At 50.2% G+C, this 70,093-nt stretch overlaps 1 protein-coding gene across 2 annotated transcripts; it reads left to right on the top strand.

Moving 5' to 3' along the window:
* The first annotated feature begins 19,360 nt into the window (after window positions 1–19,360).
* On the top strand, window positions 19,361–49,113 carry NOL6 (nucleolar protein 6). 2 transcript variants are annotated; one of them, XM_074932205.1, is made up of 26 exons: window positions 19,361–19,517; window positions 19,721–19,915; window positions 20,902–21,018; window positions 21,298–21,477; window positions 22,761–22,929; window positions 23,674–23,808; window positions 23,953–24,116; window positions 24,601–24,721; window positions 25,062–25,120; window positions 25,282–25,383; window positions 26,127–26,242; window positions 26,618–26,795; window positions 27,196–27,318; window positions 27,479–27,627; window positions 28,362–28,437; window positions 30,220–30,360; window positions 30,661–30,778; window positions 30,998–31,152; window positions 31,388–31,551; window positions 32,009–32,161; window positions 33,271–33,368; window positions 33,897–34,021; window positions 34,182–34,271; window positions 37,361–37,558; window positions 46,045–46,146; window positions 47,353–49,113. In XM_074932205.1, the coding sequence occupies exons 1-26, from the start codon at window positions 19,377–19,379 to the stop codon at window positions 47,500–47,502; spliced, it is 3,519 nt and encodes a 1,172-aa protein (XP_074788306.1). In that variant the 5' UTR covers window positions 19,361–19,376; the 3' UTR covers window positions 47,503–49,113. The 2 variants fall into 2 exon arrangements, with proteins under 2 accessions (XP_074788306.1, XP_074788307.1); XM_074932206.1 differs by lacking the exon at window positions 19,361–19,517 and adding an exon at window positions 19,564–19,620 and having other exon boundaries at window positions 47,353–49,112.
* Window positions 49,114–70,093: the final 20,980 nt, after the last annotated feature.

Below are 70,093 nucleotides of genomic sequence, written 5' to 3'. Positions count from 1 at the left end.
TGAACAGCAGTGAGAATCCCTTGGGAGAGAAGGTCCAGATTGGGGTTGGGGCACGAGATGTTCCCTTAGAGCTGCCACCTCCAGCTTCCTAAAAATGAGATGTTCCTCTGAAAAACTGTTTGCAGGGCTCATGTGGCAGATGCAATGTCTCACTCCTCTGTATGCATGGGTAGGCTTATGAGCTCTGGAAACCACACTGTGGTGGGTGTGAAGCAGCACTGGGAAGGGGAAGACCGTTGCACCAGCCCTGCAAACTGCTCTGTGAGCCCATGTGTGGTGAGGAGGAGGCTGAACTTTCCTGCAGGAGCCTGAATCACCAGGAGGGTAATGCAAATTTCCTAGACAGGCGAACAAGTCTGGAGAAGCCTCGCTGCTTGGCCTGAATGAGCTGAGTGGCACAGTCATCACCACCCTGAGGCTTGCTGTCCTGTGGAAATTTTGAAAGAGCTTCTAAGGGACCTGGGAAAAAACAAGCCACTGGTCTGATCTCACAAGACCAAAACCATCCAGCATTGCATGTGTGGGAGAGTGATGTTCATATGTCCTTCTGGAAAAGGGAGGCCTGTGGAGAGACAGGTGCCTCACAGCCAGCCTGCAGGGATGAGGGCTCAAGAGGCAATAGCTGGAGGTTGAAAGTCTGCCCCTCGGCCCCACCAGCTCTCCTGCAACCATGTCCCCTCCAGCCACACCTTGCTGGTCTCCCTTGCTCCATCAGCACCCATTTTCAGACCTTGGGGCAACCCCAGTTACGTCCCTGCCCTGTTTTTGTGGCTGTGGCTGGAGGGTTCAGCCCTGTGAGAGGGTCCCTGGGGGAGCTGTGGATAGGGCAAAGAGTGGCTGTGCCCTGTAGGTGCTACACCTCAACGGTTTGCTGTGCCAACATCTCAATCCCCATCTACAGCTGCCCTCAGGGGCAGGTAAATCTCCTCCAGACTTGTTTACCTGCTGGGAGATTTCCATTAATTACCTGAATGCTTCTCCATCTTGCAGGAAACCTCTTGGCCACACCAACTTGAAGCTCTCAATGCATGGTGGGTTTGGTACATCCCATGTCCCATCTAGCATATCTCAGCATCCTCTTCCTGGCCTGTAGGATGGGTCATTCCCCTTCTCCAGTCTTTGGCTGTCAATTCAAGGGCTGGTAGACCATGGAGGGAGCCAGCACCAGGCCACATGTTTGCATCTGGGTGCACAGCAGGGCCAGCCTCCTCTGCAGGAGCATCCCCATTTTAAAGGTGGAGAAGTCTCTGATGCTGCCCCAAACTATCAGCTGTGGGTTTTATCTCAAATGGCTTTGAATGGACACGCTGAGGGTCTAGAAGAGGAGGGAGGGAGTTTAAGCCTTTGCATAGAGACCTTCATTTGCGCAGTGCTTTAAAATGCTTTTGTTCTTGTCTCTGTTATAAGGTGGGTGGAAAGTGGATGGGAGAGGGTGATGCATTCACTGGCTTTGCAGGGGAGCTGTTCAGCTGGCTGCAGCCTGGTCCTGTCTGGTCTGAGCCCTGCTTATCTACAAGATAATGACTGGACCTTTCCCTGATCTTGCCCTGGGGAGGAAAAAAAACCCTGAATGTACTTGCTAGCTGGTGGGGAGGACCAAGAAGGGCAAGTTTTAGCAATTTCTCTCTTGCTGCTTCCTCTCTGGTGTGAGAGGCGGGTGAGCAGGGCAAAGCAGGGAAGTCCTGTGGGGTGGAGGCCTGAAAACATCTCCCACTACAGGGAAAATGTACAGAGCAGGGACTGCAGAATGGGAACCAGAGGAAGCAATGAGCACCTTACAGGGAGTGAATCCTTCTCTTTGCAAAGAAGCAACCAAAATACCACAAAGGCCACACATCTTGGATAAAAGCTTTTCTCCACCTCAAGTGTGTTCTCCTCTCAGCATCCATCTTTAATATATTTCTCTCTTTTTTTTTTTTCTTTAAGTGCAGCACTGGTGAGCATTGCCAGGGCACTCAGATCCTTCCCTTGGCAGCAGAACAGATGCTCAGCTTTAGAAACACAGTTTTTCCCTAGAGTGAAACTTATTTTCATTTACCTGATCACTTATGAGCAAAAGAAATTAGAAGGGAGGGTTTAGCAACATTATGCCTATCTTGTCCTCTAACAGTAAACAGTTCCTTCCAGAGTCCTTCCAAGCTTGACTTGTTCATAGGGCATTTTTCTGGGTTTTTATTTCATATATGTGAAAATACTGTCCCATTCATTCTGCTGACCTACCTCCTTTTTGTTTACACTCATCAACATCGTGTCTTTCACATATATATGAAATATATACATATATCCTTCTTACACATCTACTTGCTGTCTAAAATTTTGTGAAAGCTGTTGAAGGGTCTGATAAAAGAGTACAATGAAAATATCCTGCAGTTACTCTTAATAGTCTGATGATTAATAAATAATAAAAAACATCTGAGTAATATTTTATCTGGGGCTCTTGGAACACAGGGCATGGGAACATACATATTCTGCGAGTCTCCTGGCCATTCTCATCCTTGGAGGCATTTCCAAAGGTTTGGCAAAGCAGGATAAAGCAAAAAGTTTTTCACTTACTGAATCATGGAATCATCAGATGGTTTGGGTTGGGAGGGACCTTTAAAGGTCATCTGGTCCAACCCCTCAGCGATGAGCAGGGACATCTTCAACCAGATCAGGTTGCTCAGAGCCCCATCCTGACCATGGATGTTTCCAGGGATGGGGCATCTATCACCTCTCTGGGTAACTTGTTCCAGTGTTTCACGACCTTCATCATCAATATTTCTTCCTTGAATCTAGTCTGAATCTACCATCTTTTAGCTGAAAACCATCACCCCTCATCCTATTGCTACAGAGCCTATTAAAAAGTCTGTCCCCATTTTTCTTATAAGCCCCCTTTAAGCACTGGAAGCTGCTAGAAGGTCTCTCAGAGTCTTCTCCAGGCTGAAGAAGCCCAGCTCTCTCAGCCTTTCCTTCAGGAGAGGCATTCCAACACTCTGATCCCATTTGTGGTCCTGCTCTGCAGTCACTTGAGTAGGTCTGTGTCCTTCTTATGTTGGGGGCCCCAGAGCTGGACACAGCACTGCCAGTGGGGTCTCACGAGAGCAGAGTCGAGGGGCAGAATCCCCTCCCTTGACCTGCTGGCCACACTTCTCTTGATGCAGCCCAGGATGTGGTTGGCTTTCTGGGCTGTGAGCGCACATTGTTGGCTCATGTCCAGCTTTTCATCCACCAGTACCCCCAAGTCCTTCTCTGAAGGGCTGCTCTCAACTGCTTAATCTGCCAGCCTGTATTGACATCAGGGCTTGCCCCAACCCAGGTGCAGGACCTTGCACTTGGCCTTGTTAAACCTCATGAGGTTCCCATGAGCCCACTTCTCAAGCTTATGCAGGTCTCTCTGAATGGCATCCTGCCTCTGACTGTGTCATTTGGGTGTCAGGCTGAACGTGGCTGGCAGCAGTTTATTGATGCTGCACGTGGCTTCAGAGCGAGACTCATGACTTTGGGACTCTGATGGTGCTGATGCTGGCTACCCCAAGAGATACTTTACACAGAGACAGAGGGATGGCAACACTTTGCAAAGCCACAGGTGTGAAAATGGTATTCTTTCCATTAGGTGGTTGTACACTAAGAGGAGGGTAATGGATGATTGAAGACTTGGAGGCTGTTTTGTGTGCAACAGACGTCTCTTTCATAGACACAGACATGAGAGGAGCACAAAACATGGAAAGGTGCTACCATCCATTGTGGTGACTCTGAATCCTGCTCCTACCAGTACTTTGACCATGCAAGTCTCAGGGCATCTTGGTCATGAAGACCATGAAGATATTGCACATGCTGTGCCCTGCTCACCCCTTCAGAGTCTGAGCCTGCAGCTGGGACTGGGGTAGCTGAGCTGGGCTGGGTTGTGCCTGCTCAGAGTATGAAATAATTGTTTTGAATATTGTATTGGGTTTGTGTAACAAGGCTTTAGTAGTGAGAGGGCTATGGGGGTGGCTTCTGTGAGAAGCTGCTAAGCTTCCCCCATGTCTGATAAAGTCCATGCCAGCCAGCTCCAGCAGACCCACCACTGGCCAAGGCTGAGCCCATCAGCACTTCTGTGATAACATGTTTAAGAAGGGGAAAGAAAATTGTGAAAGGCAACTGCAGCCAGAGAGCAGGGTGAGCATATGTCAGAGAAACCACTCTGCAGACCCCAAGGTTGGTGAAGAATGAGGAGGGGCAGGAGGTGCTCCAGGCACCGGGGCAGAGGTTCCCCTGCAGCCCGTGGGGCAGCCCGTGGTGAGGCAGCTGTGCCCTGCACCCATGGAGGTCCACGGTGGAGCAGAGACCCACCTGCAGCGCGTGGGGAACCCCACAACAGAGCAGGGGGATGTGCCCGAAGGAGCCTGTGACCCCGTGGGAAGCCCACGCTGGAGCAGGCTCCTGGCAGGACCTGTGGCCCTCTGGAGAGAGGAGCCCACGCTGGAGCAGGTTTCTGGCAGGACTTCTGACCCCATGGAAGGGACCCACACTGGAGCAGTTTGTGAAGAGCTGCAGCCTGTGGGAAGGGCCCACCTTGGAGAAGTTCATGGAGAACTGTCTCCTGTGGGAGGGACCCCACACTGGAGCAGGGGAAGAGTGTGATGAGTCCTTCTTCTGAGGAGGAAGAAGCAGCAGCAGAGACAGTGTGTGATGAGCTGACTGCAACCCCCATCCCCTGCCCCACTGTGCTGCTCAGGGGGAGGGGGTAATGAAGTTGAGCCGAAAAGAAGAGGGGTGTGTGTGGGTGTTTTAAGATTTGGCTTTATTTCTGATTATCTTACTCTGATTTGATTGGTAATAAATTAAATTCATTTTCCCCAAGTCAAATCTGTTTTGCCTGTGATGGTAATTGGTGAGTGATCCCTCCCTGTCCTCATCTCAGCTCACAAGCCTTTTGTTATGTTTCCACTCCCCTGTTCAGGTGAGGAGGGGGACTGATAAAGCAGCTATCCAGCCAGGGTCAACCCACCACAAAATGTTTTCCTTTTTTGATCTTGTTTTCTTGCATCACAGGAACAAAAAAGGAGATTTGGAAATTCTCACTGCCACATCATGGGCTGGTTTCCCTCTGCCCTTATCTCATGGCCTTCAGGCTTGGTTTCTCTGCTTGAGATCTGGCAGCTGGTGCTCTATCAAGGCGCTGCACCACGTGATTCCCCCCTGTCACCCTATCTCCAGGAACCTGCCTGCACAGGTCCTGCTGGACGCTATCTCCTTCCCCCACCTGCTGGGTGCTGCATGTCCCCCCGCCCCCTGAACCTCATTCCTCCAGGAGAGGCTTTGCACAGCACAGAACTGCACTGAGATCTTGGCACAGATTCACACAGGTGGATAACAAATTTATCATGATCAATGCTGCATTTCAGCATTCGGTGCTTCTATATATGACCCCCAATGGCCCATCTAGCTGTGCACCTCTCTTCATGGAAGTTCACCCTTGGAAGGTCATAAGGACAACTGATAATTTCCCAGAATATTTCCTCAACCTCTGACATTTTTTTTGTGACTCAGGCTCCCTGCGTCACAGGTGTCCTTGTATTTAATAGCATTCAGTAGATTTTTCTCCCATTAATTTGTTTAGTTATTTTTGAAGCTGGGTAAATTTTAAGCATTTGCAACATCCTGTGGCAAACAGCTGCCCAGTCTAATGACCTGTTTAGGTGCAGAATCATTTCCTTTGGTTTGTTTTGATCTTGCCACCTGCTACTTTTTTTGCTGCCCTCATCCTCACGGTGGAGAAGACAATGAGTGGTCCTTTTCTATTCAGCCACACTCAGCCCCTTGTAATTTTGCAGGCTCTACCATAACCTTTCCTATGGATGTCTTTTGGGGACAGAAGAGTCCCAGCTTCCACGGCTGTTCCTCTTATGGACACAGAGACCTTATGGTGTTATGGTCACCTGAAGATGTTTCCTTTTTGTCTCCATCCCTTTCATAATAAGCACCAGGAGTCTTGGGTACACTCCCCCAAACTGTTTAAAAGACAAATCAAAGGAAAATACTCCAAAATGAGTTCTCCACCATCTCGCAGGTGATTTCAAATTGTCCCTTGCCTCTATATTCTCCCCTGGGTGCTGCTGCTGTCCTCACCCAGGCTGTAAGACCTGTTGTCTGGGGGATCTGTCTTCTTGTGTTTCCTCCTACACTAGGCACAGGGGAGGCAAAGGAAACCCCAAATGACAGTAGAGTCATTCCTCTCCAGCGTAAAACTTCGGCTGCAGTAACCAGCCTGTTTCAGGATGTAGGCTCATCACCTGGGGGGCAAGGAAGCCTTCTGCTCATGACTTGGTAACCCACAGCAGGGCAGGATTGTGGGTATCCAAGTGAGAGCATCCAGCTGGGAGTTTCAAGCATGCCAGTCACCCCTGAGTGTGGGCATTTAGGATTTCTGGATCCGCTTGGACGTTAGACATCACAAAGCCCTCAGCTCCCTCTGCAGCCTTTAGTGCCTTCAAGGAGGAAGCTGGCCTAACCCCATGTTCCCCTGACTCATCTCGGGCCGTGTCTCTCCTGGGTGTCTAAGCAAGGGCAAGTAACTCCTAGCCTTTGAGGTCAAGCCAGGCTAAAGGGCAGCAAAGCAGATTTGCCCAGATTACCCAAAGCCAGTGCCCACTTTTTGTTTTGGTGGAACTCTCCTCATGTAGACCTCAAAGGGGTCTTTCCTGATAAGGACATCTCTGACCTCAGCAGAAACAGCTCTGGATCACAGAACAGCCTTGCAGGGGCTGTAGGAGTCAGAGAAATGGGGTTCATCCCAGCCCAAAGCCAGGGTGCTTCTCTCTGTCCTTCCAGCCCCAAATCACCCCATGGGGTGAGGCCACATGCCTGGGACTCATCCCTGCAGAGGAGGCCCAGGAGAACAGCCTCCACACCCACAGGATAAGACTTTTGCAAGATGTTCCTGAAGCAGCAGAGCTCTGAACCTGGTTTCTGCTAGCACCCTCTTGTGTGGAGTCTTGGGTGGATAGTAATGTCAGCATGCCCTGCTATCTTCCTCCCAGTGGAGGAAGACTTTGGCTTTTCTTATCGTCCCAGCTGAGCTGCCTAATTGCACAAAGTATCTCTGAAAAACCTACATCTGGGGTGAATCTGTCCCCATGGGTTAAAAAACATGAACAAGGAGGGATCTGGCAGACAGACAGACAATACATTTGCATAATCAATCTCTGTTTCTATGGGAAGAAAGATCAAGATGGAGAACAGTGAGGGAGTTTCCCAAATGCCCATGTCAGCTCTGACTCAGCTTTTCTGTACCCTGGCAAACCCTGTCACTGCCCTGCCTCAGTTTCCCCATCAGATGAATGAGGATGGACCATACCTGTCTTGAAGAGACATTAGGTTGTGGGGGGAGGCTGGGCCAAAGGAAAAAAGGGCCAGAGCTGTTAAATCTGAGCCAGGTGTGCTTGAAGATTTCAATTAATTAAGTCATCATCACCATCATCATCATCATTACCTCTGCTGACGTTTGCCCAGTGCTGCGAAGGTTGGGTTTGGCTGAAAGGGAGGAAGGGAGGGCACTTGCATTGCCAGGTGGTTTGGCACTTGGAGGTTCAATCCATGAATAAATAAAAGCTGCATTTGCATGTTCTTGGCTCTCTCCACTCTCTCTAGTCTCAGGAGCTGCCCTGGAGATTGAATTTTTATATCTGGGGGGCAAAACAGAGCACTATTCTACTGTAGGGAGATTGCTAAGGGCTGCTGTGGTGGGTGGGACCCACAAGGCAAACCAACCATTGCTGATAAAACATGGCACAACTGCAAGAGGAAAGGGGGCAGAGCTTTTCCCCTCCCTCAGTGCCTCCAGTGTGATTTTTGGAGGCTGCAAGTTGTTTCTTACTGTCAGAAAAGAAAAAAAAAAAACAACAACCCAAACCGTTTCTTCCTGCTTGTTGCTATGTGTAAAGCCCACAGCAACAGCCAGGAAACCAGATAAATTTGCTCTTTTGCTTGTCGCAGAAAGCAAACAAAAGCAACCAAAAAATAAAAACAAGGGCATAAAACAATCTATGCAAAAAGCAGATTGGTGATTTAAAAGGAGGCAAAACACTGCTAGCACATTACAAAGTGTATCAACTTCCCACCAGCCCCCTTCATGTAATTCAGGTCACCACTGTTTCGAGATAAAGCTACCTGACCCACTGACTTTGGACAGTGTCTCTCCCTCTCCAGCCCTGACCTATATGCATGTATTGGTTTAGTCCTCTCTGAATTTTTGACCTTTTAGGCTTTTCTTTTCCTTTTTTTTTTTTCTTTCTTTCTTTTTTTTTTTTTTTTTCTTTTTGCCTAAGGAGGAGTGTTTAACACACCTTCTCAGCATACAATCCACCGAGGAGGGCTCCAGCTGTCCTACCATCCCATGAATCTCAGCTTTACCCTCATAAAGTCCCGCAGCCACTGCTGCCACTAGTGGGGGGACACAAAGCAACTTCTCCATCCCCATGCAGACAAGTGAGATTTAATGAGCCAGGTAAGATTTAATGAACCGTTATCCAAGTGACAAGTGATGATTGAGGGTCATTTTAGTCAACGTGGTGCTGCATTGCCTGGGTGGTCCCCAGTCACCAGGAGGGACCTTGGTATCCCTCTGACACCATCCCATGGGCAAGGAGCTGACAATGTCTCAGCCAGGAGCTGGGCTTCAGCTCTCCAGGAAGATTTTTTCTTTTGGTGGCTGCCAGGAACATGCTGGGTGTGTCTGCCTGAATCCCAGGCTGAAAACCTTGGGGTTTTGTTTAAAGTCTCAGTGGCTACAAGCATCAACTTTACCCTATTTCTTTGCCCTGGTGAGGTCTCCCACTTCTTGGCCATCATGAAGACTGCTTGTTAGCTACATATTTCTGTGATATGTATTATAAGTGTACCTATACTAATGGACGCAGCCTAGGGAACAGGAGGAACTGGAGCTATGCACCCAGTCAGAAAGTTAGGATATCATAGAAATAACTGAAACATGGTGGGACAACTCACATGACTACATAATTGTGATGAATGGCTACAGGCTATTTCATAAAGACAGGCAGGGAAGAAGAGGTGGAGGAGTTGCACTCTATGTTAAGGAGAACCTTGAATGTATAGAATTCAATTATGGTGATTGTGGAAAGCCTGTTGAATGCCTCTGGGTCAAGATCAGAGGGGTTGTCTCCAAGGTAAATCTTACAGTAGACATCTGCTACCGACCTCCAAACCAAAATAAGGCCAACATCTTGTGATTAAGGTCACTTAAGCAAGTTTTGGGTCAACAGCACCTGGTTCTTACGGGTGACTTCCACTACTCAGACATTTGTTGGAAGAACAATACAGCAGCTCACACATCATCCATCAAGTTCCTGGAATGTGTAGAGGACTGCTTCCTCATACAAATGGTAGACGTGCCAACCAGGAATGAGGCACTGCTGGACTTGCTACTCACAAACAAAAAAAACCTGCTTTGTAATTGTGCTGGATTTGTGTGCGTGACTGTGTTTTGGTAGTGGGGGAGGGGGCTACAGCAGTGGCCCCTGTGAGAAGCTTCTCAAAGCTCCCCTGGCTCCAAGTCGGACCTGCCTCTGGCCAAGGCCGAGCCAATTAGCAATGGTGGCTGAGCTTCTGCAATAATGTATTTAAGAAGGGGAGCCTGGGAGGAAGAGTTGGAGCTTTGAGGAAGAATCGTGAGGGAGATATACCTGTGCAAACACTGGGGTCAGTGAAGAAAGGAGAGCAGGGGGGAGGTACACCAGAGCAGAGACCCCCTGCAGCCCGTGGTGAGAGGGCAGGCTGTGCCCTGCACCCATGGACATCACCGGTGGAGCAGATGCCCACCTGCAGCCCATGGAGGACCCCACGCTGGAGCAGGTGGCTGTGCCCAAAGAAGGCCAGGACTCAGAAGGAAGCCCACACTTTAGCAGACCATTGCTGGGAGGACTGCAGCCCGCAGGAGGGACTCACGCTGGAGCAATTTGGGAAGAGCTGCAGCCCATGGGAATGACTCACACCAGGGAAAGTTCATGGAAGACTGTCTCTCATGAGAGGGACACCACACTAGAGTAGGGGAGAATGCGAGGAGTCCTCTTCCCTGAGGAGGAAGGAGTGGTGCGACTGACCACATCCCACATCTCTTGACCCCTGTGCCTCTAAGGGAGAGGAAGTAGAGCAATTGGGAACAAAGCTGAGCTTGGGAAGAAGGGAGGTGTGTTGGGGAAGGTGTTCTTAAGATGTGGTAGAGTTTCTCACTCTCCTACTCTGTTACATGTTGTTGTTGTTAGTGTCCGAGTTGAACTGATGTTCTTTTTCTTTCCCTGACAAGTCTGTTTTTTGCCCTTGACAGTAATGGGTGAGTCATCCCTCCTTATTCTTATCTCAATGCTTGAATCTATTGCTTTATTTTCTCCTTCCCATTCCTGAGGGGGAAGGGGTGAGTGAACGGCTGTGGTGCTCAATTGCACTCTGAGATCAAATCACGACACTAATATCTCAGTTAGTGATAGTCTTGTCTAGAGTGATCACAATATTGTGGAGTTTGGGATCCTGCTGAACATGCTGAAGGTTAGTACTAAGACAAAGGTTTTAGATGTTAGACTCAAACTCACTAAGAGCTCAGGTGGAAGGGATTCTGTGGGAAGCTTCCGTGATGGTAAAGGAGTTTCTAGCTCTCTTTGAGTGCTGGGGATTTTTCAAGCACACCCTCCTGGAAGCACAAAACCAGTTCATACCCTTTAAAGGTGAGAGAAGTAGTCAAACCAAGAGACCACCTTGGCTTAAATGCAAGCTTCTGAGTCTGCTTGAAATTAGAAGAGAAGCATACCAGAGATGGAAAAGCGGATGAATACCCACAGAGAATGACAAGGGCGTTGCCAGGGCTTCCAGAGATGCAGTTAGAAAAGCAAAAGCTCAGCTCAAACTGAAATTGGCCAGAGACGTTAAAAACTACTAGAAAGAGCTTTTCCAGTACATAAACAACAAGCAGAAACAGAAAGAAAACACTGGCCTGCTGTTAAACAGGAGAGGTGAATTAGTCACCAATGACACTGAAAAGGCAGAGGTTCTCAGCACTTTCTTCACCTCTGTCTTTATCAGCACTGTTGGGCCCCAGGCCTTGGGAACAAAAATCCAGGTTGATGCTGAAATGCTGGGGTTTCAACCCCAAGCCCCAAATTAAGGTTGACATGTGGGTGATTCCCACAGCCCTTCCCAAAGGGGGGGTGAGTTTGCCTTTAGGCTTCCCTCCAGGGTGCGGCTGGCCTGGCAGACAGAGCCATCGGGTAAATGAGCCCCAGGGGTCTGCATTAAGTAAGCAAAGGTCAGGTGTCCCACTGAGGGATAAAAGCTGGGACCACATGCAGGGAGTTTCTGTCTGTGAGGTGGATGCCCTGTGCAGAGTTCCCTGTTGGGGAAGGACCTCCTGCCTCCCTGGGACTGGGCTCCAGTCAGGTCTGGCTTTTGTAAACGTGGGCTGTGTAGAGATTCAGTATGTGGCTTCCTTGGTCTTATGTGTTTGGTTTGTTGACTCGGTTGTCTCCCGTCCCTTCTATGGGAGACTGCATTTCATCATTTATTCCACCCATTGTTGGTTGTGTGGTGTCGTTGTTGGGGTCAGTGGGATTGATGTCAATTATGTATAATCTGACTTGTTTGTACCCCCAGCGCTCACCCATGTACTGACCCTTTTCTATCAAATACAGTTTGGTTATTGGTTCACCTTTATGCTGGCTGTGTCCTTTATGCTAGGCCTGATAACTGGCAAAACAGATGCAAGCACAGACCCACAGTCAGTGAAGGAGGAGTTGGTACACAAACTATTACAAGAGCTTGACCCCTACAGATCGGTGTGTCCTGACGTTATCTGCTGAGGGTGTTAAGAGACCTGGCTCATGTCGTTGTGAGGCCACTCCACATCTTGGATTTTATGGAGAGTGGTGATAATCATGGAGATCAGGGGATGTCCCGGAAGATTGGAAGAAGGCTAATATCCCCATCTACAAGAAGGGATTAAAGGAGGAAGCACCATCAGTCTTACTTCAGTCCCTCAGAAAGTTACGGAATGAATCCTCCTGGGGGCTGTCACCAGTCGAATGAAGCACATGACTGGGAAAAGCCAGCACGGATTCACCACGGGCAAATCGTGCTTGACAAACCTGATCGCCTTCTACAACAAAGTAACCTGCTCCGTTGATGTGGGGTGAGCAGTGGACATTGCCTACCTGGATTTCTCCAAGGCTTTTGATATGGCTCCCCACAGCCTCCTCCTAGAGCCGCTGATGTGTTACGGTCTAGACAAGTGGTGGGTGGTGGGTGGGGAACTGGCTGACAGGCCCCACCAGAGGGTGGTGGTGAACAGCTCCTTTTCACACGGGCACCCTGTCACAAGTGGGTCCCCCAGAGATTGATATTGGGCCCAGCGCTGTTTAATATCTTCATAAGGGATCTGGGATCTTCATAAGTGAAATATCTTCTCTAATATCTTCATAAGTGAAATATCTTCTCTAATATCTTCATAAATGAAATGGGATTAAGTGCGCCCTCATGAATTTTGCTGATGATACCAAACTGAGTGGGGAAATGGACACTTTGGAAGGGAGAGCCGCCCTGCAGGAAAACCTGGATAGGCTGGAAGAGTGGGCTGACAAGAACCTTATGAAGTTCAGCAAGGACAAGTGTAAGGGAACACCTGGGAAAACATAATCCAGGAGTGCAGCACAGGCTGGGATCTGTCTGGCTGGAGAGCAGCTCTGTGGAAAGGGACCTGGTGGACAAGCTCAACATCAGTGAGCAGTGTGCTGCAGTGGCAAAGAAAGACAACAGGATGCTGGGCTGCATCAGCAAGGGCATCACCAGCAGAGATAAAGTCATTATCCTACTGCACTCAGTGCTCGCCAGGCCACACCTGGAATACTGTGTTCAGTTTTGGTCCCCACTATACAAAAACATGTGGACAGGCTGGAGAGGGTCCAGAAAAGGGCTACAGATGATTAAGGGACTGGGAAGCCTGCTGTGTGAGGAAAGGCTGAGAGAGTTGGATTTGCTCAGCCTTGAGAAGAGGAGGCTCTGGGAAGACCTTATCACAACATTCCAGTATTTAAAGGGTGGCTACAAAGAAGGTGGGGATGTTCTTTTTACAAGGAGTCACATGGAAAAGACAAGGGGTAATGGATACATGTTATTCTTGGGGAGATTCTGATTGGACATGAGAGGAAATTTTTTCACAGTGAGAACAGCCAGCGACTGTAATAATCTCCCCAGGGAAATGGTGGATTCCCCAACACTGGACACTTTAAAGATTCATCTGGGCCAAGTTTTTGCAAGAAATGTTGGACCAGATCATCCTTGAGGTCCCTTCCAACCTTGAGGTATTCTATGATATGGCCACACTTGGGATGGACAGTCAAACATTACAGGAGTGCTTTCTTATGTCATTACCCTGTGTACCAGATTATTTTTCCTGGGAATTACAAATTACTCTGCCACTCATTAAAACTTGAAGCATTTGAAAGTACTTTAGAAATGAAAGAGAAGAACTATTTAATCCTACAATGAAATACAGATTCTGCTGGGGTGAGACAGAATCCCTTCTCCCCAGGAGAAGCAAGAAACCCCATCAAATCTGTGTAAAGCTCCTGGGAGGGATCAGCCAGGCAATGAAAGGTACCATTCCCATACAGCGGGATGGTGGCTTTGTGCCTTGGTCCAGGAACTATTGCTGAGGTCAGGTTTTGAGGGGCTTGGAAAAAAAACAGCCATGGCTGTGGGGTGGCCAAGGAGGGTTAGGGATGGATGGTCTGGTGTGAGAAGCCCCAGGCAGGAGCTGACTTCGCTCATGAGGAAGCATGAGACATCTGCGGGTGATGCCAAGCCTGGGGATGTGCCAAGGTTTTAGCTCAAGGTTTAGCTCCCCACAGCCACTGTGCAAGCAGAGCATTTCCACAGCAGCAGCTGTTTGCAGGAAGGCCCCAGGGTGGGACCTTGGGGAGGGAGGGCAGGCACTTCATGAGCTGGGGTCAACGTGATGGCTAAACCTGCTCAGCAGCCCCATCCAAGCACAGCCCCTTCTCCCTGGCTGCGCACAATGTCAGCGGCATTCCTGGGACAGGAGCAGAGGGTGTGCGTGCACATGGGAGTGCGTGCGGGTCTGCACTCCTGCACAGGAGTTTGAGCCTCATCACTGAGAGCATCAGCACTGTGGTGGTCTGAGGTTTGGAGGTGCTCAGTTTTTTGAGAAATGCTCCCAGGAAAGGCAGCAGCCAAGCAGCCATGTGACTCCCCATGGTCCCTTGGTGGCCCCTCCACTAGCTCAGTGGGTTCAAGGGTTGTGGGCAGGAGGTTGCCAGTCTGGTATCTAGCACCCTGTTTGCAAACTGCTTTGGAAGGTCAAATGGATTTAGGTTCCCTCAAAAAAGCCCCCACAGGAACCATGTTCACAATTCACCACCAGGCTTTTCATTTTGCCAAGCGTAAAGGGATGGTAGGGAGCAGCAATTCCCTTTTTCTTCTGCAACTCCCCCTTTTTGGGACACAAGTGATCCCCAACAGTAGTTCAAAAGTGCCCTTGGCCCTCCTTGCATCCCAGGGGAAAGGACAGCCCTGCTCCACCAGCATGGGCGAGCCAAGTGAGGAACAGATGGAAGCAGAAATAACCCAGCGGAGAGGGGAAAAAAAAAGTCTCAGCCCCAGCCTGTTGGTCCTATCAGTGCTGTTATCTCATGGGAGATATTTTGGGTAGCATTTATCACACCACATTGTCCCAGTGTGGGGCAGCAGGTTGTGTGCTCACGTGTGGACCGAAGGGATGGATTGTGGTTTTTGCTCTGGTGTTGGTGGTCATAGACCTTCTGGGGTTTGGGGGCTGACTGTGGACACAGCGTAAGGTGTTTGGGTGGTACTGCTGTGTCTATGTGACACAGCCAGGGGCTGTGTTGTGGTTTCTGTAGTGCAGTGTAGATTTTTAAAGGAAGTATGCATATTATTTTGGGGACTTTTGCCATTTGTAAGATGCCACTGTTGAATTTTGATGGCGGTGTCTAGATAGCTGGTGTTGATGTGGGATTTCCCCAGGGGTGCATTGATGCCGGCTTGCTGTCCCTCTGCACCTCTCAGGAAAGCAGGAGCTCTGGGATGCCACGCCAGGAAGATGCCGGTACACAGAACTTGGGGATGCTCACCCTCAGCGAGAAATCGTCTGGGCAGGGCTTTACCTGAGCTAGGAGACCCTGGATTCTGGGGGACAGAGCCAGGGGAAGGATTACTCCAATTTCCCAGGGATTTCCAGGTGGTGGGGTTGAAGTGTGGCTGGAAGTGGGAGCCTGGCAGCTGTCGGGCAGCCAGGGCCATGCTGCAGCTCTTTGGGCAAGGTGGGATGGTCGGAGGTGTGTGATGCTCGCGAAGGTGGGCATGGGGTGTGGAATGCTGTAAATCTGTATTTTTTTATTAGTAGTATTAGTATTAGCACTGTAGGACGGGTTGTAATTAATGACTCACTAAAATGAAATAGGTGCTGAAATACTTTATTAAATAACCTCTCCTGGGAAAGATGTGACCGGTCCTGCTCCCCACAGCAGGGCTGGTCATGCTGCCTGGATGCCCTGGAGTGTCACATTCAGGAGTCAACCTGCCCTGGCCCCCCTCGTCCCCCCATGCCCCAATGCACCCCAGGCCCCCCTGGCTCCATCAGACCCGGCAGCTTCTTCCTGCAGCTGTGTGTGCATGAGTGCATGTGTCTGTAGGTGTGAGTGTGTAGGTTCACATGTATGAACAAGCATGTGTGTACATCTGTATTTTGTGTTTGCATATGTACGTAAGTCCTCACATACGTATGCAAGAGTATGTATGTGCACATGTATGTGTGTGTGCATGTGTAGGGGTGTGTGTGCATATGTGCCTGTGTGTATATGTACGTGTTCATATATACATGTGTATGTATATGTGTGTAAGTTTGTATTTTTGTGTGTGTTTATGCATGAATACGTGTGGGCATGCGTTTATGTGCTTGTGTGTCTAGAGCAATATGTGTGTGGTGTGTACATATGTGTGTGTGCATGAGCGTGTGCAGCTTTGTGTGTGTAAGTATGTGTGTGTTTGTGCGTACATGCACATATGCGTGTGTATCGGTGGATGTGTGCATGCCTGTGCACGTGCCCTGCCCTGGAGGCTATGGGTTGAGGGTTTGAGCCTGGAAGTGGGGGGACACAGAGTGCTGGGGGGTAGGAGGCTGGGGAGGCCTTAAGCCCCTTCTGTCACTCTGACCGGGCATTACACCCCATCCAGGGGATGGCAGGGGCCAAGGGGGGTGCTGAGGGGTTTGCATAGTGAGGACGCCAGTGACCCACTGTGGACCTGCCATTTATTCCCCAACTGAGAGGGTCCTTCCTCCCCCATCACTCTCAAGTAGCACAGGGACGTGACCTTGGGGCCAGGGATGACCAAACCGGTTTTCCCAGCCTTCCTAAAAATGCTTCGCAAGGCTGCAATTACCCTTGCCTTAAATCAGAGGGGAGCCTGACATGGCAGGTATGCCCACAGCACCCGGAGGCATTGGGCAGTGAATCACGTCTCAGGGAGCAGCGTGGCACAGTGAGGACGGAAGGGGAAGAGCTGCAGAGCTGGAGCACAGGAGTCGTGGCTCCAGCGGGGGCAGGAGGGAAGGGGTAGGAATGGGAGCTCCTCCAGCCAACGAGCTGTTTCTTTTGGGAACATGTAGGATAAATTTCTCCTGAGTTAGAAGCTGATGCTGTAATTCATACTCAGCGAAGTCACTGGGGCTGTGCACAAGAATTACTTGCAAAACCAGCCAGGAGTTGAATGTCTACGCTAACTGGAGGTCAATTTTGGGGGCAATCTTGGTGTGCAAGGGAGTGTGGGGCAGCGTGTGCATGGGTGCAGATGGATGAAGGGCTTTCATCTCCCTGCCTCAAGGGGCAGCCTACCGGACCCAACTCAGCCGCCAAGATGAAGGAAGAAGCGATTCAGAGGTTACAATGAGCAAAAACCCTCTCCTGACATGCTCTGGAGAGGGCTGGGGATGTTGCTGCTGGTGGCTGAGATTGAGAGTCTGTGATGCAGCAGCCAGGCAGGAGCTGCAATAAGCAGTAGCAGGGGCCAGCAGTCTGGGCTCATACCTACAGCTGTCTCGCACATCCCCACTGCAACCATTTGCATGCAGAGGGTGGTCCTCAAGTACAACAGCAGGCCAGCCCGACTCTTGGGACACTTCCCTTGGAAAGTGGGACCCAAATGCCCACCTGGAGCAGTCCCAGTCCCCTGACTGACACAAGGCTCAGACCTGGCTTTCAGCAGGGTTGTTCTCCATGGACATTGTTAAATACCAGGTATGGGAGGCTTGAGGAGGTTCCTGGCAATGCAGCTGCTGATGGTGCCCAGCTAGGAGCAGGTCAGGCAACACACAGGCTGATGCCAGCCTTTCAGCCTTTTATGGGAAAAGAAACGATGACTGGCTTCAAGCAGGAGCCGGCACTGGGATTTCCATGGCAGAGACACTGCGCAGTGTGTGGAAACGAGCTCTGCAGGGTGGAAGCTGGGGGGAGCCATGGGCACCCGCAGACGTGGCATTGCTCTACTTTCCCTAGCAGAGGTAAGGGTGAGAGCCTGCCCCACTCCATCATAAGCCAGATGCAGCAAAGGCCTGCAGGGCAGAGGGAAACATCCTCTGAACTCCCAGCTTGTTGTTTTTTCTCTCCAACACCCAGCCTGCTCATTTTTCCCCCAAACCTGCTGGATTTTCCCAAAACTTGATTGTATTTCCCACAAGCACAGCCCATGAACTGTGGGCTGATTTGGCTTAGGGGGCCTGTGCTGGGGACAGAGCTTAGCCCAATTCACTGGGGAGTTTTGTGAACCCCTACATTTACCTTCAGAATGGATACATGATCTTCTACTCTCTGTCTTAACATGCCTACACACTTACTCTTGAAGAGATCCTGCGTATAGTGTTCCCACAGTGCAGGAAAAAACCTGAATTGCAGGTGGCCAGGGTTCAGGGAGAATTCGGATCTAACATAGTGATTACACATTCCTGGCTGGGATGTTGCCCCAGAGTAGAGTCCTTCTAAATGAGGACAGTCCCACTGGAGTCAAAACATCCCTGTTTCATGGGAAAAGCTATCTACAGTTACACAAAAATCAGCAAAAGAGCTGGAAACTGAACTAAAATTATTTGAGCCCCAAATCTGTGACCTCCTGTTCAGAGCCACCCAAGGATTGGGCTTTTAAATACCTGACAACCCAAATCTGGTCAGACCTTGGGTTTGGAGTTGCTTCTGTAAAGGCATATATAAAGGGGATATTTCTCCCGCTCTGGTAACCAGCACACAGGCTGCTGCTGGCCCAGCCCTGCTCCCAGTGCCTGTGCCAGCCCCTGTGGGAGCTGGCCAAGCTGGGTCAGCCTGCCACATCAGCTCTCTGCAGGTCACGTACGGGATGTCCACCCTCATTAATCATGAAGCACGAGAGCCCGGCTCTGCAGCATATAGGCAGTTCCACACTCACCCTACCCAGGATCAACTCGACCGTGCCGCTTGCAGCCTGGCTGCCTTGGAAAAATAAAAGTTCTTTTCTGCATGCAGGACATAATGTGTCTTGAAAACAGCAAGTAATTCAGGGTTGTTCTAAAATCCTCATGCCAGAAGGCACATGCAGCTCCACTGCTGAGCCACCTGAGGCTCAAAACGGGAGAGGGATGATTTGCCAACTGTTTGCCAGAATCGTGCATATTGTGCAAACTGCACCTTATTTTACTATGTGTACATATACAGCTGGCATCAGCTGCTCTGAGCTCAGACCATGCCCTGGTTACTCACCTAGCCCCAAACAACCCTAAATTTTCTCCTTGTCTAGATAGAAAGTCACACCAGACTGAAAACTGGAGTCTGGTATGTTTATTAACCCCTGATATACTACATCTCCGCCTCCCTCATTATTTTCAGGTCCCTTTTGAACACGATGTTAAGAATGTGGTCCTGCTGAAATCAGGGTCCCCAAGAGGCACCGCAGGTAGGACCCGGCCAGCGGGGTAATGCTGTCCTGCAGGCCGAACCGGCTTGTGGCACCCACCTGCGGTCAGCCTGGACGCAAAACCACAACGAGCTGCCCCGACAGTTTTGGGTTAAAGGCTGTGAATTTGGGTTACAGCCCATCTGGCCCTGGACAGCCAGCGGGTCCGGCTCCGGGCTCCACCCCAGCCAAGGGAGGGGGAGGTCCAAGGCGGTCGGGAGGGCCCAGCCAACGGCCTGCGGGGCAAAACGGGGCACCTTAGTGGGGCAACCCTGGGTCCGTACCCCGCGATGAGACCGGAGGGCAGGGACACCCACCCCAGGGAGACACGCCCCCCGACACCACCGCCGCCGCCTCGCCGTGCAGGGAGGACCTGTGCTGCCGTCAACCACCCGCAACTGATGCGAAACACGCCGCTCCCAGCGCGACCTGCCGTAAAGCGAGGAAGCACACACCCACCCCTCAGCCCTGCTCAAGAGAGCTCGTCCCCGTGGGCAGGAGGGCGGGGCATAGCCGGCGAGGCCAATAGGAGCCCTGCGCTGGTACGCGACGGCCAATGGGGAGCGGCGTTCCGCGGCCAGCAGGGTGTGTGGCGCCGCACGTGGTGACAGGGTCCGCGCGCGTGTGGCGGTGGCGGACATGGCGGTGAGGAGGCGGCGGCGGCGGCTTCAGGGAGGGGGGATCGGCGCCCCCAGGGCGCCTGCGGCGGGACTGTGGGTCGAGCCGTGCTGTCTTCTCCTTGCAGGGCTCCGCGCAGGGCCGAGAGTCCCCCGCCAGGGGCGCGGCGCGTGGCGGGAAGAGGGCCGCCCCGGCCGGGGCCGGCGTCCTCCAGCCGGCGAAGCTGAGCCGGGCCGAGCTCTACAAGCCGCCGACCAGCGAGGAGCTGAGCCAGCTGAAGGAGACGGAGGACCTCTTCCACTCCAGCCTGCTCCGCCTGCAGGTCAGCCGGGGGGCCCGCCGGTCCGGGGAGCCGCCGTTGGCTGCTCTCTGCTCCGCTGGGGGCAAAACTGGAGAGGGAGGGGAGGAGCAGCGGGACCCCGGACCCCAAGCTTCCCAGGAACCGCCTGGGAAAAAGACCCCCGGGCGCTGGCAGGCCCCTGAGCCCTTCTGACCCGGTAAATCTAGGCAGCGGCCGCTGCTGCAGGAGCTCGGCACGGACGGGGCAGGGACAGAAGGCACAGGCTTTACAACGCCCCCAGCGTATTACGGATGCTTCCACAGTAATTCCTATTACTGCCCTGCGCCAGGCGCTGGGTGTCTTCTACACCATTAAAATTGAATCCCTCCAGCACTTAACTTCAGTACGGTGGAAGTGCAACCATTGCATCCCTCGCTGTGGAGATCTGTTGCTTTCTAGGGGAGGAACAAAGCTGCTCTTTGGCGAGCTTCTGGATGGGGCAGGAGGATTTTTTTATGTCCTGGTAAAGCTAGCTGTCTGTGTTAGGGTGAGGTCAGGCTGGTGACTAGATGGCTCCTGGTGGTAACATTTTAATGTTGGTGAGGAGCGGCTTTGATCTGGCCACCTGCTGGTGTTGGTGGCAGGATCTCTAGGGCCTGGTTCGTGGTGTGAACCTGCACTGTTGTTTCCTGCAGCTGATACTCTGTCGTGCAAAAAGCCTGTCTGAGAGCTGTGCCTCTGTGAATCACACCAGTTCTTTGTGGCTGGACCTCACACAGAAGTTGGTGGGATGGAGTTGATTGCCATCCAGCCCTTCACAGGAGATGTCAGGATCTGTGTTGTCCTTCTGCCTGTGGACTGACTGGACTCCCAGCTCCAGGCAGGGTTTGTGGAGAGGCACAGGTGTTTTCCTCAGCAAACCTGCTGCCCTCTTCACCAGGCTCGTGGTTGATGCTGGAGGACAAGGTAAAGGGTAGGGGCAATTCTGGTGTTGCAACTGCCTTTGATGTTCCCTTTTCCCCCTGCAGATCGAAGAGCTTCTGAAAGAGGTGACATTGAAGGAGACAAAGAAGAAGAAGATTGATGCTTTCCTCCATGAAATTAACAGCCTGCTGAGTGCCATCCCAGAGACCCCAGAAACTGAAGTACGGTCCAGGGGGATGGAGGAGATGGTGGCAAGAGCCCTGCATGGAGCAGGCTCTGCTGTTACTGTGCAAGCAGTGGTCCTTATGGACTGTATCCCTTAGGGACTGAAAAAATATAACTTTGCTTTATCTTGGAGGGGAGAGGATAACACTCTGTCTCCAAGCCCTGGGTGCCAGCACCTGCAGCTGTATGGGGAGAGGGGTCCTGGTCCCTGCACATCTGCTGTTGGTAGTGCTTAGAGTGATTTTTTTTTTTTTTTGTGTCCCATCTGTTCCTAGCTCACTGACCAGGCCTGGCTCCCCAAGGGTGTGAAGGTCCCGTTCCTGCAGGTGCCATTCAGTGTGAAGGGGAGGTTCCGCTTTGTGCCCCCAACCGAGCTGAAGGTGGTGGGCAGCTACCTGCTGGGCACCTGCATTAAGCCGGAGATCAATGTGGATATGGCGGTGACCATGCCGCGGGTGAGTCTGGCCATGCCTGCTCCTGAGTTGCCTGGGGCCTGGCTGAGCCCTCTCCCCTCCTGTCCCCCAGAGCTCCCACCTTATCCTTTCCATTCCTGAATGAGGTTACCGCATCTGGATGTGCAGTGTGGTGATTCTCATGAGGAGATGAGGAGTGTGGTCTCACTGCTTGCTCTACCAGAGCTTGCTGCTGCTTTGATTTTACCTCCACATGAGAATCTTCCTTCTCTCTCTGGGCTGAACCTCTTCCACACGGGTGTGAAGACAGATGTTGTTCAACTTTGAACCCCACTGCACTTCTGCTCCAGTTCCCAAGACTGTGTTACAGGGAGGTTGATGTCTGCAGGCTGTTACCCCCCTAGAGCTCCCTCCCCTTCCTGCCCAGATGTGCTCTAACTGGGTTTGAGATGAAACAACACACTGTTTAGCTGCATGTCTCTCTGTCTCCTGTGATCCTAGAGCTGGTGAGCCAGCAGCAGGGTAGTGGTCCTGACTGAAATGCTGGGGTTTCAACCCCAAGCCCCAAATTAAGGTTGACATGTGGGTGATTCCCACAGCCCTTCCCAAAGGGGGGGTGAGTTTGCCTTTAGGCTTCCCTCCAGGGTGCGGCTGGCCTGGCAGACAGAGCCATTGGGTAAATGAGCCCCAGGGGTCTGCATTAAGTAAGCAAAGGTCAGGTGTCCCACTGAGGGATAAAAGCCGGGACGACGTGCAGAGAGTTGGGAGTTTTTGTCTGTGAGGTGGATGCCCTGTGCAGAGTTCCCTGTTGGGGAAGGACCTCCTGCCTCCCTGGGACTGGGCTCCAGTCAGGTCTGGCTTTTGTAAACGTGGGCTGTGTAGAGATTCAGTATGTGGCTTCCTTGGTCTGATGTGTTTGGCTTGTTGACTCAGTTGTCTCCCGTCCCTTCTATGGGAGACTGCATCTCACCATTTATTCCACCCACTGTTGGTTGTGTGGTGTCGTTATTGGAGTCAGTGGGATTGATGTCGATTATGTATAATCTGACTGACTTGTTTGTACCCCCAGCGCTCACCCATGTACTGACCCTTTTGTATCAAATACAGTTTGGCTATTGGTTCATCTTTATGCTGGCTGTGTCCTTTATGCTAGGCCTGATAACTGGCAAAACACTGACCGACTTGGAGCCCCTTGGGGCTGTAGCCACACAGCTGAGATAGGGCTGCCTGTGGGGCCAGGGAGAGTGGTGGGTGATGTAGTGCCGTGGGCTGAACTAGGCAATGCAGGCAGGTGAGGTGAGATTGCCATGTCCTTCTTTTCCCAGGAAATCTTCCAGGACAAAGACAATCTGAACCAGCGCTACCACCGGAAGAGAGCTCTGTACCTGGCCCACATTGCCCATCACTTTTCTAAGAAGAAGCTCTTTGGGAGTGTCAAGTTTGCCTATATGAACAGCAACCATCTCAAACCCATCCTGCTCCTGAGACCTCAAGGTAGTGCTTGAGCCTTGCTCTGGCATGGGGTGTCAGTGGGCACTGGCGTTAGGTGGAGGGTGGTGGTGGTAGTCTTATACCATATAACAGGCCCTTTGGAAAGGGGTCAGCCTGTGGCTGGCAGCACAGTTGGTGATAAATTTTGGTGTTTCAGTGTTCCCAGTTGTCCTCTCTCTCCGCACACAGCCTTGTTTTCAAAGTCTCTTCCTCTCCCCAGTCCCTCTCTGCATCTTGGCTGGGCTCCCCATCCTTGGCCTTGCTGGCTTTCCAACCCTGTAGGTACTTCAGGGAGTAAAGCAGACCATACAAAAACATGTCTGTGTCTCGTACTGTCCTTCCTGCTTTCCCTGCCATCCTCTTGCCTTCCCTGAGCAGCTGTGCATGGCCTGGCTCTTCTCTGAGATGGCATGGGCTGCTGGGCTGCTTTTTTCTCTGGACCCCAGGCGATAGCAGGTTTGAGTGTGGCACAGGCAGTTGTGTGGCAAGGTCAGGGCAGGCAGGAGAGTGCTGGGGCACCAGACTGGCCAGTGGGGGTGAAGATGGGACTTGAACATGAGCAGTGTGACCTCACGGTTACTGCTGGCTCTGGGATGTGGTCACTCTGTGCTCTGAGATGATTTCCATTGCTGCTGAGCTCTGCTGGGAAGGAGCTTTTTACTTTCCCCAAGGTGGGGATGCTCCCTATTTTCTCAGGTGGTCTCTGACATCTCTTCTTCCTGCACATCTACCCCCTGGTCCTTATAGGCAAGGATGAGAAGATGGTCACTGTCCGACTCCACGCCTGTCCTGCCCCAGGTCTCTTCAAACCCATCCGCTTCTATCCCAGCAAGAACAACGTTCGGACAGCCTGGTTCATGGAGCAGAGCACACCCAAAGAAGGTAGGGCCTGGGACTAGGCGAACGTGAGGCTGCTTAATTCAGACAGAGACTGCACCCCGTGTCTGGAGGTGAGTTTGCTGCAGCCCTTTTCTGTGAACAGGAGGTTTGTGGTTGGGTCAAATGTGCTGTCATCTCCCCCCACAGGAGCCACTGAGCCCCCAACCCCTCACTACAACAACTCCATCCTCTGTGACACGGTGCTGCTGTCCCACCTGCAATTCTTGTCTAGTGCAGCCACTGACTTTCCAGGCATGAAGGATGGCCTGGCCCTTCTCAAAGTTTGGCTGAACCAGCGGCAGCTCAGCAAGGTATGTCCTGTGCCAGGGGACAGGGCAGGTTCTGCTTGCCTGACTACCCTGCCTTTGGCCTGCTCTCCCTCCCTAGACGTGGAAAGGTGGTGTTTTGGTCTTTGTGGGTGGTGTGGTGGGCTTATGACTCTGGTTTGAGCTGTGCCAGGTTTCAAGGACCTCTATCCTATCCTGTAGGTTGCAGTGAGTCTATGTGTACCAGACAGTTGTGCTTTTTTGAGATCCTGGGATGATGCAATGATTTTTTTTTTTCCTTTTGGGATTTCATCCCATTTCCCAAAGAACTTTCAGGAGTTGCCTTCCTGCAAGGGGATCCATATCTCTGCTCATCATACAGAGCTTTGGTCCAGTGTCTTCCTGGTGGGGTTGGGGCTTGGAGGATGCCCCGGTGGTGGTGACAGAGGACAGAAGCAGTTGTGGGGTGGGCTCTGGGGTTCATGGTGCCTTGTTGAGCTCTCATTGACTCAGCCCTCTGTTTTCACAGGGCTTGGGTAGCTTCAGCGGCTTCTTGGCCTCCATGCTGGTTGCCTATCTGCTGATGAAACGCAAGATTGTCAAGATGATGAGTGGGTACCAGGTGCTGAGGAGCACCCTGCAGTTCCTGGGTGAGTTTCCAGGAGCCTCCCTGAGTAGGAAAAGGCTAGTGTCATCAGACCCTCTGCATGAAGTCTCAACACAGTGCGGGAAGGGGGAATTTTTGCTTTTTTCTCTCTAATGCTGAGACCCTGTGGGTGGGATGGACAGGAGGGTATGCGCAGCAGAGCAGGTCTGGATGGAGCAGCTGGCAGAGGAGTGGGTAGGTCCCATCACAAGGCAGAGGTCAGCATTGCTTTATAGCCCCGCTAATGTTGTGAGATCATGGTGGTATTGACACTCAGATACCACTGTCACCAGTGGAAGAGATGTGGAAGGTGCTGTGACTTGCTCCTTCCTGTCTGCCCACAGCCACCACTGACCTGAGCGTGACAGGGATCAGCCTGGTGAAGGATGCAGATGCCTCCCTGGTAAGCAGCTCTCTGCTGAGGCTTGTGCCTATGTCTGGCTGTGCTGCCAGCACTGCCTGGGCAGTGATGTGCCTGTTACAGGGGTGTCAAATGGCAACAGGGTGGTGTTGCCCTGATGTCTGTGCTGCACTGTGGCATAAAGACTGTGTTTGCTCTTCCAGCCTGACCTGGATGACTTCCACCAGGCGTTTGAAGTGGTCTTTGTGGATCCCTCTGGGCTGGTGAACCTCTGTGCTGATATGACTGCCAGCAAATACCACCAGGTACCGAGCAGGTTGTGATGGCAGCCTGAGATGCTGTCTTAGGAGTGTGCTGAGGCAGGCAGAGGGTGGTTAGATGTCTTGGAGGAGGATGTTGGATGTGGGGAGGGGATTCAGTGTTGCTTTTTAAGCTTTTAACATCCAGCTTTGAAGCTCAGAAGTGAATTTTGAGACTTGGATGTTGTGTGACCTGACACAGACAGGATGCAGGAATAACCACAAAACCACAGATGAAATGCGAAAAGTAAATTTATTCTTGTTACCTCAACACAGACGTTCTACTTGTCAAGCACACAAGACTAAATGATTAGTGTGCTATATGTGTTTTTTGACACCCCAGCTGCAAGTCACTTGAGTGTGTTTACAATCCTCCTTGCCAATCTTTCATTATTTTCCTACAGATGCCTTACCTGTCTTGCTTGAATGGTGGGGGAAAGTTGTTTTCCTCTCTGTGGGCACCTTAGGGTGAAGCCAAGGAGCTGTTTGACAGAAGTAACTGTTTAGGAGCAGAAAAAAACCCCACCCTGATGGCAGGGATATCAAGGAAGGACTGTCTGGCCAGCAGCAACAGCTGTTGGTGACTCAACTTCATGCTGAGAACAGAGGCTGTCTGGGACCAGGTCTCCTGGTGACCATGGAGCTGGGGTGTCTGTGGTTGATGGGGGAGCGTTGGTGACCACTGCTGGAGGTATTTGCTTTCTTTCTGCACTCCCATTCATGCTCTTCTGTCTTGTCTCCTTGCTCAGGTCCAGTTCGAAGCCAAGCGCTCCATGGAAATCCTGGATGATCGGATGGTGGATGGCTTTCAGGTGCTGCTCATGACTGCAAAGCCCATGCTCAGAACCTTTGACCATGTCTTCCAGTGAGTCTTGCTGTGCTGGTGGGGTAATGCTGAGGTGCCTGTTCAGACTGCTTTTGACTTTGGATTGGGGTGGTGGGAGGTGGCCCTGCTAGCTCTGAGGTAGATGATGGTGCCTCTTGCATTTGGCCATTCTGCTTTTACTGTCTAGAGAGCTTCCCCCGAGGAGGAGGGCAGTGCTTTAGCCTTTGGAAGTGGTGACTGTCTCAAGAACCAGCATCTTCTGTGGTGCATCCTGAGATGCCAAAGTGCAGTGCTTCTTGTAGCCTCCATCCTGCACCAGGACCCTCAGCTCACCACTTATCCATCCTCTAGCATATATCTCAGAAAGGATTTGGTGGCAGAGGTGGGTGACCAGCTTATTTCTTTCTCTTGTAGCCTGAAACATGTCTCCAAGCTGCAGGGTGCCTGCAAGAAGATGCAACTGCTGAATGAGCTGATGGATAGGGGTGGGAACTACGTGGCTGCAGCCCTTCCCTTCATTGTGTCACTGCTGGCCCGTGGGCTGGCCAGGAGAGCGCTGCTTGTGGCTCATTCCTTGCCTGAGATCCCCGAGGTAATGCAGCTCGGCAGTGACACTGCATCCTTTACAGCACATGGGGGTCTCGTGTGTCCCTCGTGGCGCTGCAGGGAATGGGGAGGGGATCTTTGATCACTGGGAGAGGAGACAGGCCTGTCCCCTTTGTGGGGAATACAGGACCTGAGGTCCTTCACTGGGATGTGGGGTGCAACTGGGAGGCTTGGTCTGGGCAGAAGTCCTGGCCCAGTAATGGGGCAGGGTGAAGACGGCTGGTTTTCTCATCAGGGAGACCAATTAAATGAGGCTTTCCTTGCCCATGCTTGTCGGTGCACCTGAGAGCATGTAGCAGGAGGTTCATCTAACAGCTCAGTATCCAAGCAGCTGCTGCTCCAGCAACCTCATCTCCTTCTGCCTCATGTTCCCCATTTTCCCACAGTGGCCGATTGATGCTGAGCCCCCAAAACACAAAGATGTTGGGCCCCTGATGTTTGGACTCCTGTTTGTCCCTGAGTTTGCTGCCAGCTTACTGGAGAAGGGACCACAGGCCGATCACCCTGAGGTGAGGGGAGCCTTGCTTGTGCCGAGTAGGGTGTAGCAGAGCTGGTGTCATGCTGTGGTTGCAGGTGGCTGTGGAGCTGGCTGATGGTCACGGGAGTGGTTCAGCTGGCCCTAGTGGTGACCTCTGTCCCTGTCCTGGCTTGGCCAATGTACCCCCACAGGCTCTGGACTTCCGGACCTTCTGGGGGGAGAAATCAGAGCTGCGGCGGTTCCAGGATGGCAGCATCTGCGAGGCAGTGGTGTGGGAGGCAGACACAGTCTGCCAGAAACGCCTCATTCCTGAGCAGATCATCAAGCATCTGCTGAAGCTGTAAGTCACACCGAGCAGCAGCCGAGGCTGGGGGACCCACAGCTCTGTGTGGGTCACTGCTGTTCTACTGGCTCGTGCCATGTCCCTGGTAACCCCATTGTCAGCTTTGCAGCACATTATGTGTCATTTTGGCTATGTGAAGTCTGGAAGTCATTTCAGTTGTCCTGATGCCCACCAAGACTTGGGGAGGGCAAGCACATGGTGCTGTAGCTTCTGCTGATGGTAATGCTAAGGTCAGGGAGGCAGCATGGTCTTGCCCTTGCATGCAGGTGGGATGTTGGGACACTAACTGTTGGCAGTGCTGGAAGAGAAGCTGTCTGGACTTTGCAGGATGTTTCATGAAATCCTGTAATGGTTCACAAGGCTGTGTTTCCCTACAGCGTTGGAAAGCCTCCCTTTAGCCGTTCATACCTTCTGTCAAAAAAGAGACCCTCTTGCACAGGATGAAGGGGTTGCCTGGGCCTCTTTATCCTGACTCAAGGAGGGGTCTTGTGAGGAAAGGTCATACATTGGTGACTTTGAATCCTGTGAAGATGCATGAGTTTCTGGGCCGCTTTGTATGGATAACCTGGACGTGGGAGAAACATACAGAGATTGGTCTTCTCACCATGACCTTCCTGTATGGAGGGGTTCCTCATCCTTGGACTGACCCTTGCCTATGGGCACATCATGTAGTGTCAGGATGGGTGGGTTGGCATGTCATAACTAATTTTCTGTTGTTTTCTTCCATGTAGTCATGCAGACATTCCCGAATCCTCCATCTGCTACATGGGAGCCCTGCTGGAGTCTGTGATCAGGACTGGGCAAGAGGTATGGTTGTTCCTCCAGTGGGGCTCTAGTATTCTCAAGGAAAGGAGGTATAGGGAGGGCTACAAGGAGGTCATTTTAGCTTTGTGGCCCTCAGCCAGGTGTGTGGTTACCAAGAGAAGGTAGCAAGGGCAGTGAAAATTCCTACCTGCCAATGCTTCGTTGGGCAGCATGGTGCTCTCCTCGGATCTGCCAAGCCTTTCATGCCAACCAAGGCATAGCTGCTGAAGTCCTCTTGCTCAAACACAGCCCCCACACCCTATTTTCCCTTACAAGCATCCCACTGGTCTCTCTCTGCTTGTGTCCGCTATGTCCACATAATCTGAGGATATATCACTGTCTTGCTGTGCTCCTCTGGCTGAACCTTGCAGCTGGAAGTCCAGAAGGATCTTGCCTATCATGGTGAAGAGTGCTAGATCATGCCCACCAAAGCCCTCCCTAGTGCTCCAGCTGAATGTGCAGCTGAAACAAAGAAATGTCAGTTTGAGACAGAAGATATGCATCTTAGAGCTGAGGAATGTCCCTCTCCCTACTTCTGCTCTCCAGCTTGTAAAATTAAAGACTGGAGATGAACCATGAGCACTTTGGCACCATTTTGCTAGTCTTTGGTAAAACCAGCTTTTTACCTGTTGTTGGATGGAGAAGGTTGTTTCCTTTTGCCCTTTTAAGAGCAGAGGAAAGCAAATCTGATAGAAAGAATCTTCTGTGCCAGGACTAGTTGCAGTCTGGGCAGAGCTGCATGTCACATTTGGGATCAGATGTTAGTTTGTACAGCCTGTTGTGTGGTGAGGCAGCAAAATCTGTGTGCACTCTGTCCCTGCAAGCTAGTTGGGCGTGAGCAGGGCTGATAAACCCCACGCTGAGAGGGGATGCACTTTCCTGGAGCCTGAGGGGCATTTAGAAGTCTGATTGTTGCCAGTCATTGAGGAATGAAGGAGAAACTCTGTTGTGTGAGGAGTGGTGGATAGGGGTGTCTGTCTCTGCTCCTCCAGTTGTGTGCAGGCAGGCCAGGGAGCTTGCAGTGGTCAAGGGATGATGGAAGATGCATGGTGCAGCCAGCTGTAGAGACAGGCAGGGCCGGGGTTTGTCATTCGTGGTGCACCCCGCAGAGGGTGCTGCTGCTCTGTTGGAAGGCCCAGCCTGGCTGGATGCATGCAGCTCAATGCATCTGAGCTGAGTGGTTTGGCGCCAGTGATGTCTGCTCCTGTCTGTGCTCTGGGAAGATGGAAGCAGCAAGGGCAGCAGCACTTCTTCTTTTGGTGCTTCTCATCTGTCTTCCCCAGAGCTGCCACAATGCTCTGGATATTTTCTGTCTTTGCTTTTGCCATGCTTCACAGCTCTGTCTTGGCTAAGGATGTAGTCGGTGCAGTTTTTTTGTTCACTGCTGCCTCTATTGGCATCACAGTAACATGGGGAGGCACTAGCAGAGCTCTTGTTTTGCCAGTTTGTGATCTCTTCATTCCCAAATCACTCTTAGTTTCTCCCTTCCTGGGGAGAATGCTGGCAGTACAGCTCCTGGCGCTGCCATAATGTCTTGCACAGGAAATAATTTCACTTGCCACTTGAAATGCAGCCTCTAGGATGCCTGTGGCTGGGGAGCTGCAGACAGTCTTGCCCTTGTCTTCCCCCTCTCTCTCACCTCCCTGTTTTTCTTAGCACTCTTGCCAGAAGCTGTTCCCTGGGGTGGCAGTGCTGGCTCCTTGGAGTTTGGCTGCAGTGCCAGTCTGAGAGGGAGGTGAGGTGTCTGCCCAGGCAGGAATGGAGAGGGCTGCTGTGTGTCCGCAGGTGCCGGGTACAGGTGAGGAGGCCATGGTCAGCGTTGTCTGCTCCTACGACGACCTGAGCCGCAAGCTTTGGAACCTGAAGGGGCTGCCGCTGACGGTGACAGCCGTGCAGGGTGTCCATCCGGCCCTCCGGTACACGGATGTGAGTATCCCTAGGCATGGCCCATGCCTGGGAGTCTGCAGGGAGCTGGGGGGATGCCCTGGCATGAGGGGGGAACTCAGAGAATTAGTCACTCTCTGCTTTTGTGGCTCTTGAGAGCCTGTGGGGTGAGGCGATGTGGTCCCTGTTCTTTGTTGCCCTGTCCCTCAGGCTGGCTGTGCACAAGTTGGCTAAGCCCTCTGTGCTGGAGGGCTTTGCTGGGGCAGGAGGTTTGGGGTGAAGAGGTGTGCAGTGCCCCACAGTTTGTGTTTCCTGTTCTCAGTCCATAGTTGTTCTCTCCAGGTCTTCCCTCCCATTCCCATGAAGCCAATTTATTCCTCCTATAACCGAATCAGGACCAAGCACTTGCTGCTTCCCTTGGAGGAGAAGCCCTGCCCAGCCTACATAGCCCCTTTGAAGAGTAAGTGGGGAGAGATGTGAGTAGGAGATGATTTGGTGGGAGGAAGCGGAAGCAGGCAGTGATGCTGGCTCCGTTACTGCTGCATTGGTGTGCTGCAGGCAGGAGCAGAGCTCCAGCTCCTCCTGCTCTCTTGCTGTAACCTCTAGTCGCAGCCACCCCCATCCAACACCTCATTTCTGCATGGGGCTCACTGGTGTCCTGCTGTCCCTTTGCCCCCAGTTGTCTGCCACATGGAAGGCAGTGGCCAGTGGCCACAGGACAAAGAAGCCATCAAGCGCATCAAGGCGGCTTTCCACCTACAGCTGGCTGAGCTCCTCCAGCAGCAGCACCAGCTGGTTTGCAGACCTGCAGTCACCCACACTGACGTGTACAAGGTAGGGGGATGATGGGGACCTTCTCCAGACATGACTTGATACCAGGGAGGCATGTGGGGGGCTGTGGCAGTGGTCCCACTGGAGAAAACCAAGATTTGGATGGTGAGCTTAGGAAAGGTCATGGTGAGACTGTGATGAGTCCAGGTTGCTCCTGTTGTGTTCCTGAGGTGCAGCATAGCATACTAGCCTGTTATGCTACCATCAAGCCTGACTTCATGTTCTGGTCCCATCTCAGGATGGCTATGTTTTCCGTCTCCAAGTAGCCTACCACCGGGAGACCCTGATTTTGAAGGAAGTGGTCACCCCAGAAGGGATGCTGAAGTACCAGGACACAGAGGAGTCTCGTCAGTTGGAGCTGGAGACGTTGCATTTGCCCTATTTAACCAGCTCCCTGCATGGGTAGGTGAGGCAGGTGGTGCCTGGGGGACCAAGGTATGGGACGGGACATGGCTGGAGGCCAACGTGGAGGTGCCCTTGGATGTTGGAAGGTGATAATGAGGAGAGAACCTCACTGTAGGAAGTGGCCCTTCAGCCCACCGTGTGAGGAACTCTGCAGGAGGATGGAGGGACAAGTCTGGGTGGGGGCAGCACCAGTTGTCCCTGTTGTCATATTGAAGTAATGGGTGTGGGGAGAGAAGTGCCAAAGAGCAGCATGGTTAGAGAGGAGCATGTGGCAGCATTTTCTCTTTATTCCCCCAAAATCTTAACACCTGCAGAGAGTGCCCTGTGCCTGTGATACTGCGCATGTGTTCCTGGCAGATTTTTGCTCCTCTCCTCTGTCTTGCCCAATGCCAGAAGGCTGTTTTTGGGTCCTGGGGTGTGTGGGTTAAGCAGTGGTTTGTCTCTCTCCTTGCAGGCTCCAGCAGCAGCACCCTGTCTTTGGCAGCACTTGTCGGCTGGCCAAGCGCTGGGTCAGCGCCCAGCTCCTTAGTGACAACATCTCTGAGGAGTGTGTGGATCTCCTTGTGGCGTTTCTCTTCCTCCACCCAGCCCCTTTCACACCGCCCAGGTGAGCATGAGGAGCCTAGGCTGGCCTGATGGGGATTTCATGCTTTTTTCCTTACCTGACATGGAGGGATGGGATGCTGCTAGGGCAGGAGGTGCTGGGAGTGTGCACAGCAGGGAGCATGAGCCCTCTGTGCTGCCACAGTGCTGTTTCAAGTTCTGTTGAGAGTGGCTGGCCAGAGGAAATGGTGATGTTTGACACTGTGGGGCTGTGGCTTCCCCTACCCTGTGTGCTGTGAAGAAAGTGGGGAAGCAGGTAAGCATGGGATCAAGCGTCCCTGTGGCTTCTCGAGGACTGGTGGGACACCTCACCCTGGGGATGACGGCCAGGAGAAGCAGAGGCGAGGGCTGCATTGTGTCTAGCAGCACACTGGGGCTCCTGGGCTCCCTGGGAGGGATGTTATGATGCTGCTAGGAGCTGCAACCTCTCTTACTCCTGGAGAGGACTCCAGAGGGAAGGGCAAGAGGTCATCTGATGAATAATCCTGTGGGGCCAGTTATTTGCTGACCCCTGGCAGGTGGATGGGATGTGGCCCAGAGGGAGTGAATTGAACTTAAAGGGAGTGGTTTTGCTCTGTGTGGAGCCAAAAGGCTACTCTGCCCTGTACTCAGGGTCCAGTTTCCTTCCTGAAAGTATCCGGAGTAACAGCCTGATGCCTAGAATGCTTTCCTGTCTCCTAAAATATCCTACCAGTAGGAGCCCCATTTTCCCAGCTGTCTGGCTTGACATGTGTGTTGTGTTGCAGGGGAAGAGGCCCAGTGGCAACTTGGCTGGTGTTCAGAGCTGCTGAAGAGATGGAAGCATCTCTCTCCACCTCCCCTTTGCTCCAACCCCAGGAGTCTGGGTGGGGTGGGCGTCAGGGGATGGGGCAACCAGGGGCAGTGTTTTACTTTCTGCTGGTTTCTTTCACTTGGGGAGGGAGGAACAAGGGGGAAGGATTTTCCCTGGGAATTCAGAGAAGGGGAAGTTCCTCACTCTTGTCCTGTACTTCCCTTTCCCACTACAAACATCCCTTGGTCTGTGTGTGAGCTGGGCATCAGTAAGTTGCCCTGAAGCACAGCCTCTCTTGCTGCCAGGCCATCAAGTGTTGAACTGTTTTGTCTTGCCTGCAGCTCTCCCCAAGTGGGGTTCCTGCGCCTCCTTGACTTGCTGGCAACCTTCGACTGGAAAAACAACCCTCTGATTGTCAACCTGAATGCTGGCCTCACAGGTGAGCAGGCAGCATGCAGGAGAGCCATGGCGTGAGGGTCTTGAGCTCTCCTTGGTCAGTGCCTGGCTCCAGAGATCTTGAATACATGGAGGTGTCACAGCTTCTGCCAGGGGCAAGGAGATTTTCCACTCTTATTGCTGCCCTGCTGTGCCTAACTTGGCTTCAGGATTGGTTTGGTTGTGGCATTTGTGTTGTGAAAACTCTTTGGGTACAAACTCTATCATCAGGTTATATATGATGTGTCAGTCTCAGCGTCTGCCATGTCTGGGCCCACCTGGGTGGGTTTAGAGCAAAGGTCCATCTAGCCCTGCAGCCTGTCTACAAAACTTCCTGCGGGTGGATGCCGAGGGAAGTGTGAGAGCAGAGCAAGTCCAAGGCGATGGAGCTATAGTTGCACATAGACTGTGGGATCAGAGGGTGGGAGAGGATAAAGCCTGTTGTACTACCCTTTTCTGGGCTGCAGTACATGGGCGAGGAGGCTGGAGAGCTGTGGATGTGGATCTCATCCATCTTGCCTGCCTTCTCCAGATGCTGACTGCACAGAGATCAAGAACAGGTTTGTGGCTGCTCGCTCTTGCCTCCCTGTCATGTTCATCGCCACCCCAAAAGACCAGTGGAGCTCCATGTGGACCCAAGAACAACCCTCAGCTCAGGTGAGCTGGGTCCTCTGTCCTCGTCCTGTGGTGGCCGCCAGGTTGGGGAAGTTTCCTGGTCCCAGTGCTGGAGCCAGCTCCAACAGCCCCATGCATGATCGGGGTGCCTGCTACATCCAGGACTGTTGAGTTTTACCATCTGGCTTTCTTCCCTTCCCAGATCCTCCAGCGCCTTCTTGTGCTGGCCTCAGAGTCTCTCCGTGCTGTGGAGGAGCAGCTCATGGACCCACTTAACGGCCAGGATGTGAAGGTAAGCCCCTGGGGTGCCAGCGCAGGTGTTTTCAAGCTCTGGCAAAGCATACTGGTCTTCAGTGATGATCACTGGGATGTGTTAGAAGGATTCAGGCTGTGGCCATGTGTGGTTGCCCTGGGATAAAGAGCAGCGAGGATAGGAGCGTGGAGGCTAGTGCCCCACTGTGCTACCCTGTTTCTGGGGGATGCAGCTCTGCATAGCAACTTGGGGTGAAATATCACTGACTAGGACAAATTTATTTTGTATTCTGGTTTCCCTGGGACGTGAGCAAACCCACAGTCTTCCTGTGCTGAATCGGTCATGTTGTCTGTGGCTGGAACAAATGGCTCCTCTGGGAGACTGTCTTGGTGGTGTGCAAATCTGGCTTGTGTGCTCCAGTCTTACCAAGCCTAGGGTGGTGGAGGTTTTGGTAGGATGCCAAAAGGCACTTTAGGAAGATGTTATTTTGGTTTGAGTGGAGAAGCAAGGCTGTATATAGTTTAACCCTCTTCACTTTCTCAGTGATTTTATTTTTTAAGTTAAAACATCCATTACTGAAATAGACCTGGGAGATGTAGATGCATTTTTTTTCCAATTCAAGGGAGATAGTGTGTTTTGGAGGGGAACTTATTGATGTACCAAGTAGCGACCTAGGCCGTTCAAGCTGAGAGGACCAGAAAACCAAACAGTGGTTACATATGACAGATTGACATTAAAAACACACACTCCACCCCATACAGTGGGTTTTTTTCCTGCCTAGGCAATATAAAAAGGATTTATTGACATTGCTTTCAGTTCTGCTGCATTTTGTGCTGGAAGTGTTACAGGGATGAGATCTACTGGAGGTGGTAGCAGTGTGTGTTACAGGGCTGTGAAGGGATGAGATGCTGTGTACATGTGAGACGTGCCTGGTGGGCTGCAGTCACTGTGCAGACCCAAGACTGAAATTCAAGAGGTGCAGTGTGAGCTGGGGGTGGCTAGCTCCTGAAATGAGCCATCGCCTGTCCATAACATCCTCCGAACACCTTGACTCGGCCTCCTTGGTCCTCCTTCCCTCTCCCTTCCTCTTGGCTGCTGTAGTGAGATCCTTTCCCTTCCCCAGGGTATCCCTCTGGTCCATACCAGTGTCCTCCCAGGCCTATCATGTTTGTTAGGGATAAACATGTGATGCTGTTTCCAGGGCTGCTAATCTATTTGTAAGCAAAGTTTTGGGTGGTGAGGAGAGAAAAGCCTTTACAGTGCAACTTGGAGTTGCCTTCTCTTCCTATGTATCTAACAGTGTGCTTCAAGGGTTTTTTTGTCTTTGCATTTGGGTCACTGGTGGATGTGAGTGATTCTCACGCAGATTCAGACATGGGTTTGTGAGCTCTGTTTCTTGCTCCCAGGGGGGCTACAATAAGCCATGGATTTGGTCGTCTGTGTGGGAAAGAGGGTCTGTGTGGACCGGAGCTAGAACTCAGTGCTGTTCACTGTTGTTCTTCATGTGTGTTCTCCCCAGCCTGGCTATAAACCAGCTCTGAGCGGTGGGTTTTCTGCCAGTGCCAAGTTGGGCAGTGTCCCATGACTCCGTTCATGTCTCTGCATCATTTATTTCATGAAAACATACACATGATTTTAACTTTTTCCATTTTAATACAGCTGCATCCACAGTGCCAAATCCTGCTTGTCTAAATATTTATATGTGGGGGATTGCTCCCCTCCATTAATAGGGCTTGCTCTCACCCTCTGTCTTCTTGATGGAAGATACTGCTGCCCTCTGGGTCAACTCCTGTTGGACAGACGGGACAGTCCCATTACTACACAGCTCCTCGTGTCCCCTGGGTGTCATTCATTTTTGTTAGCTTCTTGACTGCCCTCTTCGTTCTGGGACCCTGCCGCATGTGGTGCCGTTACCTGTCTCAACTCACCATCTCTCCGTCTCTCGACTGGGCCCCTTTTGGGCCCCTCACTACAATAAGGCCATTGAATGACTCGAGTGTGTCCAAGGAAGGGCAACAGAGCTGGTGCAGGGTCTGGAGGCCATGTCATATGAGGAGTGACTGAGGGAACCTGAAGGTTTAGTCTGGAGAAGAGGAGACTGAGGGGAGACCGCATCGCCCTCTACAACTACCTGAAAGGAGGGTGCAGAGAAGAGATGAGACTCTTTGACCAAGTAACAAGTGATAGGAAGGACAAGAGGTAGTGGCCTCAAGTTGCACCAGGGAAGGTTTAGACTGGGTGTTAGGAAGGATTTCTTTACAGAAGGGGTTGTTGGGCATTGGAATGGGCTGCCCAGGGCAGTGGTGGAGTCCCCATCCCTGGAGATGTTTAAGAGTTGGGTTGACCCAGCACTGAGGGATATGGTGGAGTTGGGAACTGTCACTGTGAGGTTAATGGTTGGACTGGATAATCTTGAAGGTCTTTTCCAACCTAGATGATTCTGTGATTCTTGACTGCCCACCCCACTGTTGTGCACTCGGGTGGGCTTCCTAGGGTCTGTGGTCAGGGCTGGGGAGGACCACCTTTGCCCTGTGGAAGGCTCTTCTCCAGGGACCATCCCTGAGGCCTGGGGACAGCGGTTAGATTTTTCTGCTGAACAGGGAAACCAATAGGGTGGAGAGTGTAGTGCTTTTGGCTAGACATCTGATATGGGTAGGGAGCAGCTCCCTTCTTTAAGTGTTGAGCTTGCTGTACAGTTGGACTGTGGCAATTAAGCGTGTCCTTGCTGGTGTGCTTTGAAGGTCCAAAGAACACTTAGCCTATCCACCAGATCACCATGGGGGAACCAGCTTGTTTGCTTCACAGAGTCCTTGTTACAGCACTTGCATGAGGTGTAGGGGAGTGAGGGTCACATCCTTCTGACATGAGGAGAGCCCATGCTGGAATGGGGACATGTTTCAGCCCAGAGGGAATGAGATGGCCAGTAAGGGCTAGAGCTTCCTATGGCTCCACCACAGCCATGTTTTTCATATGGATGTTTTGGAAAACTTCTGACATCAATCTCACAAACATTTTGGCTTTCTAAGTAGAAGGGAATAAGAATGCAAGCAAGGACTTGGGAAATCTCTCTCATCTGTTCAGCTAGCCTGTGTCCTATATTGAGTAGCACTGGTCTTTTCTCTCTGCAGATGGTCTTCCGCCCTCCTTTGGATTTCTATGATGTCCTAATCCACCTGAATCCAACTCAGATTCCTCGTCATCTGGAGAGTGTGGACCGGCCGCTAAAGTCGTTTTCCCGGGGTGTGCTGAAGAACAGCACTTCAGTGAAGATCCTCTTCCCTGTGGTGGATTATGACCCTGTACAGTGCTACCTCCAGGAGCTGAGAGTAAGCGCAGCCCATTGGAGAGGCATCGGGGGCCTGCATAAGGGGGCCTAAATGGCCTTCTAGCATTTAGGTTGCCTGCTACTGCAGGACCTACTTGGGTGACATCTTTATGTATTTTGTGTGGGATTGTTCTCTTTGTGTACCTTTGAAATCACTTCTTCAGCAGAAGACCTGGTAAGTGCACCACCTGTTTCATGGAAATGGGAATGCTGCTGATGTGAGAATGACCTCAGATACAAAGCACCTGGGGCTTTTGCTGAAGAATATTGTATATCAGTGCAGAAGTATCTTTAAGTCATTTGTCTCTAGTCAGTTAATTGACTTTTCATGGCTTATTGCATCAGTCGGGGTGCATGATGGACCCCTGTTTTCTTGGGGGGGTATATAGGAATCTATGGTACCAGTAGTGCTCCTGCTGTTAGACCAGTGGCTGTGTGAGCCATAGACGCTGAATATTGGTCACAGGATGGTTCCTCTGTGTCTGGTTACATGCATAATTGCAGAGGAAGCTGGTAATGTAGGTATATGGAGAACATCAGTATCCAAAGTTATCAGCCCTGTTCTCTTCACGGTGTGGCCATGCCAAAGACTCAGCAAGCTGGGGAGGTGTGCAGGATGCTGGGTGCCAGCAGTGATCCACACTGGGTCTGGCCAGCCAGTGCTTTGCAGTGGTGCAGCCTCTGCCTCTTTGACCCTTTCTAGCTTCATGTGTGATATCCGAGTTAAATGTTAGTGTGCAGAGAGGTGAGGCTGAGATGTTCTTTTTTCAACACCTGTCTTGACTTTCAAGTACCATCATCCCTTACCCACTGAAGTCCTGTGAGCAGTATCAGAGCTGCTGCAGGAATTGTAGGCTGGCTTTGGTGAAGATCTCCAACCCTGTTCCCCTGTCAGGGCAGAGCCAGCTTTGACATTAGAGCAGGCTGTGCAAAACCCAGTCCTCTTGAATGCCGACTGTCCAGGCATGGAGATTTGCCCCCTTCCCGTCCCAGTGTTTGGCCAGCATTGTGAGAGATGTACCTGAATTGAAACTCCAGTTCAGACTTGAAGATGCTGGGCCCTTTCAGTTCGAGATTCCCTTTCACTTTAGTGCAGGCAGCTTAGGAGGTGGGCAAAGAAAACATGCAAGGGTTTCTCTGAAGGTTTCCTCACCCTAGGCACAGTCCTGTTACCTCCCAAGCTGCCTGCCAGCTGCGCTCTGTGATGACCTCTGCCCATGGGAAACCTCTGTGGCTTCAGTAGAGCTGCTAGGTCTAGCAAGGTGCAAGCTCAGTCCTCCTGTTACCCACAGCAGGCTGGGACAGTCTTGGGGGGTGAGGAAGTGAGATACAGGGATGCACACAAGTCCTCTTTAAATTGAGGAAGACCTTAAAATTGTCCACAACTTCTCTGCAAGTAGTGCTGCTGCTTTAGCTGGAAGGACATGGGGGAGAGGAGGTACCCAGTGCTTTCCTGTCTTTGAGAAAGAAGGTGGTTGAGAAGCTGGAGGTCCTGCAGACATATTGTAGAGAGCACTGGGGGATTTCTTGAGGTCCAGGATATGCAAGAAGGAAGGAGAGAAGCACCCTTCACAAGACTTTTAAAAGGGAGCAGGAAGCATAGTGATTGGGAGATGTTTTCTATTTCACTCTCTTTCCTTGTGTCTTTCCATCTAAGGATGACTATCAAGACCAGCCCCTCTCTTTTTATTCCCTAAATGGTGAGGATTTGACCTGCTGCCATGAAACCTCAACCAGCAGGCATAGATATGGGTAGGAAATGGTGTTTCTTAAGCCTGAAATTCTTTTCCACCCCATGCTGGAAGTGGGGGTTAAAGCTGAACAGGGTGTTTTACAGCTGCTGCCAAGGGGCTGGAGGTGTCTGTATGCATGGGGCCAGAGCCTGTGTGTCTCTGAAGGGGTCAGGGCTAGGCAATCCTCATGGAGACCTGGCAGGAAGCTGATTTCTTGCTCAAAGAACTGGAGACCGCTGGATGAGCCTATCAGGAGAGCTGGCTCCTTGGGGAGGCTCTTAACTGCTTGCAGCAACTCTGGCTGCGTATTGAGGCAGTCAGTCAGGAAACTTGCAGGGTGTGTTGCACTTTATAGTTTTTGTGCCTCTAGTCAACTTGTTGTCAGCAAATGGCTCTAGAAGTGAAAGGTGCAGGGGAGACTTTCCTGGAAAGCAGTTTTCATTATCTTTAACCAATTATGACTTAATTGGTCCAGTCAATAGTAACTTACAAGCTGTCTAAATTTCTACCGCCTGTTTCCTCTAATACAGAGAGAGACAGACTCAGAATAGGGTTTGGCTGGGTTACAGATTACAGGTGGTCATAACATCTGAACGAAGAAGAATGGATATGAGCAGAGATCATGTTGCCTCATTGAAAGCTGTGTTGGGATCACTTGGTGTTTCCTGTTCTTTGACCTGAGAATGCGCAAGAGGGAACACAGTAGGAACTGGTCACAGCTTTCTCTGAAGAGTGAACTATGGGATAGAGAGCCTGAAATGCGCTCTGGCATTTCTGTCTGGAGGGCTTTTCCTCCTCTTGAAGGCTCTGAGGTAGGTATGGTTGTGTTCCCTTGTGGCGGTCCTATTGGAGGTATCTTGTACTACCAGTTCACTTGTCTCTTGTAGCTTCCAGATCAGTAGCAGGCAGACCTGACGGCACTGATCTCTTTCTGGACAAACAGGTGTTTCTTCTGGAAGTATCACAGAGGTGATGCTGCACCTACTATCAGGTAACTTAGCTGTGTCCATCCATGTTGGAAGGCCTCAAAAGCTGACTTTGCACTCACTGCAGGGTCACCAGCAAGCAGGCGATGCTGAGCTGTCAGTAGAAACTACTCCACCAGTAATCATCTGTCTTCGTTTCTCCATGTACCAATATTCTTGCCTAAAGGCAAGACCTTTCCCATCAGCTTCGTGCTTTGACCTAGCTTTGGTTGGTAGCCTCTCCAGCACCCTTGTATTTTTCCTCCCCTGGCTTTTACTGCTTGAAGTGGCAACTCTTCATCCTGCAGGCTGGAAGCCCCAGGGGTGATCCAAACCCAGCAAGAAGTTGGTGCTGGAAAAGAGTGCGGTGACAGCAGTGAATCTTTATGATATATTTTGGATGAGAAGGCACTTGGACGCAGGACTGACTGGCTTTGACTCGAGTAATTTGCTCTCACTTAACAGCACAAACCACAGAACTGAGCAACAGGGTCATAGCTGAGGCTGACAGTGCAGCCATGGTGGGGTTCTAGGAACAAAGGAAGACATCTGCCATGCAGCAATACTGTGAGATTTTGTTCTCTTCTGTGGGCAGAAAAGAAACACCTGCCCTTTTCTTAGCTTCCCATGTGAAAAAGGAATTTAAATGCCTGGACATACTGATTGAGTTGACAGGGGCAGGAAGTAGCATATTCCCCAGTGTCCTTGGCCCAATAACCAGGAGACCCACTTTTCTCTTGTCCAACCTGTTTGCTTCTGAGAGGTCCCTATTCTTCTCAGATCAAAGGGGTTAGCAAAACAAGAGTGCTCTGGAGCCGAAGGATTGATGTATGCCTTCCCCAAGAAGCTTAATCAGAGGAGAAAATGAAAGGAGGGGAGGTGTTAAGTCCTGACTGCATTAATTTCTCCTGCTCCGTGGAGATGTGCTGCAGGAGCTGGTCTGATGGAGTTGCTCTGGTGCCTGGGAGGCTCTGGGTAGAGATGAAAGGCTGGTTGTGGATTTCAGACAGCAAATTCTTCAATTCCAGGACAGATCTGATAGAAAAGGCCTGTTCTGGGAGTCTGTCCAGATGAGAAGGCTTTGCAGACAAACACATTTGAGGGAAAGCAGGTACCAGACGCCATGCAGAGAGGGCTTCCCTGGAGCTTCAGCCCATCAGCATCCTCCCTGCCACTTAGAGTCCTAAGTACCTCAGCAAGCAAACCCTGGGTTGGGTCCTGGCAGGGATTCTCCAGCAGGACTAAATTAATTTTTAAGTGTCTCAAATGAGGTTCCCACTGGATCTCCATTGTGACTGCTGGTCTGTGTTGTGGTGGCTGTTGAGCCACCCCCAGCTGTTTGCTGTATTCCCATGGTGTGGGAAGGTTTGATCAGTACAGCTTTTGCTTCAGGGTTGCTTGGCTGTCCTCTGGACTTGGGAGGTGATCCAGAAGACACAGGACTTGATATGCTTGCTGTGCCTGTCTGAATGCATTCAGGAGCTCACAAAGCCCAGAGGTTCTGGTCATCTCACTGAGGTACAGAGCTGTTCTCTCATGGTGGGGAAAATCAGATGAAGCTGTCTGTGCCATGTCCATCTGCGTGTCTATAATGGCTGTTAAAAGACCTAACACTTCTTACTGGGTCTTTGGTCTCACCAGGTCGCTGGATGTGAAGTGCTCTCTTTCACTGAGATTAGTTTTCTGTGGCCTGTGGAAGAGCTCATGACAGAGGAGCTGCCCATCTTGTAGACGGGAAACCTTTCCTGTGTGGATGAGCAGGATGATGTTTCGTGCTTTAGTGTAAACATCCTTCCCCCTAAAGCAATGTTTTACATTTCTTGCACCTTCAGACAAGACCTATCTCGAAGACTTACAGCCCTTTCATTTCTTCCTCCCATCGTGTAGGAATGTGTATCTTGCTACTGCATGTTAGGAAGGAATTAATGATACTAAAAATTCTTAGTCTTCTACAATTTATAAGCTGTGGTTATGGGATGTAGCTGGAATTGATGAAATCTTTTCAGGTCAGACTACTCCCTTCCTGTTTTGACTGACAGGGTTGACTCCTGTGGTGGCTCCAGATGGGCAATGACAAAGTGAAAAAACTGTGGGCTCATGTGGCATGGAGAAAACCTTCCTGTCTGGTTCTACCCCTTCAGAGGGGCAGAGGTGGCAGGAAATTACCCACTCCTACAGCTGCAGAGCAGCTGTGTGACCCTTAGCATTGTGCCTAGGGTTGGGGGTGGATGCCCGTGTATGTATGTACACTTATGGGCATGTGTGTGCTTAGCGAGGCATCAGCCTTGTGTGCTCCTTGGGTGAGCTGACAGGGTACTTGTGGCTGCATTTCTCCTGTTGGTAATGCATTCCAAGAGGTCTGTAGGATTTGTCCCCTAGGAAGTGACGTAAGACTTTAGAATCTCTGATGGTTTGGTGGATTGATGGACAAAGCATGTTTGCTAATACAGCCAGGAGAACATGGGTGGCTTTTTTCTTCGGCATACTTCTTTGCTGCTGCCCCAAACCCTTGGGACAAGGATGCACATGTGGCTCTGATGTGGCACTCAGAAGTGGAAAAATTTGAATAGTTTGAAATGGCTTTTATCATCTGAATCCCAAACCTAATGGCCAAGTTTCTTGTGTCTTTTAAAACCTCTCTGACAGAGAAGTAACTGCAGCCTGGCTTTCTCAACAGTGCTTGTTGCTCAATTTGGGCATGGGGGAAGGCTCTGTCTGTGTCACGTAACCTGTAAGCATTAGGGCAGGTCACAGTAGGATGACAAGGACCTTAAAGTGTTAACCACAAATGTAGTAATTTATTGGAAGTAGCTTTAATAGGGTTTTTTATACTGGTAGGTTGCTTGCTGAGAGCACTTAAAATGTTCTAAGCACTGAACTAATGTTGTTTGATGGATTTGCCACTTGAACTTCATGAAGCAGAGCTGCTAGGCACATTTTGGGTGCAGAGACCTCCTGAAAACAGCTCTTCTTTTTCCAGCAGCTGTGTTGCAGTGGACCTGATCTCTGGGTATAAGTAGGAGCATGGAAAAAATGGGTGGAAAAATGGTTAAGTCAAAAACCCCCACCCCTAAACAACAATAATGTAGTTGCTTAACTAGTGATGAGTGCTTACATCATTGCAAAATCTGTGCTTCAGCCTGAGCTGCTTAATCCAGTAATCCCATTTTTAGATCAGGGTATTGTTTTACTCACCACTGTTCTGCATCCTTTCATTTGAACAGTGCAGATGGCTCCTTACAGACCTTGAGCTAATCTTCTTCCCGGTGCCATGTACCCCTTCCCCACAGTATTAAGCTCATCTGAGTCACAGCCCCAAGCTTGCAGGTCCCCTGTGGCCCTGTGAGATGGGAACCAGCCATAGGTTTTGCTGATGGCAAGGATCCTTCTGAGCACGGGGGCTTTCCCTGGGCCTTTAAAGCTGAATTGCAACCAAAGATAAGAGCAGCTTGAGGAGTAGGGGTTCAAATGCACTCCCTGTTTTTTCCCCCTTTTCTTTTAAACTTGCCCTTGAGGAAGGTGTTTGCAGGCTCAGGCAAGCTCAGTGGCACTAAGCATGGAGCATGGGATGTGGAAAGGGAAGCAAATCCTGCTTGCCTTTACTGCCCAAGCCCTCTGCACAAACAGAAATGTGGTGGCTAATACACAAGTGCAGAAGGTTACCCTTTGTGGGGATTTTGAACTGGATGCCATCCTTTTAATATCTGCCCTCTGCTCCCTGCTGTCTAGAAAAAAGGTGATGGGTATCGGGCTGAACAGTGGTTTTATTGGGAAATGAGGTGAGTCTGGGAGGGCTCCTTTCCTGCAAATGCTCCTGGCTCCTGTCCAGCAAGACATGCCTGTAAATAGTACCTTTCTCGTAGGGAGCATTGCATGGCACTCAAGACCTTGCCCTGTAGAGTAGCAGAGTTTTTTCAGGTTCTCACATGCTCTGCTCCTCTTTGGTGTGGAAAGTGGCACGCTGGCAGTCAGCGTGCCCTGAGCTTTCTTGCCCTTTGAGCTTTCCCCCTCTCATGCTGTTTGCTTTTTGGCAAAAGGAGAAGTCTTTGTTGTCTGGGCTCTGAGTGCAGCTCATCGTTCTCAACAGAGAAATGCCAGGGCAGGTTGCCTCTTTCTCAATGTATTTTTAGACAGTGGTTTTCCTAACCAGTTTGGTGAGAATTCCTTGACCATCCTTCTCCCTGTGAAGATCCCATGAAGTAGGATGAGCTGACAGTTCTTAGGATCTTCCCAGCTTGATGGCCTAATTGTGTTACCCTCTGTTTGTGATAGGTCAAGTCCGAGCTCATAAATCTGTCTCTGAAGGTTGCAGACACCACCACCCCTTCCTGCTTATCAGATCTTTACTCTTAAAATGCCACCCCACCTCTTGGGATCACTGGTAATACCAACCCAGTCCACCTTTTTCTTCCTCCTACTGTAATCCTGGTATGTCTGTATCAGACCCCTTCCAAGCTTGCCTTTGATGTTGATCTTTTTTTCATGCCCATTCCCATGAAAATCTTGTTATACAATGATGGCAGCAGAGACCTCTCTTTGTTAAGGCCCTGGCAGAGTTGCAGCTGGGGTTACTAAGGGGAGGGAGGAGAAGGCTGACAGGGGAGAAGAGGGTCTGCATTTCTTGCAGTAAGTTGCTCTAAAGCCAGTGAGGCCATGTGTCCTGTGGGGGCTGTTTGCTTGGCCCGGTAAACACGTGCCATTGCCTGTTGTTAATCTCCACTGAGATGAACAAGTGTCAAGGAGCAGTTTCTTGGCTGGCTTGTTCAGGGTGCATATCTCTAGGTACCAGCATGTTGGGTGCTGAGCTGTAGGGCCAGACTTTAGGGTTCAAAAAGTTGGTTGCATGCAGCATTCTTTATTTCTGCTGCAATGCTCACCCCTTGCCTCCTTGCAGTGCTGGAAATCCAGCTTGCGTGGGCTTGGAGGAAACCAGACTGTGGACTTTAGTCATCTCTTTATGAAAGATCTCTTTTTGAGCTCTGCTACTCAGCATCACCAAAGGAGCTGCTCATTAACACAGATGCTGAAGCACAGGGGCAAGGAGGGCAGGTTCCTGCAGTGCCTCCATTGAGCTTTTTGTCTCTTTGCACCTCACAGGACTTTGTGTTACTTAAAATTTCTGCTGTTACGTTTCCTTTTGGGATGCTACATGCTGACATAATGCATGGAATTTATCCTGGGGGAAGAAGCTTTGATACCTTGTTGGCACAGATTGCAGAGCTTGAGATGCTGGCCTCCAGCAAAAGGTCCTTTGCTGTGGTTGGCTTTGCTGCCATATGTAGTGAAATATATTGTGGCAGGATTGCCTGCTGGGCAGGGCCAACCTCTTGCCATCTGATGCAGTGTGAAATCTCGGACGTGGCTGTTGGTTGCTGGCATAGGACAGCTTGGTAGTGCCACATCAAGCTGATGGGAGGCTATGGTGCGGAACACTCAGTGGTTGTCACCTAAGGGTTTTAGTGTCCTAAAACTGGATGCTGATTTCTGGGTGCTCTTGCAGGTCTGTGGGAGGTGGTGAATCATATTTCTGCTCTTTGGGACAGCAAGAGGTAGTCAGCAATGAGGTCTGCATGCAGAACTTGGAGGCAGTGCACTGTATCCATCAAGGCTGGGGGGAAAGAGGCAGCAGGAGGCAACTAGGATTTGTCCATGGACTGCCAGTTGCTTTCTGTGCTGAGAATCTGCTGGAAGTCTGGGCTAGTGTGGAGCTACTGTGTGTCCCTGTGTAAGGAGACTGAATCATGGCTCTGGCTCTGGAATGTCTGGCACAACTTCTGTTTTCTACCCAGGATGCCTTCAGCGATCTTGCCTTATTCTTCTATGACAAGCATGGTGGGGAAGTGATTGCAGTTTTGTGGAAACCTTTGAGCTTTCAGCCTCAGCCTTTTAAGGTGAGTTTTTGACTCTACTTTCAGTTTCATGTTACCTTTGTGCTCTGAAAGCTTGGAGGGCTTTTTTTTGCATTGTAGTTGCTTTGTCTAACTCTAATCAGCCCCGAAGCCCTTTGAGAAGTGGAGCTTGTACTTCTGTCCCTTCTTTGAAAGGGTGAAACCAAGATAGGGCTATGGCCACAGTGCCCCCAGTCATCAGCAGAGCTGAGAAGGGAATGTGTGTCCCTGGCAAGTCCCAGCACCATAATCATGAGTCAGAATAGAGCTGTCTGTCCCACGTGCTCTTCTTTAGTCCCTTCCTGGGAAATGGGCAATGCCTTGTTTGCTAAAGAGGTTTGGTATGTGCAGCAGGCTGTCCTATTCTTGTGGCTTTGGGCACCTTCCTCAGAAATACCTTACCCACAAGAAGGTGGGGTGGCAAGCCTAAGTTCATAGTGCCTAAGTCCTACCAATATATGGAGACATTTTCCAGCTACACTGTGTGGGCTGGCAAACTCCAGCGGGTGGTTAAGCTAGGTGTGAGGCACGCTGGAGTGATTCATGCTGCTTTCTATGAAGGAAAGACGCAAAGAAACTAGTGACTCATGGCTCAGAGTTGGCATCCCAGGCTCTTCTGCTGTCAGCCTCTGGGTGATTTATCTACTCTCTCTTCATGGCCAGGGGGCATTGACCATTCAGCCTAGTTGCAGTTGTGAAACCCAGTTATTCAGTGGTGAAACAGGAGGAGGAGACGCTTGCATCTGAGCTGAGTGCGGTTTGATTAAACATAACAGCGTTTTTGTTCATCTGGAACAAAAGGATCTCTTCCTACTTGAGGTCTTGACACCCACCAAATTGCAGAGCAGAGCCCAGGCAGCTCTTACTCAGCGTTATGGTGTGGTCCCTTTTGCATACTCCATCTGCTCTAGTTTCACAGACTCCACCATGCACCTGGTCATTATTTCTCTCCCTCCCTTGTGGTCTTTGGACTCCAGGGTAAACCCCAAAAGGGGCTGGAAGGGCCACTCTTGCACTTTGTTAGCTCTAATAATGAGCAGTGATGGTGTTGAGAAATGAAGCTTAGAAAATTAGGTGTAATTGTGTGGCAGGGCTTGGATGTGACAAGGCAAGAGAGTAAACTACTTCTCTTATTTGAGACTTGCAGAGGTTTCAAAGCAGCTCTGAGCAGATGCTTCCATTTGTGCTATATTCATGTGTGTCCTGCAGGTCTCCAGCATGAAAGGGAGGATGGTGACAACTCTGAACAGTGAGCTGGTCTGTGTTCCCAATGTGGAGGCAATTCTGGAGGACTTCGAGGTTTTGGGAGAAGGCCTGGTGAAAAGTGTGGAAGCTCGTACAGAGAAATGGACTATCTGATGCCACTGAGAGGTGTCAGAGGGACCCGTCCTGAAGCAGATTGTTCACTCTGGGACTGTTCCTTTTTGTAAATCAGTCCTAGGAAAGGCTTTTTAAATTGAAAAGCTGTGTTTTACTCTATTTATCTTTGTATGCCTTGTTCAGAAAAGCAATGGGAACTGTCACTGTTTTCAAGAATACAAATGCCTTTTTATATTGAAGAAAATATAAAGATGGGTTAAAGGTTTTGAGTGTTCATTTTCCTTGTAGGAAACAAAGCTGTGTTCACGTGAAAATGTCAAGTACTGAAAATTCTGGCTGAGGTGTGCATTGGGAAGGCAGTTTCCTCGTTCAATAGACAGTTCATAACAGCTGCTGTTATTTCTAGTGGTTAGCAAAACTAAAGAAACACTGAGCTATTCAGAAATGACCAGGTTATTCCCCTCTACTAAGGCCTGGTGAGACACATCTGGCATGCTGTGTCCAACGCTGGGCTCCCCAGTAACAGAGACATGGACACTGAAGTGGGCCCAGTGAAGGGCAGTGAAGATAATTAAAAGGGTTGAAGCTGTTGTCATACAAGGAGAGGGTGCAAGAGCTGGGCTTTTTCATCCTGGAGAAGAGAAGGCTCAAGGGCATCTTACCAATGTGTTTACATACCTGATGGGGGCGTAGAGAACATGAAACCAGGCTCTTCTCAGTGGTGCCCAATGGTGGGATTGTAAGCCAAAACAACAGGGTGAGAGACATAAATTGAAATGCAGGAAATTCTACTTAAAACACTTTTTTTACCATGAGGGTGGTTAAACACTGGCACAGGTTGTCCAAGGAGGTGGGGGAGTCTCCATTCTTGGAGATACTCAAAACCCAACTGGACATTGTCCTGGTCTCTAGGTGACCCTAGTCTGAGCAGGGGTGTTGGATTATTTCTCTCACGTGGAATGATCATGGGGACTCCTGATGGAGAAAGAAGAGGGAATGAATGCACTAGCCCCGTCCCCTCTTCTGATGGAGATAGCACATGTGTTCTAACAGCAAAGCATGGGTGAATCATGTGTGGAGTAAAGGAAACAGACTTCTTGACAGCAGATATTGCAGAAACCAAAATTAGATCAAGCTTGGAGAGGCAAGTGAGTGTTCAGACAGTTTTGATAACTGTAGACAGTTGTTGCCTGGTAAGGAGCATTTTGGATAGAGTGTTTAATCTGTTGCTTTAAGACCTACTGACCTCTCCAGCTGTTGGAAGTGGGTCTGAGGCTTTGTGGAGGAGATTCACAACTTGTTTTTCAAATGTTCTCTCTGCAGTATTTGAAAGTGGGCTGTGGCAGAGATGGAGCACTGCCCTGATGCTGTCTACCTGGTGCCTATTGATCCAGTGTTTGGAGGCACAGTGTGTCCTACAGGGTAGGTGTATGTGTGCAGTGTCCCTGGTTTTGGGATATATCTGCTGTATTAAAATCACAAGAAACATTTGTGTCTCTTCCCTGTGTCAGTGGCTGAGGGAGGCTGTAGGTAAAATCATTTGCCGATCTTTTGCTTGCAAGAGCTTTTTGAGTATACCTAAACTGAAAGCATTAAAAGCACTTAGTGGGCAAAACAGATATTAAACAAAGCAGTACACTCTGTTGCTACCGTGACCCCTGCAGCCTAAGAAGCTGCTGACAAGTCCATTAGCAAACAAGATGCAGGCAGTGATTTCAACAGGCTTCAGAAGTGGTTAATTAGGGATTAGTTTTTAAGCCTCACTTTGTTCTGTTTTATCATCCTTTAGATGTTGGAATTGCCCAATCTGCCTTCAGCAATGGCTGTAATTTTCCTTGGTAGTCAGATTGTTCCTGCTCTTTGTGCCTGTTTGCCTTTGCTCCGAATGTGCAGTTTGACATTGGGATCCTGTAAATCTGCCACCACAACTGTTGGACAGCACTTGAGTTACTGCACTGGTTGCTTGTGGCAGAGCTCTCCTTGTGCCCTCCATGCCCCGTCCTGCCCTTTCGCTTCCCCTTGCTGTATGTTGTGGATGTAAATTGTTTTGGGCTGGGGTGCTCTCCTTGCTATGTGTATCTGTGCTTTTCCTTAGGACAGAGGTGTGTGCTGAAGCCTGCATTAGCTCGCAGGGGAGCAGAGCTCCTCCAGCCCCGCCACTGCACCAGATGGATGGGAAGATCCTGCTTCCCCTTCCCTGGGACTGTCAGAGGATGCAGCCCCTCGCCAGCTTCTTCCCTGCCTGGCAATACTTAGAGAGGCGTCTCTGCTTTTTCAGCTGTGTAGTGCTGTAATCCCCCCTGCTCTGTCCTCCTCAGCCCAGCTCCTGCAGTGGGGTAGCTCATGGGGTATGTGAAGGATGTACCCTGCAGTGGTAGCCCTGCAGCACCTCTGCTTTTATCTGCTTCTGTTAAGCTGTCAGGTATCGTGGTACTCTTCCTTTTTGCCTTTAAAAAGACATAAAACTGTGTAGCTTCAAGCTACCCTGTATTGGATCCCCTCTCTGCTTCTGCATTCTTGGGTAAAACACCACTGTTCGGAGCATGCAGCAAAGGTCCAGGAAGTGTCCAGGCTAGCCTTCTGTAAGAATAATGATGCCAAATTGACTGATGTTGACTGATGATAAATAAACACGGTTGTAAACCAAACCCTTGTACAAGTACCAACCTGCTAGTGTTTCACAGGGTAATGCCACAGTGCTCAGCAGCCAGATGTGAGCCAAGGTCAGGCCTGGGCTGCAGATACTTGCTGGTGTAAAGGTCCGTTTTGGTGACAGATACCGGTATCTCAGCAAAGGCCTTGAAATAAGTTCACTTAACACTGGCAAAACTGACCACTGCTAACCCAGTTTACATCACCTGGAGGGGATAAATTTGTGTCAGCAAAAGTTACCCAAGTAACACGTTATCCCAGCTGTGTTCGCATGCTCCTCATCTTGATCCATGGGCTGCTGCCTGTTTCAGAGGAAGTGTAACTCCTCAATACCACAGACTCCCCAGTATCCAAGTATTTCAAGGGACCTCTGAGCCATTCTGGAGCCCTTGTTTGTATGATCAAACGTTGCAAATGTTCTAGGTCATGTTTTATCATCTGCTAAAGTCAGAACCCCTGTGGCCAATTTGGGTGGACAAAACCATCTTGAAATTTAGCTGGGAAGCATGGGGACGCTCTTAGGGACTAAGTATTGGTGTTATCTCACTTAGTAAGGGTTACTTAATATCTAAAGCAAAATGCAAAGCATCTCTGCCACAGGAGCAGGGGGTGCATGTGCCTCTAAGGGGTCTGAAAAGGCAGGATCCAAAGGAAAGGGATGTCTCGGGTCCGTAAGAGAGGACAAGCGAGGTCTCCATTGCAACTTTATCTCCAGTTGCCCGATTTACTATTCTTGTTGGTGCGCTGTGACTAATTTCTATTGTGAAAGCTGGGGTAGGGCCTGGCTTATTCAGGGCACGCTTGTTTGACAACGCGTTCTGGATTTCCACTTACAGAGCAGTGAGTGGGCACTCGCTTGCAGGTGTTTGCTTAGCTGTGGTCCTGTCCATAAACATGAGGTGTACAAACAAAGAGCTGCCCTGGAGAACCCATGCCTTGTCATGTTGCAAGAGGTGGGATGAGGGGAAAAGGAGGGAAGCCGAAGCTGAGATGATAGCGATGGGCTCTGACGTGTTGCCACTGCTATCATGTTGATTTTGCAAAGCCACCTTTGAAGATCCTTAGAAGCTGTTTACAGCAAGTCTCCCATGCATGGGGGGAGACCACAAACAGGGAGGTTTTTCCAAATGCAAGGCTGAGCTGGAGCACAGTTGATACCCTTAGGGGATAGATGGGGTCAGCCAAGACAGGGCTCAGGGGTATCTGCTTTCTAGCAGACCTTTCCAAAAGCTGGTGTGTCCTCCTGAGCCTTTACCTGAGCCACCCTTTGCGCAGCTTTCTCCTAAAAGGGTCAGCTTGTGCTTTGCAAGGGCGCTCTGAAAAAGTGGTTGTTGAGAGGCAGCTGGTGCTGGCTCAGAAGAAGGGGTGATGGATGGAGCCATTCCTCTGCCAGCAGACCCCTGCTTGCCAGGTGCCCTTGATAGCTTTGAGTGGCAACTGCAAGATTTATGAAAGGAAGCTGGGGAAACAAGTCAATGAAACACAGCTGGGATGACGGGATGATCAGAGCAGGTTGAGTGTGATGAAGTTTTCTTGCCCACTGAACTGTTCAGCCTTTGCTCATTAGCGCTGCCAAGATCTTTTCATAGGTGGTTTGGGGTCTCTGTGGCTGATGCCCTGAAGGCAAGAAGCATGTGTCTCCTGGAAATAATGGCACTTATAGGTAGCATTTTGCTCAGGCACCCACAATCGCTGGTCATTTTTTCAAAACATTTAGGCTAAATTTCCATGGCTGGTTGGGGAAAAACAGCTGGCTGGCTGTTTTATTTCTGCAGAAAGGGCATACCCTCCCCTAGTCTGCTGTTCCACAGCAGCCATGCTGCTTGGCTGGGGGATGACTTGTTTCCTGGGGTTTCTTTTATCAGGAAAAGGCTCTGGACCTGAAGTGACTTTCCCCAGCCAAGGCAGCAGCTTTCAGGAAGTGCCGGTAGCGAAGCCCCTCTGGCAGGCAGCAGCTTTTGCCGTTCATGGTCTTCCCAGAAAGGCAGAGTGATGCTGTTTAAGGGGTGAGGGTGGAATTTTGCAAGTGCAGGGTGCACCATAAGGAAGGAAAAATCAAAATCTTGGCTGGGGAAATTGAAAAATGTGAGAAATGTGGTTTGGAAAGGGACTGGAGTTGGGAAAGAAAGGGCATTTTGGCAGTGGGGGGAAATGATGCTGGTCACTGGCACCCTGGGGCTGTGCTGGGGGAGCAGGAGGAAACTGCAAGTTGCTCAGACCATATGAACTAGTGCAAAGATGCAGCCTCCAGTGCTGTGAAGTCTTTCTACCAGACCAATAGGAGAAAAATAACCATCAGCCATGAGCACAGTGGGGAGGTGCTGTATGGCTGTGGATACTGTGGTGGGCTCTTGCAGAGTAACAGACTGGGGATGTGTCAAGGATCTCCTCATTACTCTACTTTCCTGCTGAGTATTGTATCCAGGTTCAGCAAACTTGCTGCCTTTTCCCACCAGGGAGCGAGAGAGGGGGGATCTGCTCCTCAGGGCTTCATTTGCAGTCACTAATGAAAGTGCCACAGGTTTGTGTTGGCTGTGAGCCGGCGTGGAAACACTCACACCTTGTGCTGGTGGCTCCTGCGCTGATGAAGGTACCAGACAGACCAGACTGTTCGTGTTCATGTTGGTCCTGGATGTGCCTGGAGAGGCTGAGGGAGGTGCCAGCAAAGGTCATGGCGGGAGCCCGGGACAGTGTTGATCTACTGGCTGGAGTCTCTCCCTTTTGGCTAAATGACCTGTTGTTTCTGTGCATATTAAAACTTTGAGGATCACGGTGTTTGGGAGGAAAACTACAGCGGCGGTTCCACTGGGCTGCAAGTTCGTAGCTCACTGGCGCTTCCCTGCCAAAACACGTAGTAGCCAAACTTGGTTTTGCTGAATGCTGACCTGCCTTGTGTTAATGCAGGGCAAGACTGTGGTCCTGGGCTGGAGATGTTGCCACAGGGTAAGCGTGTCCTTCATGTGCCTGGAGACTCCGGTGTGTTACAGGGTGAGGGATGAGGGGTGTTGTATTGCTGGTGGGCAGCCAGCTCCCTAGTGACACCAGGGAACAGCAGAGCCTGTCCTGGAGCAAGGAGCACCCCCAAACGGAAGGAAGAATGGAGTAGGCACATGGTGATGTCTGCTCCATCCAGTGGGATCAGACCTCCCAGAGCAGGACCGCCTGGGGTGAGGGGTGTCCTTACAGTGCAGGGCTGAGCCAGCTCTTATTGTTAGGTCTTGTCAGCGGGGATTAGCTTTGCTAAAGGCTCAGCCAGGTGGAATAATAGGCAACCGAATCCCAGACTGCCTCCTAGTCCAACCTGGGGCTGCAGAAGGGTAACCCTCCTCCTGTGGCTGTGGCGCCAGGACCTCATCCCTTTTTCCCCTGACAGACCCATCCCAAGACCTTTCCCCTATGCCTTTCAAAATAGACCTTCACGTCCCTCCCTTGCATAGACACAGGGCAATATATTGTTCTGCCTTATACCTGCCCTATACCTTGTATTTATATAAGTATGTCTACATCTTTCCTTCACTGTTTTGGGGTACCTGGATTATCTGTTGGGGGATGACAGGGTGTTAGGGAACTACGTGTCTTTCCCTGGCAGAGGTAGCTGGGGGACCGGTGGCCTGTGCCACTTCATCGTTGGCCAGTAGCAAAGAGCGAGGGGTCCCTGTCTCCACCCTGGCAGCTCCTGCCCCTGGCCCCTTTTGACACAGCCGAAAGCAATTTCCCAAGTGAGTAATACTCACAGCTCCTGCCCTGTGACCATGATGTTTTCCATCAGGAACTGCAATTTGTGTAGTGCCAGCAATTTGCTGCAGCCCATCACAAAGAGGCAATGAGATACTTTGCCTGCCCTGAAGCACTAACGGCTGTAGGGAGGCAGGATGAGACATGGAGGGTGTGAGCAGCAGCCGAGGAGGGAGCGTCGGGGTAATGCAGGGTCCGAGGCAAGGATGGGGTGGTACATCACAGCTGTGGGTTGTGAAATGATCCCAAAAATGGGGGAAGCCTGTCTCTGTTGTCTGAGGCAGGAGGATGGTTCCTTTTCTCGCTCATGCTGGCTTGCAGTGAGATGGGCTTGTACAGCCCCTTCTCCTGCTCTTTTCCCTGCTGTGGACATGGACCTCATCTCAGCCTTCAACAAAAGCATCCAAAACTGCGGTACTCCCTGCTTGCCTCAGTGATGTACTTCAATCCCAGGGTGGGACTGTCACACTGATGCTGCCACTGTGCTGGAGAAAAGCATCGGCCTTCTCCAAACCCGTGCTCCCTGTTGTGCTTGCACCATTGCCCCAGTGCAGCAGCCATTCCCCTGTCTCCCCAGGGCCAGGGTGGGGGGCAAACTCCACAGTTTCCCTGCATGGCTGTGCTCTTTGCCACCTGCATGCCGAAAGTGCTATAAAAATGCCTTACAGCCATGGTCTGGTGGTGCTGGGACACGGCTGCATTTATCTTCCTGTCTCAGCTGGCCACTGTGAGGCTTGTGGAGGAGATGGGGCAAAAGCCACAGGGTGAGTTGCCAGCAGGGACATGGCTCCAGCCACTCTTGCCCCCTCTTCTAACAAGTTGGTGCTGCCTCGGGGCTTTGCAGGCTGGGAAAAGCAGCGGAGCATCTCACAGATACCTTGTTCCCAAGCATGGAAATATTTGCACGAGCCTGCTGCTGTGCCTGAAGAATAACACTCAAAGCTGTCACGAGCGTTTTCTTCCAAGGAGTGTGGGATTGCTGGTGCTCAAGAGTAATCCAAGATAAACTATCAGCCTGTAACACACTTCTGTGAGGCCTCTCCTTCACCTCTGGGTGCTGGCATGGGACAGCTCTGTGGAAATGGGACACTGCAAAGCTGCCGTCCCTCCTGCAAATGAGGGCAAAAAGCCCTGTCTGAGCAGCGGATTTCCCCCTCAAGGTGATGGCCCCTGAACATAGCGGGTGGCCTGGCTGCAGTTTTGCATGGGGGAAAATTTATTTGGTGGTGGGAGATGGAGAAAACAGCCTGCTCAGCAGTGAGCAGCCCTGAATCCACAAGTTGCAGTGTTTTGGGGATGCAGGGTGAGAGATGGAGTGGCTGGGTGATGCTTTGGTCTTGCAGCTCCTGGTGACAGTGCTGCTGGCAGGGACGCAGAGGGTGGTCGCCACAGAGGTGCTGCAGGGTACAGTGGGCATCACAGCAGATCAGGTTGGTGGTGGAGGGGTGCGTGGGCTGCCTGCCCAGGTCCCAGCTGCATCCTGTGGCATGCGAGCCAGGTGCCACCTCCATGTGGCTCCGCTGTGTCCCCAGTGCAAGCTGGAGAGGACTGGGCTGCCTCCCTGCCACGTTATGGGGAGTGAGATGAAATCTGGAACCTGCAGGCTTCCAGGGCACCCCATTATTCTAGGTGCAGGGTCGACCAGGGTCCCCTCTGACTCCTGAAGCAACCCCACTCCTCCAGCCTTGGAGGGGCCGTCTGTGCTCCCAGCCATCAGCCTGTTCTCCCGGTGCTGCTCGGGCCGCCTCCCGCAGCGGTGGCTGGTTCCTGCTGCTGAGGGTGACACTGAAACCCAGCGGTGAAACTTGGCCAAAGGACTTGCGTGTCTTGAGTTTCACCTGAAACCACAACACTGTTGGTAGGTTTCTGTGCAAAGCTCAGCAACCTCCTCCTGTCTCATGCCAGCACTTCCAGCAAACCTTTATTTATTAGTATTTTTCTTTAGGAATTTTGGCTGGGCTGTGTGAACTGGCAGGCCTCGCTCAGGCTGGGATTTACAGCTTGAACCGGTACCCCTGGGGCAAACCGGTCTTGGCATGAGCTAGGGAAGACCTTGGCTGTGCCAGTGCATGCACTGCAGCCTTTGGGAAGGTGTTGATCTCCTAGAAAAACACTCAACGGCCTCTACTGGCTGCTGCCAGAGACAGCAAAGGTGAGTTCACTTCTACAACAGCCATCTGGGGCTCCCAAGAGGAGAAAACTGTTCTGCTTGTCCCTGATTGCTAGGTTTTGAGCAGCTCTTGTGAGGAGGTCAGCGTGCACGGCAGGAGTGTTGCAACATGCTTCTACCAGGTGAGCTGAGATCTCTTTGGACATCACCCACATTGAATTATCAAGAAGACATGGATCTAGGCTGTGTGCATTACCAACAAAAGTACCTAACCTGGGAGCAGGGGGTGCTGGGCATAGGTGTAGCAGAGGGGTGTAGAGCTTGCACTGCCTTCTGCTTTGCCCAGGCTGCCTCCATGCTGCCTTCTGTAGTGTACCCATCTCCAGCTAAACTCTTGGGCTTTGGGTTGCCCTTGCACTGCCTGCTAGGACAGCCTGAACCTGTGTTATCCCCCAAAAAGTCTGCAGATCCCTGAGAGGAGAACCCCCTGCACGAGCTATGCCCATCCAGGTCATGCCTTGAGCCTGTGTGTCTGCTTGGCAGGGGAAGCAGCTGGGAGAGCTGGAGAGCAGCATCTGCCTTCCCACTGACCTTCTAGGGTGGCTGGGTGCCCACCATCTGGTCCTGGGGTGGAGCAGAGGGGCCCTAGGTGGGCTCCTGAATCTCGTGGGTCCCACAAGCTCTCACCTGAACACTGCTTCTGCACCTCTGTCACATCTCCTGGGACACTGCAGGAGAGATGGGGAAGGGCAGAGCAGGTTTTAACTTCTCATGCTGCTCTCCCTGCAGCAGCACAAAGGACACGGACTACTCTGAGGGTCAGTTTGTGTTTCACCTCGCCAGTGAATGTATGGCCGTAGTGTGAGAAGTTCCTGCATTCATCTTTAATCCACCTGGGATTTCAGCAGTAATGTGTCCAAGGAGCGGTCTCCAGCGGATGGACGGATGCTGCCTGTGCTCTACATGCACAGGTTGGGTCCTGGCTCTGCAGGGAGGTTTGCCCTGACCCCGTTAAGCTGGGACTTCAAAGGATTGCCGCTGAATATCACAGAAGACACGCAGCTGGGGACCATATATTGGCTGTGCTGTGGTGTTTGCTCCTCTTGGGCTGAACTTTGGCTCATGCAGTCCCTGAGGGCCACATGTCTCTTATGCCAAGGGAGATGCTCCTGGGCATGAAGTGGCAATAGGAGACTGTCCTGTGCGTTCAGGGGGTAGGAAGCATCAACTTTACCTTCTTGTCTTAGAGCAGAGATGACTCATGGTGGAGCTGTGCTTGCTCTTATGTGCTCTCTGGCTCAAGGGACTTTTTTTTTTTTTTTTTTTTTTTTTCCTTAGGAGGTGGAACAGCTCAAGCAAAAGGCACAGAGAGGCCCCCCCTCCTCTCCACCATCACCCCATCTCTGTAAGCTCATCTATGGGCAATCCCCTGCTCTCAGGGCTCAGCTCCCCAAGTCTGAAGTCCTGGCTGTGACCCTGCTATACCCTGACTGTGTGCTGGGGAAATGGCTACGCTGGGAAAGGTAAGACTGCGGAGGTGGGATGGTCAAGGTGGCAGCAAGGAAAGGTGCCAAATCCTAAAGAAAAAAATGCAGGGAGTCCAAGGGTTTGTTGGGTACTACAGTGGGGGCATCCCTAGGAGCTGTGAAGACCAACAAACAGTCCTTGGCCAGCAAAGGCTCTTTGGGTAACTTTTCGAGGTGGTGAGCACAGTAGCACCTAACCAAGAAGCTCACAAAGTCCTAGCTATGTTTCGTGTGTGTGTGTAGGCCAATAAATAATTGCTTTACACATTTAAGGTCCATCCTGTTTTCCACCCTTAGCAGATTTGATTCACCCAGGCCCCTTGTAATCAAGCTGAGCAGTCACATCATCACACCGCTCCTTCGCTCTGCTCCTGCCCTGAGCATCCCGTGTGTGCTGGGAACAGTGCTGGGGGAAGGGGAGGTGTGTGGGGCTGGGAGGAGGTTCTCCAGCATGACAAGTAGGACTGGCCACTTGGTGCTGTACATCCCCTGCTAGCTGGCTGCTCTGCCTGTGCTACCTGGTAACTGCTTCCTACCATCCTCCATCAAGCAGAGCTTACGTGAGGTTTCTCTGCCCAGCTCTGCATCAGGTGGCACAGACTTTCAACCACGATAAGGTGTGGTTCTGAGAACAAGACCCCCTCCGCCAAGCAGGACAGACAGGCTCTGGGTGGGAATTGCTGGGCCTGGAGCTCTTTGGCCTGGGTGATGCCAGCGGTCAGTCTTGATGGTTACAGTCCATCTGCCTTGCAGATCTCTGGATGTCAGGGTTTGGTCTGCCGGGGTCAGCAGCAATACTGCCAGGAATGGGACATAGCTGTGTGTCCTGGCCTGATCTAAGGAATCTGACCCAAGAGCAGATTTTCCTGCTCATGCCTTGTGCTGCCCACATTGTTGCTTCATCCTGCTGCTGTCTTGCCTCATTACCTCCCCTTGAGTGATCCTAAGATGTCCCTTCCTTCAGCAATGCCCTGTGTGGTGGAAGTGAGGTGTGAGACCACTCACTTTGCTGGGCACTGTCCTCATTGCAGCACTTCCTATGAGGGGGTTCAGGTGGCTTCCCATGGCTCAGCTTCCCCAGGGTGAAAAAGAGAGTAGATAAGACTCGTCGTGAAAAGCATTGCAGTGCCTCGACAGCCCTAACTCCTTAGTGAGGCTATTTTTCCACTATTAGTTGTCCTTGCCAGCCACTGAGCCCTTTTGTGGTGTGAATCACAAGAGATGGTCCCAAGTTGATGTTTGGGTGGGCTCTAGCATGAGATCCACAGGCTGGTCCTGCAGCTGGGCTTGCTCTGCTCGGCAGAGGTCATCACAAGGATTCAGCTCTTCCTTCCCCTTCATATGCAAGAATGTGGCAAGATAAAAATGCATGTTCCTCCCTCCACTTTCACCCTGAAATGCTCCCTGACATGTTGAACTAACGAGGAGAACAGATCTGCTGCTGTTGGTGCTTCCATTCTCTCTAATTTGAGAACTGCCCACGGCCCCTGAGAGATCTGGGCTGTGCACGATGCAGTGCACGATAGCAGCGCTCACACCCAGATATGCAGGAGGTGGTTTTGGCCGAGGGAATCTGCCAGTTATGAGTAGGCTCAGACCTTGGAAGAGGATCTCTATCAGTTCCTGTTTGCACGTTACAAGACATATTCTGGATGACTAGGTAGTGTTTGTGCTGGCCTGATGAGCTGATCTTTCTCAATTTATTTATTTATTCCCGACTTTTATCACTGATCTCAATGTGAGAAGGAGCCAACCCCCACATGCAGAGGTAGGAGAGTGCACAGCAACAGCTCAATGTGCAAGGAGTGCCTGGGTGACCCGAGGTAAGGAAGGTGAGTGCTCCCATGTTACATCCATGACCTGTCCGCTCTGCCTGTGGCTGCCCATGCCTGATGCCTCCAAGAAGATGTCAGCTTTCCTTGCCTTGTAATATTTCATTAGCCTTGACCAGAGGCTGTAGAGAGGAAGATAAGGAGGTGGCTGTGTAGCAAGCTGTGCCCCAAAGCTCTAGCAGCAGATAAGCAATAGATTAAAAAAGGTAGAATGTTGAAAAAGATGACAAGAGACTTGTTTACAGAGCTGCCTGACAACCTGCCTCTGCCTTTGGCTCCATGCTGATGTTTCTCCTGTGCACAAGCAGGAAAGCAGCAAGAGTGGTGTAGGGAAAGCCTTCCCTGCCTTAAACCATGCACAGGGCATCACCAGGATGGCTCAACAGTGTTCTTCACCTGGGCCCTGGAGTGAACACCACTGCTTCTGCTCTGGTCAAAACCAGGCAATAAACGTTTTTTCTTGCAAAGAGTGTCCACCAAGCAATGGATCTTCTATAAGACAGAGTTTCTGAGCAGGAGTGGCACTAAAACCAGAGGTCTGTTGGCTGAGTTGGAGTAGGCAGCCAGGCTCTTGTCTGGTGCAAATCCCTTGGGTTCCCTCCCTTCACATGGCATGGACCACTTCCATCATGGGTTTACACTGTGTGTGACCTCGTGCATGTAGATCAGAGCCCTGGAAATGCCTTAACATTTGTGGTAACTATATAAATATGACCAAAATGCTGGCAAATGTTTTACTGTGGCAAGAAGTAATACAATGTTTTCTTATAATTAAGTCAGGTGGTAACTATCACTGTGAATGTTACTGCTACCTGTCTCCCAGTATATCACTTCCCATTGCCATTCCTTAGCCAGGCACTGGGCCCCAGACACAAGGGGAGGAAGAAACATGTTCTCTATTCTGCTAGAGCCCATGGAGGGGTGGACACTGCTACGGAGCTTCTGCGGGGCAGCTGGTCTCATGCAGGGATTGTGTTGCAATACGTGGCTGCCTCTGCTCTCTAGGAGCTCCCCATAAGTCACCCTTGACTCCAGTGGGTGTTTTAGTGTCCCCACAGCAGCAACCAGAATATTTCTGCACTGAGCTGTAGACAACTCGAGTGTTGCTGCACCTACATCTTGCAGTCCTCTGCCCTCTGACCCTCCCTGGTCCCTGAGGCACAGCAGCTCCATTGTGGCAATTTTCAACCAAGGCATGGAGAGCCTGTGCGAGGCTACCCTGGGATGCCTGGGCAAGGGGACTGCTGTGGGACAGGGACACCTCTAACCCCAGTGGCCTTTCCCATTTAGGGAACACAGTATTAACTGCCCTAGCTTCTATACAGTGCACAGCAGGGGAATTCCCAAAATGCTCCAGTCTGAGAATGGACATTTTTAAAGCCAAATACCCAGCATTTCCATTCCCCTTAATTCCAGTCAGGGGAGGATATGGAGTCTGGGTCTTTCTTCTCTAACAGCTAGCTTCCTCCTTCCCCTGCTGCCTTCCTACTTTTACCTTTTTGCCTTTCTATTCCACCCTGTGGTTGCAGGAGAGCCACGTCCAGCTCCCTCTCCACCTGCAGAGACCTGAAGCCAAGTCTCTCATGAAAGCTCAAGTAGGCTTGAGAGGGCACTGAGGCAAAGGGCTCTCACCAGCTCTCCTGCTGAAGGCCCTCTGCCATGTCCTTTCTGATGGAGTTCGTTTGCACTTTCTCTTTTGTATGATCTCGCACAAAATGGGAAAGCTTTCCACAGAGAGATGTGGAAATGACCCATGGCCATCTGACACTCAGGGTAGCTGTTAGCACAGGGACTGATCTCTTCAATTTTGGGTCTGATTTCTTCAGGGAGAGAAGGGATTTGAGTATGGATTCCCCTGATCATCAGGTGAAGGCTACTGGGTGAGGGAGGTTGGTGCTGACTCCTCTGCATTATATCTGAGGCTTGACAAAGCCTTGAGAGATGGACTGATGGGTCAGTGCCTTGCCAGGAACCCTTCTCACGCACTACTTATGTTGTAACAACATAGTCATTGTTTGGCCAAGGATGTGCCATTATTAATTCCCATTGCTTGGCTTTGGTGAGTGGTTTGATGCTGAGAGTTTGCAGCGTTCTCCTCTGAGCTTCGTTCTTTGGTGCAAAGTATATTCATTATCATCATCGGTTCCCTGACCCAGGAAAACCCTGGCACAGTAAGGCAGGTGCTGGTCTGCATCGCCTCTGCTGTAGCTCATGGAGGGCTTCTGTGCAGCTGTAGGGTCTCACCTCACCTGTGCATCTGAGCGATCGTGTGCTGCTACCCACAGTGACAAAAAACCCTACGAGGCATCAGCCCGTGTATCAAATAGCATTCTGGATTACCAGACTTTCACTATGGCCTGCCAGGACCAACTATGAGGCCATTTTTTCAAATTATGTTGTCTTTTGTTTGACTTTGATATGAGCTTTGTAGTAGTACGATCTTCAAAGCCTGATCTTAATACCATGACCCAGTGATTATCTTCTCTTGCAGACGTCACAGTGCAAAGTCTGTTTGTGTTGGTAATAAGCAGGGATCTCCTGAACCCACCATCTGTGTGAGACAGAGGTGTGGGTGGCACATCAGTCTTTTGGGGAAAGCATGAGTGGACGCGCCTGTTCAACACTGTTTCATACAAAGCAGGGATTTCAGGCAGGCACTGCTGGGGCCAGGTTTCCCTGGTCATGCTGCAGAACCAGTTTCCAGACCAGACAAGCAGGAAGCAAAGCCAGCCCAAGCGTCCCATGGGTTGGCATCTTGTGTCTGCCCAGGGAATTATCCTTGGAGTATAAAAGCCCACAGCTTTCTGCCAGACATGGGGCCAGTCATCCTCGGGAACCCAGCACCTTGTGCAAGAACCCTCTTGCTCTTGCATTGCATGCATTATCTCCCCAGTGGCACGAGTTTGCTTTCCATCTAGTGACTCAGTGAACTAACCTTGGCACAGAAGAGTCTTTGTGTACTGAATAACCCCTAAACAACACCATTTTTGGAAGAAAAGGCAAATGAGTAGAAGCAACTAGGAGCAACCCTCCAATTGCTGCCCCGTTGTGCATGTGGTAACTTCTCCTTGACTCATTCATTTCGACAGGAGACATGGTGGGAACTCCCTCTCTGGGCAGGGCTGGTTACAGGGAATGGTGCTCTGGCTTCCTTTTCCATCTCTCACAATTACCCTTTCGATTTTATTAAGCAGGGCAAGGTTTCTGGGTGTTTTTACCCTAACTCTGCTGCCAGCTGTGTTGGGATGTGCCAGAGAGGTATAGCACCCCTCCATCTGGCTGTCATCTTTTGGCCCACCTCTGTGGTCCTGTGTTGACAGCTGGTGCTTCTGTATCTGAAGGGAAGTGTGCCAGTGCACAAAATCCCAGCTCCACTTGGATTCTTTTATGGTCATTCTCCTGGGAAGAGCTATTAGGTACCGTCTCCCTCAAAGGCTCAGAAATATGCCATGAGGACTTCTCTGCACCATCGTTGCCATTTCCTACATCCCTATCTCACTTTTCAGAATATCACCTTCCATTTAAAAGCCCAGCCCAGGGGCAAAACCAGTCCTGGGAGGGTATATCTCCTTTCCTTACACCTTCCAGTCTCCCTGCTGGTACAAGAAACATCTCCTCTGCTGATCTGACACAACGGACCAAGCACTTCCCAGCATTTCTTTGCCTCTGGGCCTTTCCATGGTACTTCAAAGCATAGCTGAAACATCACTGTTTATTTTCAGTGTATCTCCCCTATAGATTTATTGCTTTTCCTTTGTAGTGTACACTATTATCACTAAAAACAGCAGCAGTAACAAATTAATTTCACTGAAATCCCTGTGATTTGATCTGATCCTGCTAGGCAAGGTGGAAACTTTTGTAGACATTTCCTGCCCTGAAGTGCTTGCAAGCTCAAAATCCTGTCCAAGATCTGTTGATGCTGACTGAAAGAGTTGTACTAAAACCACAGGGAGTTTCAGGGATCTCCAAGAGCAAGGTTTTCCAAGAGAAGGAGCAGGTCCCACCTGCGTCCCTATGGAGGATTAATTGGAAATGCTGGGTCTAATTTAATGGAGTTCCTGGGCTTCAAAATCTATTAATTCAAAATCCCTTTCCCAGAAAAAATCTGAATATTGGGGCACAGAAATGAAACCTTTGGCTTCTGTCCTATGTCTTGGGGGCATCTCTGGCACCAGACTAAGTGTTTTGATTTCCACCTTCTACTGTGAAACTTACTCTATTACTGTCAGCGCTCAAATGTTCCCCATGGCTATTTCCTGTTCATTTGAAATCAGAAAGTGTCAGAAAAGAAAACCAGGCCTTTTTGAACAATGCATTCAAGAGAAGTTTCTCATTTCTCCCCTCCAAGGTGTGTTATAGCAGTGAATGGATGACCTCTACCTCTGCACAACCCGATTAGAGCCAGAAGAGGTTAATGGCGAGGTGGTAGTGATTATAGGTCTGTTTTCTGTGGGACACATAAATCTCCCTCTAGTTCAGGTATTCTTCAGGTGGGCCTGGAGCCAAAAGATGAGAGCTGCTCCTCTGGGGCCGGCTCAGGGATGGAGATGCTTTTAGTGGACGTGTTTGCCATGTGTGTACCACACGCCTCCTTAAGAGAAGGAAAGCATCCTCCTCTTTCTTTCCCTTCCTTGCTGCTCCTCGGATTAATTTTTCTTGATGTAAGAGAGCTGAGTGCTGGGTGATTGGGCTGTGACCTGAGTTTTATATAATGCATTGTGCAATGCACTTTATGTAATCAGAGGTTTCTTGTGTAATTTATTTGCAGGTCATTTGCTGAATCAAGGACCAGACCTGATTCCTGTTATATGGGAGAAGGTTAAGTGGAGGGGCACAGATGGGTTTGTTGTTCTCTGCACTGCTCACTGCCTGGGACGGTGTAGTGTTAGAGGGTCAGGAAAGCAAATTCATGCAGCTGTGGGCTCAATGGCTCTCGGTCCATGTTAATTTCCAAAAAGGTCTCTCCATTCTCTTTAAAAAGAAAGAAGGCAGAGCTTGGGTTTGTCCTCCTGAGGCCCAGGTCTAAAGGGTGCTCAGCTGCCTCCCCTTTCCACCAGTTACAGGGGGAGTCTCAGGCATGTCTTTCCACTTTTATGCCTCAGTGATGTGCTTGGAGTTAGCCCTCATCATTTCCTCGTCAAGGGGGCTGGACTGTGCTAGAAGGTGGGTCAGGAATGTGAGGTGTGGGTGTGATTCAGGCTGTGAGCTGAGGATATGACCCCTGCGGCATGAGATTAAAATCCAATTCCTCCTGGCAGCTGCAGCCTGAGCACACAAATCATGTTTGCTGTTCACACTGCCCACTGAGGTGGTTAATCCATCAATAGGGCCTCATCTGTGCCCCAGGAGTGGAAGCATCCACACCCAGGCTGTGATAGAACAGCTAATGTCTGGAAACAGCCAGTGCAGAAACCAAATAGAAGAAAAATAACTATGGGACCCTCTCGTGAAACAGGCTCTGGCTCAGCAGCACTGCTGGCTCATTGTTTGGCCCGAGCATGAGTTGTCCCAAGGAGCAGTCAAATGGGATGCTGCAGAATTCCAGAGCCTCCTTGGTACTCCCATTAGTCCTCGCCATCCTTCCTCCCATCCTCTTAAAGGAGAAGTCAGGTCCTTCATGCTGAGATTTATGGGGATGTGCTGCAGGGGTGGAAAAGCACTCACTCCTCAGTTGGTTGAGGTCTAATTAGTAAGCTCTAAGTAATTAGGAGATTCTCATACTAAGATATACAGACAATTTGATGGACTTTTGCTCCATCCTAATCTGTAACCTGAGAAGTGACCTTGATGTCACTTAAAATGTTCTTCAACATGAAGAGAAATAAAAGACAGAAATTTTATGAGATGAGCATTACCAGATCCTTCATGGATGTGCTTGGCTTGTCCTCACCACCTCTGCAGGAGGTGGAGTGCCCTGATCTCAGTGGGGAGTGTGGTCTGTACATGAGATACCCACACAGCTCTGGTCCATGGGGTGTTTCAGAGTACAGGTATTCAGTCAAAAATCTACAGACTTAATTCTTTTGATGAAGCTAGAAAATTTCCTGAGACTTCCCCTTCATCCATACTCCTGTTTATTGATGCTATTTTGCATTGAATTTCAGCTTTCACTGAAGCTGGAAGGCTAGGATGACTCTGATGGGTTTCCTGGTCACTCTTCTCAAGAGATGTCATCACTTGTTTTATCCACCTCACCTGCCAAGCAGACAAGGCATAGAGCCCTGGGTATATGTTGAAGCTCCACCTTGCTGGGACCTCACAGGATGACTACTCTCTACAGGTGAAATGTGGAGTGAAAATGGGTGTTGAGTCAAGGTGAGATCTCTGCAGTGAGGCAGGTTGTGCTGGGTAATGGCTCAGACATTAGGGAAACAATACTTTTCGCTTTTGCTCCCGGGAATCCCTGCCTGAACTTCCTTGTTCTCCAGAGAAAACTTGGAGCTGAGTGGTGCCAGCATTGCAATCACGTGAATGCTTGTGCAGGTTGTTATGAGACCTGTGCTGTTTGGGCTGCATCTTGCAGACCGTCAGCAAGGAATTGGGAGGTGCTGGGAGAATTTCCCACCTGGAAGCAGAGATTTAATTAAAAAATAAAAGATGTGACTCATCACAGATGGAATAGAGGTTGTCAATGACCTGTCTACTATAGTCAGGTCTCTCTGTGAAGAGGATGAACTAAGCAATGTTTTGGATAATTCAGATGTTTTTTCCTTGCAGTTGGCATTATGGAGTTCCATCTGCCAGTGTTACAGACCACTGTACCATCCCTGTGACCAGCCCCATCAGCTGTTTGCTCACCGTATTTGTTAGCTCTGACCGGAGAGAAAGAATGCAATTTGAGAAGAATGGTGCAGGTTTCACTATGTATGCAGGAATAGTCCTCTGTACAAACAGGGCACAGGCAGACAAACAGTTGGGTATACTGTACCTTTATAAAAACGGCTTTGCAGGTGGTTACAGTAGTTGTCAGCTGACCGTAAGTCAACAGCATCATGGTGTTGCAAAAAAAGAAGGGAAAAGTTAAATATCTCTGGGATGTATAAACAGCAGCATTGTTTGTAGGACACATGAGATACTCCCAACAATCTGTTAGTGTAGACCATGCCTACATGGCAGTAATATGACCAGCTCTGAGTACTGCCCTTTAGGAAAGATGTGTACCAGTGGGAGAGAGTCCAGAGGAATGCAACAGAAGTGACTGGAGGGTGAGGAAACATGATGCATGAAGAAGGACTGATGAGACCAGGGTTGTTTAGTCTAGAGCAGTGATTTTTTTGACTGTGGTCTTTTCTTCTGGTCTATTTGTAAAGGGTCTGGAAGAGGTGACTAAGAAAAGGAAGTTCCTATATGCTTCAGAGCTGTCTACAGACATAGTATCTCTAAAAAGCTCTGCACTTGCAGGAGAACTTATTTTAGGGCCCAACACAAAAGTGAGAGACAGTGAACCACTGCTGTGGCACAGAGAAGACTGAAGGGGCCCCAGTGCTGGTTTTCAAATGCGTAAAACACAAGGAAGAAGCTGTTCTCTCAGCTGGAGGGGCAGAAAGTTAGGAGAGTGTGTTGTAGCAATGGGTATAGAGGGAGTGAAATATTACAATAGTAGGATTGCCAGGTGCTGGAATTTGTCATCAGGGCAGGCTTGAAATTGCTGGCATGTGAATCTCAAAGAACAGGCTAGATAAACATCTCTCCATAATGACAAGAATAGGGCAGACCCCTTCTTGTCTCTCTCAAGGTCACTTTGCATCCCAATTCTCTGATTGTGTAACTAACTAGTGCTAATTCATGGTCATGGTAATTTAATATATTCATAAATACAGTTGAGAAGGGAATGAGCAATGAACCAGTTGTCACCTAACTGCTCACTTCCTTTTCTGGATTAGTAAAAGTATATTGAGCAATACTAATCCACTAATCCGGCCCCAGGTATCAACAAATTGCTAGGTAGACCTCCCCAAGTCTATTTTTCTATGATTCTGCATCACAAGACTGGCATGTGGATTCTGGGAGGTAAATACAGTGGCCTCAGATAGTCTTTTTCTGCAGCATCTGATTTGATCCTAACTTTTCACAGTGCTGACAAACTTTCCTGAATGTCATCCATCTCTACCCATTAGGCACTGTCTTGAGTCTTACCTGGTAGTAGTGAGACAAATGGTAGGCAGAAACCTTAGCTGTGATGCTGTTGCTGTAGTTTGGCAAGGATCCGATTCCTCAAAAAAAATTGTTGTGGATTGAAGAAAGCAAAAGCTGCAGTTATTCACAGCAATACCTCTGTTTGCTAGTGAGGAGAGATGTTTGATAACCAGTCAAAGCCTCGCTGTATACGTAGCTTTTTTAGAGAGGTAGCACTTCTTGCAAAGGACCTCACTAAGAGGCGGGAGAAAGAGAGGAAGAGCTGATGGACTTGGAATGTGGTCTGAGGACAATGTATTTAATGAGAGTGAGCCAGGTAGGTGAGACCCTTGCACTCTGCACGGGTGGATTCAGGACCTCTGTAATTGCAGTGCAAGGACAAGGACTTTCTTTTTTTTTGTTGCTCTTTTGGTTCTATTCCAGTTACATTCACTGCAGTTCATTTTTCAGTTTTAAAATCTTCGTGTATCTAAAATCCTTGACTGACGTGTCTGAAGTTGAGGCACTATTTAGAAGCGGGGCAGTCATTGTCTCTGGCATGCAATAACTCATCGCCCCATGTTAGCTTCACTGCGCTGCTGAAAATGCATCTCACCTTACTGCAGACACAGCTTGGGGCACTTAGATGTGCTGCCTGATTTTTCTTAACACTATCTCTTTTAATCCTGATTTGTGGAGAGGGGGATTCCACTCCAGAGAGCTTCCCAGATATCTTTGCCCAGGATTTATGTGGCAGCATAGTCAAAGACAACGTTATTTTGTAGGGCGCTAAAGCAAGCAGAAAGCAAACAGTGTTTCATGCTAGTTGCAGCCCCTTTACAAAAAGGTCTTGCAAGGATTACAGCTCTAAGAAGACTCACACTTTTGCCCTAATTAGTAGAAGAGCTGCTGCAAGTATCTTCAGTATCAAAGAGGGTTCACAGGCAGCAATACCATTTCCTTGTTGGAGAATCCTTATGGGCATGTCAAGAATACTCTTAGGTTGAATGGACACACAGAGGTGTTATTAATAAGTCCTATGAAATCAAAGAAATTATCTAAGCCTATTATTCAGAAGAAGTCATCTAAAGACTTGTCTTGAGAGACCATATCTCAGTAACTAGACAAAGCACAATCAAATCCTACTGGTTTTCTTTCCCATTGAAATTTTCATTGTGTTTCATGTCCAGGAAAACATGTCCTAGCCATGAGATTAACAGGGATATGCTGAATGAACCAGAATGTTTAAAAACCCCATTAACAACCATAAAGGTGTCAATCTGATTTGTCGGCAGTGGTTTGAATGGTTTGCCCCACCCAGAGCACGGAAGTCTCTGATATGTCATTTTGTCAAAATTTTGATGAGTCTGACAATTGTGCTGTGTGATAAACTCTTTTATTTCTGTTGTTTCTCTTGTCAGGGTTTTTTTCATGGAGGGTGTGATGAGTGCTGAGGGATGAGGATATTGGACACATTTACATGTTCAGTTCAGAGGGCTTTTTGACTATCACTTCTTACCAAAGACCCAAAGAAGAAAGAAAATACATTTCTTCTATACTTGTCTGGATTTGAAGCAAGCTGTTGTGTTGCCTCTACATCCTTGCAATGAGTCAGTGTCCTCATGGGGTTAACTTACTGAAATTTTCAGTTCATGGCTTCGTGGAGTTTTTCATTCTTAGAGAAACTATTTTTGTTTCTCTTTTTTTCTTGGGTAAGGAAATTATCTGAATGGATTTCGATTTGGTGAGACGCCATTCTAGATTTTTCAGGCTCTTACAGGAGTGGAGATTTTGTTCTGGATAAACTGGGAAAAATTTGCTATTTGTATAAAACTCCTCCAGCATGCAAGTTGTCTTTTTAATGATATTGATTCCTGAAGAAATTCTTGACAATTTCTTTTTTAAAAATCCTATCATCTTTCCTTCCTAACATCCTTCAGATCCTTCTGAATTTTCTAAGGAATTTGTCTATGTGCTGCCAGTCAGATAATTTCCTAATTCTTAGAAATACTCTGTATTCTGGTGGTGATGCTAATATGCTAACAACTGTTTTTTTAGGGAGTTTGCATATGCAATATAAACCCTCCCAGATTTACATAAAAAAAAAAAAAAGAGTAATTACATGAGGGTTTGTATAAGGTGAAAAAAATCCATACTAAACTTCAGAGAGTTTTGTCATCATAATTAGTTACAGAATAACTAAGGCTAGTTAGAGTCTTGAATCAGAAAGATAACCAACATCTGTAGAAACTTTTCCAGCCATTGATCAGCATGAGATATTTGGAGGATAGAAAATGGATCTAGAAAACATACTTGTCATACAAAATCTGCAGTGTCTTTTGCCCATACTTAACAAGTGCCTTTCTCAAAGCAGTGTCTTTCTCAAACTAGCATCTTTCTCAAGCAGAACGTAGGCTTGTGTTTTTCTGACATAGCTAATGGCTCTAATAACACCCTCCTACATCTTTGCTCCCAGCCAAAAAGCCATATAATATTTCTTGCACAATAATATCTCTTTGAAAAACATAAATATCTTACAAAGCTTGCTTTCCTCATGTAGATGTTGTGTTTACACTAAAGCTGATGTCTTGTATGTGTAGGAGTTGCTTTTCCATATGAAGACATTAATTGTTTCCTTGCCTTTTGGACAAAAGGGTTCC

This window comes from Athene noctua, chromosome Z (genome assembly GCF_965140245.1).
Source record: "Athene noctua chromosome Z, bAthNoc1.hap1.1, whole genome shotgun sequence".
Classification (NCBI taxonomy): Eukaryota; Metazoa; Chordata; class Aves; order Strigiformes; family Strigidae; genus Athene; species Athene noctua.
This window is presented reverse-complemented; position numbering and strand designations above follow the sequence as displayed.

Coding starts and splice junctions, on each gene's coding strand:
- NOL6 (XM_074932205.1), top strand. CDS start 19,377: ATGCGAAACACGCCGCTCCCAGCGCGACCTGCCGTAAAGCGAGGAAGC. Junction 34,022..34,181: donor AAGAACAACCCTCAGCTCAG/GTGAGCTGGGTC, acceptor TTCCCTTCCCAG/ATCCTCCAGCGCCTTCTTGT. Junction 46,147..47,352: donor TTCAGCCTCAGCCTTTTAAG/GTGAGTTTTTGA, acceptor TGTGTCCTGCAG/GTCTCCAGCATGAAAGGGAG.